General features: G+C 41.1%; 1 protein-coding gene and 1 pseudogene across 1 annotated transcript; both read right to left on the bottom strand.

The window, feature by feature from the left end:
• Positions 1-40497: 40497 nt before the first annotated feature.
• LOC123587499 (60S ribosomal protein L30-like) lies at positions 40498-42401 on the bottom strand. The gene is made up of 2 exons (XM_045457291.1): positions 42386-42401; positions 40498-40913 (listed from the first exon to the last, which is right to left on the bottom strand). Exons 1-2 carry the CDS (start codon positions 42399-42401, stop codon positions 40498-40500), a joined length of 432 nt encoding a protein of 143 aa, XP_045313247.1.
• Positions 42402-43556: 1155 nt separating this feature from the next.
• Positions 43557-44360, bottom strand: LOC123587498 (annotated as a pseudogene).
• Positions 44361-72089: the final 27729 nt, after the last annotated feature.

The following is a 72089-nucleotide window of genomic DNA, read 5'->3' as shown; positions in this document are numbered from 1 at the left end:
AAACACATTAATATTGGTCATTATATGATTGCAGTTGCTGCTGTTATGTAGTGCCTTGTATTATAACTCTAACTACCTAGAGTGGATTCTCTTGCCTATGACTGAGCGCACTGATTAATACAGAGAATTTATGCATTTTATGTACTTGATTTTCCAGGTAAAGAAGTATTAACACGCATATGCATTTGTGCCAGAGAAGGCCAAAAACTCAGGATAAAAATGTGCAGGAAATTAGCAGGATTTTGATAGGTCATGCAGTATTTAAAGTATAAAATTGAATAAAGAGAAATTTTTAAAAAACATTAAGGGAGCCGAGAGATCACAGGAGGAAATGCAGAATGTAAAACAAAACAAAACAAAACAAACCTAGCTGTGTTACACCTGTAATGCAACTGTATTACTAAAGGAAGTGGGGGAAAAGTGTGGACTTAGGCAACTTTGGAAGTAAACAAAGATTGTAAGACTGAAGGCAGGAGAAACTGTATGTAATTAAGCACTGTATTGTGGTTAATAAGGTTTTTCCTATGAGTTAACAATTCTGATACTGATTTACATGTGTACTGGAATTGAACAATTCCGTAGACAAATGGCAGATGATGGGAGCCAAGTTTTTCTACTTTTGGAGTACAAGATGATAGATAAGGGGAGACGTCTAGAATGATCCATATGGTAATAGATTAGAGTTGGGGACATCAGTCTGAAGTCATGTTTAGCTAATATAGATACAGAGGGTCAAATATAGAAATACTTATAAGTAAATGTGTATACATGGGTTATTATATTTAATATATTTCTTTTTTCTGTCAGCAGAGATGTGCTAAAAGAAACAATACCCCACCAGCATACCTAGTACCCTGATCTTGGTTTATAATACCATTCTGCAATAAATGGAATAAACGCTCCGTGGAAAAGTGACTGATTCTAGAACTAGTGAGGGAAATATAGAAGATAAACCTGGAGTGGCTTGTAGTGCCAGAAAATAAGAAAGGACTTTAGAAGAAAACAAAACAAAATGATAGGGGCTCTGTCAATAGGACACAAGAGCCAACTTCAAGAGCTCCCACTGGCCAAAGCTGGAAAAACATAAGCACCAAAATAAATAAAGTCATGTTGATTAATAACCCAAAGTGTAAAATAAATACCCATGAGTCTATACTGACATAAATAAATGATTGAATAATACATAACTGAGGGAAAAAAGGATAATCTGCTGTGTTAAAGAATTCTAAAGAATTTGTGTACATACTCCACCTGAAGAAGATAATGAGCAAATCTCTATTCTTTAAGTATGGGCTACATAGAGTGACTTCCTTCCAAAGAGTACACTACGGAAAGGGGAAGGGAAGAGAGTAACTTCATAGTGGAAATTCTTGACAAATACCACCTTATCCAGGTGATCAAGGTCAACATCAATAGTCATAAGTCAAATTGATAATATGTACCCTAATATGATGTGATGAGAATGTCGGTTACCTCTGTGGTCTTCTTCTCCAAAACTCATAACTCCATTCTAATCATGAGAGAAACATAATACAAATCCAAATAGAGGGATATTCCAGAAAACATCTGATCAGTACTCCTCAAAATTCTCAAAGTCATCAATATTAAGGAAAATCTGAGTTACTATCATAGTTTATAAGAGCCTAAGAAGACATGACAACTAAATATAATATGGTATCTGAATGGGGTCCTGGATCAAAAAATAACATTGATAAAAGACTAAGCAGATCTGAATAAAGTATGGACCTTAATTTTTTTTTTTAAGTGGATGAAGAAATTTTGAAAGAGAGGATAGCCAATGACAAAAACCTTACCGGTATCGATATTTTAAAATCACAGACCCAGCCACTGGAATGGAGAACTCTGTCAGACAAAGAAGCTCTTTTGGATTCTATACCAGATGCACAGAATTCCAGCTGGTGGTGGGCTGTATTCTAGTCACAGCTAAAAGTTGTGATTTGAACTGGCAATAAGATGTAAAAAAAAAAAAAAATCTATGTTGACCAAATCCTCTAGTACAAAAGCGGAGTTAAATCTGCTTTAAAGGACACTCAGGAATTTGGCAGAATACATCTCATTGATAAAATTAGTAGAACCCTGAAAAAGATTGGTAGCTGAGAAAATGCAATAGCAATCACCTGGATCACTCGGTCAAGACTATTGTGCTGCCCAATCCCAGCTGAGCAGGTAAGAGAGGATGCCATCTAAGAAATGGAGGAAAAATTGAAGAACCAGAATTCTTTCTAAAATCACAGAAAAGTAAATTAGAAATGGAATAAAACATTAGCAGCATTTCTAATAGTATCATTTTTCCAAATATGAAATAGAAACTCAATTGAAACAACAATTTAGGAGGGCATTAAACTTCTGAGAGGCAGCTCCAGTCAAAATCTAAGGCACAGGGTCCTGCATATAACAATTATTCCAGAATATGCAATGGATGCTTTTTTAAAATATATTATTATTCTTGCTACTAAACAGTTGCTCTCTCATGCCAGATATAGCTCATTTTGCTTAGTCTTCAAAAACAATTATACCTCATAGAACTGGCTCAAAGTGTGTAGGAATATATATTTATCTAAATATATGTGCACACCTGTATATATATGCATATTGTATGGCAACTAACAAGATTTAAACTTTTGAGCATTAATCAGGCAATGCTTAATGATATTTTAAAAACATGATAGTTCCTCATTTGATCTTCTAAGGAATGTTGTGATGCAGTAACACCAGGTATTAGAATTCTCATTTTACAGAAGAAGAATTAAGTCCAGAGAGGTTAAGTGACTTGCACAAGGTCACAGAGTTACTTCATTAGAAGAGCTTGCAGCACAGTTAGGCTAATAAAAGACATCCAGGCACATAAAACATCCTGAGAATAATTAGAAGCTTGTGATTCTCTGAATCAAATTCCCAAGCTCAAAAGATGTCCTCCTAACTAAAAAGAGGTCCACACAAACAAATCATCCTTGTCTGCCTAAGAAATACAGTTGGTTCTTTTCGAGGATGAAAAACAAACTTGCTTTCTTCAAGCTTGCAGATGAAGTAGAAATATTGGTGCGAGACTTTTACACTTCATTAACTGTCATCCAGAGCAAGGAAGATTTGTGGCTTGCTTAAGGGATCGTTAGGCAGGGGTATGACAAATATGCCAATAGGGTTAACTCTTTAGTAGCAGGCCATGTCAACAGACCGGGAGGCCACCAGCCCCCAAACAAAGGCAATGAGGATGTCAATCACCCTAAGAGTAAATTTTTTGAGTCCTCAAATTAAAAACTTTTTTCTAGAAAATTGTGTTTTTGGAATGGTTTTTATATGCTTTTTGGTGGTTTCCATTTTAAAATCAATATTTATAAGCCACCTCTGGAAGACCTATGTTGTTAGTATCAGATGCTATAAATTGAGTATTATAGCCATCAGCTCCAGATTCCTAGTTCTCTAGATTTATAACCAGCATTTCGCATGTGCCAGAGTGAAGGACAAAAGCTGAACTAAAATCTATGGCAGAAAAGAACAATTAACACATAAAGTGTTCTTTCAGATTCAAGAGAATTGGTATTCTGCCCATGACATGTTGTTTACTCCAAAATAAATTTAAAAAGAATTGACTGATTTGGACCAAATTTATAACCAAAGGGCATTGCATTGAAAGAATACCTGAAATGTGATGTGGGGGTCAATCAGTCATCTTGAAAAGAAATAGTAACTCAAGCTTCTCAAACAAACTTATCTTCAATTGAGATTTTATCTTATTGGTAGTTGTCCTGGATGGAGTTCTAGTTGACAGGAGCAGTGGTTTAGGTCCACTCTGTTCTTCTGTTGATAACATTTGCTTTTCATTTGGGTGAAATAAAGTCTTCTGTGTCCCTTTAAGTAATCAGTGCTTGATATTAAGTGAATTGTACTAGATTTATTCAGAAGTAAGTCAGGAGAGCTTGTATTTCACAGAAGGGATGTAGACAGTTAATATTTCTCCATGCTGAAAACTGCAACCAAGGCATAAGCTGTTATTTATGGTAACAAACAATTACCCATCACAATAGAACTAAAAACAGAAATCTGATTCATGAATATGCTCTCACTTATTCTTCCCTGCTGTGGACTTTATTAGTCCTTTTCAGCCCTGGGACATATTGAGAAAGAGTGTTCTGTACATGCACATGAATGGCTGTGAGTGTGTGTGTGTGTGTGTGTGTGTGTGTACACATGTGCGTGTGCATGTGAGATAGTCAATAACATGTAATTCCACTCATTTTTTATAATAAATACGAAGTAACAGCATCTAGTGTGTAGCAAATGAGTATGACAAATGTTCTGAAAACTTTAATCTAGAGCAAAGATTATTCTCAAGATTATTACAGATATACTTTTTTTTAGATAAGATTACAAATATAATCTTTCAATGAGTGATACACAAATTATGACAATCCTTTGAGACCATAAGTATGTTGTCAAAGATCAATTATTAGGTAGTTATTCACCTCTGATTCAAACTGGTATAGAGAATATTTGTGTTACTTTCTGCAATACAAGTGCATATATTATACCATATGCCATTGATATTAACTCTCTATTGCAAAATTCTTTTACATGTCTGACCTTGCAATCAATGGTAAAACTGCCAACCAGGTGGCGGTTGTAATGTAGCTCCCATTGCATACTCATTCATGAACTTGGCCATAAATACTCTATTATTATTACTTCAATTAAATTGAATAATTTGTTAGGCCTGAAATGAAAAGCATGTTGCAAAAGACAAAAAATGTCATACAGGACCTTTTCTTTCATTTTTATGTGGTCTAATTAACCAAACTTTTTTTTAGTACTTCATGAGTATTGAATTATCATTAGAAAGATTTTCCCCAAGCTAAGATTTAAAATGTTCCTACATTTTACTTTTTATTTTTATGGTTTTATTTCTTATTCTTAAATCTTTGATATTTTCAGAGTTTATCTTCATATTCTATCATTTCTCCCACTTATTATGTTCTAAATTTGCTCATATTCATTTTAAGCCATTTCTGGTCTTTCAATTATTTTCCTTTCATCCATTCACCAATTTATGCACTGGCATCCCACTATTTTAATAATTGGAACTTAATAATAACATTTTAATACATAGAAAAAACTACGGACACCTCGTTTATTTTTTTTTCAGAGTGTTTCCAGCTATACTTATTTTTTAGTTTTTACAAGAGCTTTAAAGCACCTTGTTTCCAAAAACATTTGTAGTGTTAATTTTCTTAAATTTAAAAATTAACGTGGAAGAATTGATATTTTTATAATATTGAGGCTGCCTATACAAGAACATGAGTGTCAAAGGTGGTTAGCTGTTCACCAAAATAGTTCCAAAGATGCTACTAGAAAGAGGAATAGAGAGAAACTAATAGAAGGAGAGCAAGTTTGCTGTGTCACTTCTAGATCAGAGTATTTAGTAAGAGTGTGTCTTTGCCAGGCTCTCTTTCTCCTTCTACAAGCTGGAATCAGAAGACCAAGCAATTCTAGCAGATAGGAAATCAAAACGTTGAAAGGAGCCTGGGTCCCACAGTCACTTGGGCATTGCTATTCTCCAACAATAGATACCTGCCTCAGATTGAGCAAGAAATCAGTTTCAATTATATTTAACTTACTATACATTTTAGGCTCAAATTTTACGTCAGGTAACACAACATAATTAATACACTATCATATCTCTTTCCATTTGGTCATTTGTTCTTTTGAGTTTTCTAGGATTGTTTTAAGGTTTTCTTCCTATAAGTCAGCACATTTCTAATTAGTTTTATTCATGGATATTTTACCTTTTTAGTTGCTCTTGTAAATGGGATATTTCCTCCATTATGTTTTCTAACTGGCAATTGTTTGTATATACGAAAACTGTAAATTTCTGCACATTATTTTTTTACTCCACTACCTTGGTGAATTTTCTTATTGTTTATTGAAGATTTCTGTTAATTACCTTAGATTATTCATATCAAATCCAAATTTTATAGGTTTATTTTCCCCCACTTTGAGATTTCTAATTTCTCTATCTTGTTGAATTTCATTGAATAGCACCTGCCATATAAATAGTTATAGTAGGGGCACCTGGGTGGCTCAGTCAGTTAAGCACTTGGCTTTGGCTCAGGTCATGATCTCACAGCTTGTGGGTTGGAGCCCCCCATCAGGCTCTGTGCTGACAGCTCAGAGCCTGGAGCCTGCTTCAGATTCTGTCTCCGTCTCTCTCTGCCCCTCCCATGATCGCACTCTGTCTCTCTTTTTCTCTCTCAAAAATAAATAAATATTTAAAAAATTTTTAAAAACTAAAATAGTCATAGTAGACAGCCATGTCTAGTTTGTGACTTTGGTGGAAATATCTCATGTGTTTCCCTCATCAAGCATGATGTTGGCTTTGTGGAAATATCTCATGTGTTTCCCTCATTAAGCATGATGTTGGCTTTGGGCTAAGATAGATATACTTTATCATTTTGAAGATACCATTGACTGATTATTTTATCATTTTGAGCAATAATAAATATTAACTTTTATCAAATATTTTTCAGTGTCTATTTTTCTCCTTGGGTCAATAATTATGATAGGTTATTAATGTGTTATAATAATGAGGACACTGCATTAATTGCATTACTAGAATAAAATTGATTTGCTCATATATTTGGGTCTTTTAATGTTGTACTAAATCCTTACTAATGATTAACTTAGGGTCTTTACATTAATCTTCACATGTGGAATTTATATAGAAAGTTATTTATAACTTTTTTTTCTGTGCAATCATTATCAGGCTTTGATATCAATGATTTCCTCACTTCATTAAGAATATGTGGATTTATTCCTTCTTATTCTTTATTCTTGAAGAGTTGAAATAATGTTCTTTAATTGTTTCATAGAATTCTTCTATGCAAACAAAAAGAACCTAGTAAGTTTATCTACTTATGTTCAAAATAGCATAATAATATATGCTCTATCTCTTCTAAGGTCAGTTTTGATAAATTTTACTTTCCTGGGAAATAATGGATACAAGCCAAATTTTCCAAATTATTTGTATAAAGTTAGACAGTCAGATTGAAACTTTCCTATCATTCTGTAGTTAATTTCTTCTATCATTTTCTTATATGTTTATCTGTCCTCCCAAAAAAGATATTTTTCCTCTTTGTTTGAATTACCTACTGCCTTACTTACTCAATTTTTAAAAATTTTATTCTATGTTTGGACATAGTTCTCTGTTAATTTTTGGTTTTCCAACTCATTAATTTCTGATTTTATTTATAGTAATTTATTTGTTATGCTTTTTTTCAGTTTATTGCTGTTTTGCTAACTTTCTGAATTGGATAGCTCATTTATTATATCATTCTTTTTATTGATATAAATATTTAAAATTATGAGTTTTTCCTTTGGTCAGTCCTTTGGCTATGTTTCATATGTTAGGCAGTCTGAATCAGGGTGTTTTAATTATTATTTAGATATTATACAATTTTGATTATATGTCATATATGATCCTGAAGTTGTATAAGAGCTTTTATTTTCTTAAATTTTCCAGTTGGACGATATTTTTTATTATCTAATTTTTTTCTTAGAAATGTATTCTTTTTCTTCTTTCTTTTTTAAAAAATTTTTAATGTTTATTTTGGGGGGAGAGAGAGAGCGCGCGCGCGCGCGTGCGCACGCAAGTGGGGGAGGGGCAGAAATAAAGAGGCAGACACAGAATCTGAAACAGGCTCCAGCCTCTGAGCTGTCAGCACAGAGCCGGCACAGGACTCTAACCCACGGAGAGTCAGATCATGACCTAAGCCAAAGTCAGACGCTTAACTGACTGAGCCACCCAGGTGCCCCTGTTAGAAATTTATTCTTTGCATTATGAAAAATTCGTGTTTGTGGGGCACCTGGGTAGCTCAGTCAGTTGAGCATCCGACTTTGGCTCAGGTCATGATCTCACCGTTCTTGAGTTCAAGCCTCACATCAGGCTCTCCGCTGTCAGGGTGGAGCCTGCTTCAGATTCTCTGTCTCCCTTTCTCTCTGCCCCACCCTGGCTCAAGCTAGCTCTCTCTCTCTCTCTCTCTCTCTCTCAAAAATAAATAAACATTTAAAAAATTATGTTTGTAAATTTGGAAATTTTTTTTTTCCTTTTGTGTATCTCCTTTACTAATATTACTACCATATTTGCAGCATTTCTAACACTTTTAGTCACCAAATGTGTGAGGTTTTTTCCCCCCAACCAAGCAATTCTCTGCAACACCAGTTGGGTCTCCTTTGTTTAATTCCATTCTGACACCATCTACCTGGAGATAGAGTCTGATCCCACAGGTTAAGGGTGCAGTCCTGAAAGACTACCCACTCCCCTTCAGATGCCAATCAAATGTCCAGGTTGGCACCTGTGCTTCTGACCAATCAGCTATAAATCAGAGGTTATTACTACCCCTCCTTGGGTTTGGTTAATTTGCTAGAGTGACTCTCAGAACTCAGGGAAACACTTATTTACGTTTACTATTTCCTTAAAGGATACGATAAAGGATACAGATGATCATCCAGATGAAGAGATACATAGGGCAAAGTCTTGGAGGGTCCTGAGTGCAGGAGCTTCTGTCCCTGTGGAGTTAGCATGTGTCACCCTCCTAGTATGTGAATGTTTTCTCCAGCCTGGAGATTCTGTGAGCACTACTATTAGGATTTTTATGGAGGCTTTATCATGTAGGCAGGATCAGTCATTAACTCCATTTCCAACCCTTATCCCTTCACAAGAGGTTATGGGGGTGGGGGGCGGTGGAGCTGAAAATTCCAAGTTTCTAAATCAAGGTTTGGTCTTTCTGGTGACTAGCTCCCATCCAGGAGCCCAACAAGACTCACCTTATCAGAACACAAGACATTGCTATCATCTAGGAAATTATAAGGGTTCAGGAGTCATCGATGGGTCAAAAACCAAACAAAAGATGATCCTTGTACTCTTATCACTTAAGAAATTACAAGTGTTTCAGGAGCTCTGTGCCAGAAACCAGGGACAAAGACCAAATATGTATTTTCTATTATCTTACAGTCTGTATTACTTATATTTCCTGGAATATATTGATATTTTTCTATAACCTAGTATATGGTCAATTGTTGTTACTATTCTCTAGGCACAGAAAAAAATGTTTATTCTCTATTTTCAGGGAACAGAAATAATTTGAGATATATCCGTCTCATCTACATGTGAATCATACTATTTTGTTTTTCTCAATGTTTTTGATAACTTGTATTGTCAAAGATTGAAAGAGGTGAACTAAAGTCCCTTGTTACTTATGTTTCTTCTTTTCTTTTTATTCCTTGTGATTTCTACTTTATAAACTAGGATACCATGTTATTTGATGTGTAGGTAAACATAACCATTAAAGATTCATGAGTTGCATGCTACATGATAAAACTGCCTTTATTTAACCCCTTGTTTTTGCCTGAATTCTACCATTTCTAATACTAGGATCATGACACTTGCTTATTTACTTCCCTTTTTGTTTATTTAGTTTTGAGTGTTTGTTATTGTTTTGGAGAGTTTGGAGGATTTTTTTTTCGTTGGTTCATTTTTGTTTTTGGCATTTTTTAGCATACCTTTATTCACCTCTCATTTTCAACTTTATTGAATTATTTCATCTTGGCATATTACCTATACAGCATATAGCTTGGTTTGTTTTTCTGACCCACTCTAAAATTCTTTCCATCAGTGAGTTAAGCCTATTTACATTAATATGAAAAGTATGTTTACCTTATATCTGCCATATTATGTTTTCTCTCCCTTCACTCTCCCTCATTTTAACTAGTGGTATATTTTATTTTTTTTTTTTCAAGTTTAAGTTTATTTATTTATTTGGAGAGAGAGAGTGCACATGAAAGGAGGAAAGGGAGACAGGGAGGGAGAGAGAGAATCCCAAACAAGTTTTGACCTGTCAGCACAGAGCCTGACATGGGGCTCAAATTCAAGAACCATGAGATTATGACCTGAGCCAGAATCAAGGGTCAGATGCTTAACTGACTGAGCCACTCAGGCATCCCTTACTAGTGGTATATTTTCTTTGCTTCAATTTTGGGGCATGTTTCTTTAGACAGTATATATTAATTCCTCATTCTGAGAAACTATAAAATTAACACATTTCCTCTTCCCTGACCACCTGTTTTTAGTTAATATTGTACTTCCTTATGTTTACCTTTGTACACTTAATTATGTCAATTTTCTAATAGCTTGAAATAATAGCTATTGACTATTATTTGTGAGGCAGTAAGCTGAAATATTCTACTCCCCACCTTCTTTTAACCTTTCTCTAAACTTTTGTTAACTGTAACATTTCTATACTGTCAGGACACATGAGACTTATATTATGGTTCATTGCTCTAGTCTCCAAATGTGTACTAGTGTTAATTCTGGAGCAAAATGTATTTGATGTTCCTTGCCTTTTGTTATAAGTTTCCTAGTTATCTGTTGGCTATCTAGAATTTTCCTCAAAAAGGGCTCCTAATAACTGTTTCCTTAGTTTTTACATACTTATAAATTTATGCACAGCCTTTATACTTAAAGGACAATTTTGGTGCATAGAAAATTCTTGACTTATACTTTCTTCCCTTGAGTTTTTAAGTTTACTTTTTATACGAGATAGAGTGCAAGTAGGGGAGAGGCAGAAAGAGAGAGGGAGAGAGAGAGAAAATCCCAAGCAGGCTCTGCACTGCCAGCACAGAAACTGATGTAGGGATCGAACTAACAAACCATGAGATCATGACCTGAACCGAAGTGGACACTTAACTGACTGAGCTCCCCAGGGGCCCCTCTTCCCTTGAGTTTTTTTTAAGTGTTGCACCATGACACTTTGTCATGGAATTTTGCTGCAATGGAGTTTGAAACCTGCCTAAATTTTAGTTCCTTATATAGGCTTTGATCTTTTGCCCCAATGCCAAGAGAATGTTTTAAAAGTCTTTACATCTAATGAATTCACTTGACTCGGTCTCAGTATTGATCATTCTAGGTCAGTGTTTCTTATCTCATGGTGTGAACTTTTGACATAAGTAAAATGTCATTAAATCACATGTTTTAAATATTTTTCCCCCCTTGGGGCACCTGGATGGCTGAGTCAGTTAAGCATCCAACTCTTCATTTCAGCTTAGGTCATGATCTCGCAGTTCCTAACATCAAGCCCCGTGTCAGGCTCTGTGCTGACAGCGTGGAGCCTGCTTGGGATTCTCTCTCTCCCTCTCTCTCTCTGGCCTCCCCCATGCATTCGTACACACACACACACACACACACACACACACGCTCGCTCTCAAAATAAATAAATAAATTTTTAAAAAATATTTTTTCTCTTCCATTTTTTGCTTTCATCTTAAGAGACTCCGACTATGCCAATGTGGAATCTTTTGAGATTCCTAATTACCTAAACATGCATCTATTTTTCAGAGTTGCACTCATTTTTGTGACTTCTCTAATTTCTTCTTCTGTGTCTATGATTGTTTTTCATAGGGTATGTTCTCCATTGTGCTTCTTACAGTGTTGTCTTCATTTCTGTGATGGCTGTTTGTAAGTTTCCTATTTCTCTCCTGAGATCTGACTTCTCGTGGTCTGTCTTCTCTTATTATCTGGCCATTTCTAAGTTCTTATATTTTTCATTGAATTCTTTATTTGTAGAAGTGATTGCTTTGTGTGGGTTTTTTTTTTTTTCTCTTTCTCTTTCTTTTTTAATTTGTAGTGAAATATTGCTCACAATTTTCTTCTACTTTGTGGAAACGTTTTTTCTTTATGTGTTAGTAAGTTTTGATGTCCTTTTGCTTCTTTTGTTCTTAAAGTACCTTTGCATTGATTTAGTACTGCCTCCTCTTTGTCTTAGTCCTCATTGAATCCCTGGGCCAGCTGTTTGCAGGAAGTCCCTTCACTGGAGGGAAGAGTGCACTTTAGGGGAAGGGGGACACTAGCAGACATTTATAACACAATCCACACAAATTCAGCCTGTTGGTACAATTCTCTACGAAGCCCCCCCCACCCCCATTCTCTCTACTGAATCCATTTTGTGACAGCTTCTGCTAACACTTCTGATTAACCCAGTTCTCACCTGGATTATTGTAAACAAAAGGTAGAGTTTCTGCATTTGAGGGATTATCCTTGCTTTCAGGAGGTGCTGGGGCATCTGAAGTAGCTGTCACCTACCCTTCTCTAACCCTCTTCTCTTCACGTCCTGCACCATTTCTCCTGGTTCTCAACTACTTTTGGTGACCCTTGACACATATTTTGGGATCCGTGACTTATACAGTTCTCCTAATCTCACCAAAAATAATTTCTAGGTCTTTGTTCCCTTCATTTTGCTTCTGGAATGTTGGTAATTTCCAGGATGATAAGAATAAATGTCAATTTACAAAACCATATTCCTTCTAGAACTGATAGGATATCCTTTTAACCAGAACTTCCCCGCCCCCCACCCTGCCAGTCCATTGTATATGTTGGTGCCAAGTGCTAATCTTTTTTAAAAAGATCTGTTTATCCATTTATTCAAAAGTCCACAGCAACTTCCTGCTGAATTCAAAATCTTTAACCTGCTATGCAAGGCTGAGTGCCATGTAACCCCAGCCTAAACTTTGAACATCCTTTCTTATTCTCTCATTCCTGTACGTATGCTCCCCATTCAGGCTTTTCTTTTCAACCTCTTTATTTTGTGCCATTTCTCTGTGCAAAATACTCTTTTTCCTTCCCTTATCTTTATATGAGTTTGTCCTACCATGAACCCCCAGCAGAAAATAATTTTTATCTTACTCTTAACTCATGTAATGTTTTTTCTATACTTACCTTTGAGACTCTGTCTTTCTCTCTGACATTAGAGTTATTCACATTTCTTGTCTTCCCTCTTAGCACAAAGGCTCCAGAGAAAACAATCCTGCCTGATATATCTTGGTTTCCCACAAAACATCCAGCACAATAAAAAATACCCCATAAATACGTGTTGAATGAATGAGGTCACTCTCAGTACTTGACAAGAATAAAAATAAATATTGCCTTAAAGATGAATAGTTTTTCAGGGCTTTAGGGACATCATCTTCCCACGTGGTAGGGATCGGGAATTATCTGTGGTTTGGTCTTTTCATAAAATAGAATTTTTAAAAGAACCATTTATCATTGAGGATGCCAACTCATTGAGCTCCAACTATCTGTAGTTTGGCAGGTGTACTAGACCTATGCCTCTCCGGTGAGATTCCTCCCTTCTTCCCTGGGTCTGCCTTCTCCACCCTCTCTATTTCCATAATCCCATCAAGATCCAAGTGGGGCCTTTCCTTCACTCAAAACTTCCCCACCCCCAGGACTCGGGGACAGGCTTTGTTATGAACTCTCAGGGCAAATAGGTTGAAAGTGAGACTCTTAGCAGAAATTACCTTACTCCAATAACACAACTGTAGTAACTAAACTTCTTATCTTCCCAAGTAGACTGGATTCTTTGAGGACAGGGACGATATCTTACATCTTTTGTGTTGAGCTCTAAAAACTGGATCACATCCAATACTATTACCATGAGGCTTCTAAAAGCCTTAGTCAGATCAGCCCTACAGACAGCTTCCCCAGAGAGAATGGCCATATAAAATTCAGTCACAACATCTCAGACACATACAGTTCTTGACATCCTCCCTCAAGGACAAGTTTACCATCATCGTTTTCCCCTCTGGCACTTCCTGAGGCTACCAATTCAAGCCTTGACCACTATATAATGGACATGAATACTGAAAAAGTAATCCTGCACTGGGTTCTAGTAAACCAAAGTGTTCCAGTGGGTCATGCCATTCTAACCACGGAGAGGAACAGGAACAGGAAAGGGACAGGGAGGTAGGAGATAGGAAAAGCTGGAAAAGAAAAAAACATGGCAGGATTTATCCCTACAGTAGTTGGGGTGTGTGTGTGTAATGAAAATGACCCTTCCCTTCCCACTCAGGTTATAATGGCTATTCCCCTCCAGTGTCCTTTGCCAAAGACCCAGAAGGAAAGAATACATTGTAATTGTAGAAGACAATAGAACCCAAAACATGACAATACATGAAATCAGTACATGAATTAGGAAGCGTAAGTCATGTGTTCTTGACAGTGACCGTAGGGCAAAATTTTCTGTCAAGAGAAATAGAAATAAAGCTAAACTATGAGTGCCACCTGGTGGAGAGACCTGTCACTGCAATAGTCTCCCCAAAGTGAGAGGTGGGGTGGAATGAGGACTGGACAAGACCCTCAGCCCTTGTGCCCACCCTCTATCTCATCCTCGGCATTATGTCACTGCCCTAGCATGTGAGGAATAGAGGGTAGTTCCCTGAGCCCCCACCCTCTGAAGACTCTTGCTAGGAGTAGCAGGTTACACAGAACAGTGATGCAGGGGACAGGGTTAATGAGAGGGAAGGGGTGATGCCATTAGCTGGCACAGTAAAAGCAACAAACCTGATATTCAGACATCTATGTATGTACACATTCATACACACACACACACACACACACACACACATACAATCCTAAGTGACCCTTCACCTTTCGCCATCTCCTGCAAAGGGGGAAATTTCCACTCTCCTCCTCTGGCTCCATTGCCCGTCAGGATTTCCCTTTGTCCTTGAAGTCCATTATGAAGAACTTTGTAAACCCTCGGGCATGTGGCTATAAAATCTATGGTAGGGCGAACATCCAGGGGGATCAGGCCTGTGCCAGCAACTCTGTAAGACTCTCCCTGGAAGAGTTACCACTCATTCATCTTCTTTTCTACGTCAGCCCGCAACAGAGACTTGAATTTGTCGTGCGAGTCTGAATTGCTAGGCAAGACTACAAGAGAGGCTGGAACTGGACTCCTGGGTTCAATCTTCAAAGCGTTTCAGTCTAGCAGCTGCCGTTTCGGACAAGCTCCTTGGTGAGAGAATCAATGAGACAGCATTTATCTTCCTGACAGAACGGCCCCCAAAGAGGCTGTTTGTTTTTGAACTGGCAGTGCAGCTGAGGAAGATAGGACCTGGATCCCAGCCCCGCCTCAGTGACTTTGCAAAGGGACAGATCTTTCCTCGCCATGTTGACCAAACTGAGGCCACTCACGGAGCAGGAGCATGGGGGTTATAGGTCCCGCAGCCGGACAGAGGTCCTCAGCAGAGGCCAGCCTTGAGAGACACGCCTGCTGTTCAAGCTGGAGCCTCCGTGGTAGGAGCTGCTGCCGTTGGCTGCCTTCCATCTGTGCTGCTAGAGGAGCAGGTGCCCAGGGCCAGTGCACCAGCTGAGTCAGACAGACCCGGTGGGACCCTGGCCTAGCCGCCAACCAGCCTTGTAATCCTCGTTCAGTCACTTAACCTCTCTGGGTCCCCGAGTTTTCATCTATAAAATGGGGGTAATATTGTTTTCCTCAGGGGATTATTATAAGAACTCATGAATGCAACAGTGTCTGGCACAAGTGGGCTCCCTATAAATCCCCTTTACAGTTGTTCTCTCTCTGGAAAATGAGGCAATAGCTCCTTACGTTTGTGTAGCTGTGTGTTTTCAAACTTTTTGGGTATTTTTTGCGCATACATTATAGCAATGAAAACTGGTATTACATCAGAACATTTTTATTCTTATTTACTTTTTTAAATGTTTATTTATTTCTGAGAGAGAGAGAGAGAAAGAAAGAAAGCACGAGCAGGGGAGGGGCAGAGAGAGAGGCAGACACAGAATCCGAAGCAGGCTCCAGGCTCTGAGCTGTCAGCACAGAGCCTGACATGGGGCTCAAACTCATGAACCATGAGATCATGACCCGAGCAGAAGTTGGATGCTTAACCTACCGAACCACCCAGGCACCCCTACATCAGAACATTTTTTAAACTATAATACAATAGTTGTTTCATTTTGGATTGTTTTAAATAATTAGCACACGGTTGCATTATTTTCATAATTTTCTCTTCTTTTTTTTTTTTTTTTCCAACGTTTTTTATTTATTTATTTTTTGGGGGCAGAGAGAGACAGAGCATGAACAGGGGAGGGGCAGAGAGAGAGGGAGACACAGAATCGGAAACAGGCTCCAGGCTCTGAGCCATCAGCCCAGAGCCTGACGCGGGGCTCGAACTCACGGACCGCGAGATCGTGACCTGGCTGAAGTCGGACGCTTAACCGACTGCGCCACCCAGGCGCCCCTCTTCTGTTTTTTTAAAGATAAAATGTTGTCCCTACTAAGTATAAATACAATTGGATATTTCACAAACTGGGAAATATTTTTGCAACCAATCTTGTGTTTTGCTTAGATAATACACCATAAGTAAATTATTTTTTTGGCATTGATATATTCCTCATTTTCTACAAAGCAGGCTTTTTTCCCGTTAGTAATAGAAATAGTTATTAAACAGTTAAATGTGTTAGTCTGGTTCTGATATTTTTTTCCTGTAAATTTATTTTCAGCATACAAAGGGTAGAATTCATTGTTCTTGTCATATGGTTTCCATGAATGTTGACAAATGCATGGAATCATAGGTTCACAACCATAGTTGATACAGAACAGATCCACCACCCCCCAAAATTCCTTCATGCTGTCCCTCTGTGGTCAACACCTTCCTCACCCTCAGCCCTTGGCAACCACTGGTCCACCCTACATCCCTGTTGTTTTGATTTTTCCAGAATATCATAGATATGGAATCATACACTGTCCTTTTGGGGTGTGGCTTTTTCACATGAAGCATTTGAAATCCATCCATGCTACTGCGTGCTTCACTAATTCATTCCTCCTCTTGCTAAGTAGTCATCAGAACTACGTTCAAAGACACATCCATCAGTTCTCCTGATACACAGGCAAATGCAAACACAGGAGATAGAAACTAAGATATGGTCCCCAGCCTTAGGGAAGGTATCATCCCACTGGCTAGCTAGCACCAGACTAGCCCTATCACTCAGCTAAGAGTCCCAGCTTGTTTTTGGGGAGTGAAGAGTTGAGTAGAGCCGTCAAAAAAATAACGTCAGGGAGTCTTCATGGAGGAGGTGAGCCTGAATTGAGCTTTAAAGTAAGAGGAAGCTGGGGTGGTTCAGTTGCTTGAGTATCTGACTTTGGCTCAGTCAAGATCTCCTAATTCATGGGTTCAAGCCCCCCATTAGACTTTGCACTGACAGTGAGGAGCTTGCTTCAGATTCTCTGTCTCCCTCTGCCCTCCCCAACTCGTGTGCTCTCTCTCTCTCAATAATAAATCAGTATTAAAAAAATAAAATAAAGTAAGAGGAAGCTTTCGGCAGGCAGAAGGACCCAGGGGAGAGCAATATGAGCCACAATTGGAGGAAAGGGCAGGGAACCCCTGTGTGATACTACAAGATAGGGATGGAATCTAAGGAAGAAAGGAAGCTAGTGTGGCTATGAAGGAGAGACTGGTAGGAAATGCATCAAGTAAAGGGGCCAGAGACGAGGTTAAGGGGCCATGCGGCCATTATGAGGACTTCAGATTTATTGTGAGTATGACAGTAACTGCTGGGAAGTTCCAAGCAGAGGATGGGCGTGGTTTAACTTATGTAGTAGTAGGATCACTCTGGCTGTCTGCTCTGAACATTCTGCAGGCGACAGGGGTAGGAGCAAAGGACCTGGTAGAGGTGTTTTTTTGTTTGTCTGTTTGTTTGTTTGTTTGTTTTAATAATGCAGGTGACAAATAGTAATGACTTGTGCCAGCCATGGAGATGTTGAGTAGAGCAGTGGGTGTATGAATCAGGGAGGAAGTTAGGGCTGGAAATGTAAATTAGAGTGTCATCTGTGCATAGATAAGTGAACAGGGTATACAAAGGAGGTGTCACAGAGGACAGGACATGAAGGGGAGAAGGGCCATGGAGATAGCATTCGTCCAAGCATGTGGGATAGGGTCAGGGCATGGAGGAGAAGGAAAAGAAACTTAGAGATTGTTTAAAGGATGTCTCTCTGGCCTTGGGGATGAAGACAAAAGGTCCCCACTTAAATCTTGGAATGGCATCAAGACTGGGGTCACCTTACTGGAAATAATTATTAGTGGATCATATTTAAATTTTAGTGCAGAAATACCTTTTACAACTGATGAAAGCACATGCTTTATACTATGAAAAAGGAATCAGTCTAATTATTTTTTTACCTCAGTGGAAAAAATGCAAAATTTTTGTTTTGTGATAGTGTATCATCAAATGGTGGTGTGTGTTCAACTCCAGTGCCTGAAAAGCTTCCACTCCTTCTGCTTTCCTCAAAAACATCTTATCTTGAACAGTCCAAATCTATAAACTATCTCAAATTGTTTCCAAAGTGGGCAGCATGCAGAGTTGGAAGAAATTCAAATTCAAATGCCAGAGTTCAGTTTCCTGCTTTAATGAAAATAATTGAATCTTTCAGGCTTGATAATGACTCACAAGGCCTCAAGGTCATCATCCTAAATATCAGTGGTCTTTGTCCCCCGTGGAGAGAGACGATGCCTGAAGAGCACTACTCCGTTGAACCTAGAATTTGCATTCACTGTTGGGAATTGCATGTTTATATATTTAAAAATTCTCTTTTCTTAATACAAGCTAATTCTGGTTTTTAATATAGTTCCCTGAGGTGACACATATTCTTCTAATATGAGTCTTTCTCCCAAAGGAGGACCCCCTTCAACTTCCCCATCTCAGGGAATGGTCCACTAGCCATCCTATCACCAGATTGAAGCCTGAGAACCATCTGGTCTCCAATGTCATGTCAATCATCTGCAGTGACTTTCCTCAGTGACTCTCTGGTCCATCTCCTTTCCTATTTATTTATTTATTTATTTATTTATTTATTTATTTATTTTTGAGAGTGGGGAAGGGGCAGAGAAAGAAAGAGAAAGAGAATCTTAAGCAGGCCCCACACTGCCAGCACAGAACTCAATGCAGGGCTCAAGCCCACGAACGGTGAGATCATGACCTGAACCAAAATCAAGAGCTGGATGCTTAACTGACAGAGCCACCCAGGCGCCCCGGTCCATCTCCTTTCTATCCCTGTTTGTCACCATCTTTGCTGAGCCTTTTCTACCTGGACCATAATTGGCCCCCTGATTCTCATCTCTCTTCTAATCCAGGCTCCACTACCATCATAGTGATCTTACCAAAGCATGCAGCCTTGTTTGAAGTCTGCAGCCACTTTCCATCACTTTAAGGATAAGATCCCAACTCCTCAACATGGAATGCCTGGAACCTCCCATTGGGATCCAATTTTCTTCTCCAAACTTCTCTCCTGCCAGCATCCTGATAGTGCTTCAGACCTCCCAGCTGCAGAACCACTTCATTTCCATAAGCAGCCTCATTCCCTCTTGCTTTTTGTGCCTTTACACAATGCTGCTTCTGCTTTGACCACCCTATTTTCTCTCTCTCCCTAAAAAGATTGCCATCATCCTTCCCAACCTAAATCAGGCATCAGTCCCTCTGGCCTATCTCCACAGCCATCCTGTCCAGTATTGAGTTGGCTGCTTTTATTTACCTCAATCCCCAAACACTCCCACCTTCTTTCTCCTCTTGCCCTCATTCCACTGAATCATAACTGTTGCACTAATGCTCTGCAAATGTGTGTACATGTATGTGTGGAGAGGGGTAAACACATACTTCCAATAGGGCCTCTATCCTTTATTTGTTCTATCCCATGCACCTAGCAGAGTGTGGCACAGAATAAATATTTACAATGTATTAATTTAATTAATGAATTAATGAACCAAAAGTTTTAGGATCACTGGGCTCTGACAACTTGAAATATTAGTGTAAGGAGCTAAATGCACACAAAAATATATTTCCCCTTTACATCCTTAAGGGAGCCATTCATTTTTTTCCCTCTAGCATCTAAAACTCTCCACATAAGAACTTCTATAGATGGAACAAAGCCAGAACCTGTGGCAGAGGTGTGTGAACTCTGCCCATCTCCCCTCAGTGGCATAGGCAGCTGCTTTTATTATGCCACTTTGGACCCGTGGAACAAATCAACTTCAATGGTCTTTAGAATCAAACCCACTCATATATAAAAAAGTTTGTCTAGTGCATATCTGTACAGAAGATCCAAAGAGTGAGTGCTTTCCAAAAACCCTAATTTACCCCTGGGGACTATGTAGAATACTACTGCAGAGAAAATGGGACCAGAGGGTCTAGTTGACTTTGTATGGCACAGAGCCTATGTTACCCATTGGATGGGAAGTGGTCGCTTTCTCAAAATGTAGAAGGGATCCAAATCATATGTGCAACATAATTTAGAGAGACTCTAGGAAAGCCATCTTGCCCCCCAAAGTCTCCTCACCCAAGAACTGTAATCCTCTATCTCTATCAACAGAAATATCCACATTGGAGCTCCACATTAGTCTTTCTAACAATATATATTCCTGGGAGGGGCAATCTGTTCAACTTCTACAACCCAGTGCACGGATCACTTTCTCCAAGACAAGAGGTCCTCGGAGCATGAAGGGAACTTTGAACAGAGAGGACAGACTTAGAAAGGAAGCAGGGCACCAAAGTTACACTTGCCAAACTTTGACATGTCTGTCCCTTTTGCTACTTGTGGGTATCCTTGGTTTGGGAAAGTTTTCTATAATAGCCTTTCCATTCCCCACTAAACAAAACAAACTGATGATTTTTTTTTACACCCACAACTCTACCATGATTTTTGCCAGGTGCTGGCCAAAGTCTGGGTCTGAATAATATTTCAAAACCATACAAACCAAACCTGGCTGAGGACCTCTCTGGCCTGGCTAAAGTATGTGCATTAAATGGCAAATGAAATGGCCGCATGATCTCTTTCAAAGGCATGATTGTTCTCGGCAGTTCCATGAAACTGTCATTTTCCCCCAGAAGGCAGAGCAGGCCCGCTTTTCAGGAAATGATACTATGCAATTTATAAGTACGCAGGACTCTGCTGCAGTCTCTGGGGTGCCCAATAAAGCTGATTTGCACACTGATCTCCAATAATGCCCATGAATAATACATGAATAATGCACATTTCAAACATGTCCTGAATAACAGTTTAAATAGAAATAGATGGTGTTATGTCATGTCTTCCAAGGGAAGGGTTCAAAGTGCACAGCAAACAAATTAAGCAGATGAAGCAAGCAGGGCAGGGGGGATCGCATCAGAGAAATGGGGCATTAATGAAGGGCTGTGCTCAGTGGGAACAGACTCAAGGTAGCTGAGGCAGTGGTTTTGTGAAAGGTTTTGACAAGAATAAGGTACTAAATGCATCAGTGTGTGGTTTGATAAAGCCACAATTGAAACAGGCAGTTCTTGACAGGGTAGGATCTGGGGAAGTGAGGGAGCACTAGAGGGAGAGTAGAAGGCATATTCTATATCAGAAAGGATTAGACATGACCCCCAGGTGACTTCTGAATCCTAGGAAAAACCTGCCAGCAGCCTAGCATGGTGGGATTTCTACTGACTGCTTATAGAAACCAGTGAAGCCTGCTGGGTAGCTTGGATTATCAAAATTGGCCCATTTGCTCTCTCTGGATGAACAATCACTGCTTCTGGTACTAGAAAAGTAGGTAGAATCATCAGAATCACTAAAGCAGCGCACTGTTCCTTAAGTGCATGCATTTGCCCTGTCAGTCACCGCCATGGTTTCCCGCAAGCCTACTGCCAGCCCTTACGAGACACTGGCCACCTTTGGCCTCAGCACTGACTTGCTTAAATGCCACCCAGATGCTGTGTTTAAGAAGGGCGTAAAGGATAGGCAAAAGAAAGAAAAATAATTTAAAGAAAGGGTAAAGCTGAGAGCCAAAATAAATGAAATCATTTTCCCTTCGGTTTTGTGTAATGGAGGACCCAACTTTGAATAGGCTCTGTGATCAAAGGAGATAAGGCTGGGTGTCAAGCAGATGCTGAACACATGCAAAATACATGTGCACAAGCAGCCTCAGTCAGGTGCTGGGAAGGAGTCAGGACCTGGGGGTCGGCAGTGAGTGACCCTCACGTGCTCTCGCCAGGTTCCCTGCCCCGCGTTCAGCAAAGTCCAAAGGGCGGAGAGAATGAGCAGGTACAAGGGCCAGATGATCATTTGGGGGAAGGAATGATGGATGGTAGTAGACCCTAAGACAAGCCCCCGGGAATCGTGACTCGTCAAACCCCGAATGAAGGAGTGAGCCTTCCTATCATACAACAACTTCGACACAAACTCGGAGAGAAAGCTGATCACTCTCTTCCCTACTTGAGTTTCTGCTGCTTGGGGTGTCTTGAGGCCCCTGCAGGAAGGTGGCTCCCTCAGGGCTCAGAGCTGGAGATGAGGATCAGGCAGAGAAAAACTCCTCTGGAGAAGCAAGTGTTCCTGCTGTAGGCAGCACTCTGCTTGGGCTGGAGACAAAGCACTGTCTCTTAAGGCTTAAAAGTAGGCGAGAGAGAAAACAACAAAATGATGCCAAGGACGGGGCTACTTGTATGAGCACCTTGGTCAGCCAGTCAAGACACAAGACTTTTATTGCATAACTACCAGCAAGAACTTCAGTATTCACTGAAACCCCTTGATTACGGGCCCCAAGAAAGTATCACTGTAGTAATGGGTATTTGGACATCTTGAATGACTGTTGACCCCCGTGCTGTGCCAGTTCTCATTCCCAAACAGGGGCGAGTAGGCTTCTTATCTTCCAGTGGGGAGAAACAGTGGGGAAGTGACAGATATATGACCATTTAATCTTTCCGTGGTTAGCTCCTTGTGACAGCACAGACCAACTAAAAAATACTGTTTTCACTATCTCCCAATGATATGGCTTGCATTTTATATCGTTGAATATTTAGAGCCCACTCAACTTGTGGCAAGATTTTGGTCAATTCTGGCTGAGGAGGTATCTCACTACTGTACTTGTGAAGAGAAGAATAAGAGAAATTTGATATCTACCTGACAATATATATTGAATGTGAACTCTGTCGGGCAGAGGGCTAGGCACAGCCATGAGCAAGACAGGTACTTCCTGACTGTTTGGAACGCATAGTCCAGAGGGGAGACAAGCATAAAACAAGTAACGGGGATATAAATGTTATGGAAGGAAAGCACAAGATGCATAGGGTAACATTTTGAAGGATAAGTAATGTTCATCTACCTTTTCTTGTCCCATTTTTGCTAAGAGAAAGAAAAACAAGAACAAGAAAGAAATAAAAGAAGGAAGGACAGAAGAAGAAATTATTTAAAAATAAGTATAAGTAGGGGCACCTGGGTGGCTCACTCAGTTAAGCGTCCGACTTCGGCACAGGTCATGGTCTCGCGGTTCATGAGTTTGAGCCCTGTGTCAGGCTCTGTGCTGACAGCTTGGAGCCTGGAGCCTGCTTTGAATTCTGTGTCTCCCTCTCTCTCTGCCCTTCACCACTCACGCTCTCTTTCTCTCTCAAAAATAAACATTAAAAAAAATAATAATAAAAATAAGTATAGGTGGCAATTGGCACCTAGCCTTAGGGACAGGGAGGTAATAGGGAATGGTGAGGACTGTAGTAAATTTGGAGCTCACCCCGGATCTAAAGTAAACTCTTCAGGCTAATTGTTTCCAAGTAATTGCAAAGCCATTGTTTTAAAATATTCTACTTTAAAAAAAAATGTTTATTTATTTTTGAAAGGGAGAGAGAGAAAGTGCAAGCAGGGAGTGGGCAGGGAGAAGAGGACAGAGGATCCCAGTGGGCTCCAGACCGATAGCAGTGAACCCAATGTGGGGCTTGACATCATGAACCACGAGATCATGACCTGAACCAAAGTCAGATGCTCAACAGACTGAGCCACCCAGGTGCCCCACAAATCTTCTACTTTTTAAAGAAAAGCAAAAAAAGAAAAAAAATCTGATTTGTTTTAGCTAAACTCTCCTGCTTTTTAAATGTTCACTCATATAAAAAATTAATAAATTCTACACAGGCGAAACTTGGGAGGTGGGAGACAAACCTTGAGGAGCCAATTTGCAGCTTCTGCTTTAAACGGTCTTATGAAAGGTTATAGATCTCCGAGTGTGGGGCCAGACAGAGCCCATTATTTCAGACCCCGGGCTTTCTCCACAGCATGGCAAATGCCTCACACCAATTTCACATTCCTTATAGGTTTCTGCCTTCACAGACTTAGCATCTTACCTCGGCTTTTGGTAAGCTGAGGGCTGTCTTTTGAGGAGGACATTGGACTACGTGCCCTCAAAGGTCACTCCCAAATCTAATTGACAACCCACATCTTGAAATTATGAGAATAATGACAGCATAACAACGATAAAGCCAATGATGCATGAAGTACCTCATTTCCAGTGAGTTCATTTGTGCTATCTGGTTTAAATGACTCCAAGTATTCAATCATCTCATTTATGTAGGAAACATTATCACTGAATCGGGAGCTGTGGATACAATAAAAGTAGGACCTGCTTATCTCTCCATCCAGCTTTCAATACCAAAGCGAGAGGTTACAGACATGCCTCATCCCAGTGGCATTTTACTTTACTATCCACAAATGTTACACACAGGGTGAGCATGTACACATCAGGACAGGTGCTGTGAAAAGATTACCATTTCCACCATGCGTTTCACCAGATTGAATCAGAATGGCTTTGAAGTGGGCAGTAGTTTCTCCAGAAGCTGACGATCTAGCCAGAGAGAGAAGGGATCCTCCCATATTCGCAGAAAAGCAAGTGCTAACTGAGGCACAGAGGAGGCAGAGGGAGTTAGAACATTTTTCACAACAGAGGTAGCTGGAGTCGGTCCCTGGGGAGGTGAGTCATACTTGAAAATTCTGGGACGAGGAGAGAGGGTGAAATCCAAGTCATTCCTCTCTTTTGATTTCCAGGTTTTATCTCCACTTGGCAGCCCTGGAGAGTTGGGGTGTGCGGGGAATGGCAACGAAGACATGGGAGGAGAACCCAGGGCAGCCCGAGTCCCTGTTTTCTACCCCCTCGTGGGCCCTGCCACCTTTTCCCTCAAGCCCAGACCACCAGGACAGGGGTGCAAAGTGCACAATATTGCGGTAGCAAAGGGCAGTGCTGGGCACACGGTCTTTGTGTCAGAACCACTGGTTTTGTTTCTCTGGGCTCCAGGCAGGAGCAGCAGGTCTAGAGCAGAGTTCTGAAGACCTCCCTCAGAGACACAGTCTGTAATGGGCCTCCTGGGTGCACTTGGCACGGGCCACGGGCAGGTGGGAAAGGAGGGCAAAGTGGCGAGGGAACCGGAGCAGGCTTGGAAGCCCCCTCCTTCCGTTTGCCTGAAGGTCTACAGCTAGCTTTCCTGCACCAGTTCACGCAAAGCAATTAAAGTTGTCTGCAGGCAGACGAGGCACCATGGGATGCACGGAGAGTTAAGATGGGGAGGCGGACGGGGGAAGGAAGGGAAAGAAGGCAGGAGAGAAATCCCATTTGGAAATAAGGAGAAGGCTTTGAACTTGCAGATTTCTCCAACTGAGGCAAAACCCACAAGAAACCAGCCTCAGCTGGATGCCAAGGAGTCTGTGAATAGATGCCAGGGTGTGAGTGAAATGATAGCTCCTGTCCTAATGCATTCACCCCAAGGTGCTGCTGGGCATCTGTTCCGTAATTAACCAGGCTCTCCCCTCACCCGCCCTTCTCCTCCCCCTTCCCTTCCCCTGTGGCTGCTGAAACATTTGCCATAATCCCTCCCCGGGTCTCTAAGGAGCCCTCTGGAAGGAGTCTCCATTTGGCTCTTTCCCCTCCTTCATCTCTCCCATTTGGGCTGGGTGACACCCTTGGCTAGTGGGGGTTGGGAGAGTCCCATTTCCCAGAGGCCGCTGCAGTAGTTCATCCTCCCCATCCCCACCCCACTTCGTCAACAGGACATCTGTTCCCCCCTCAGTGAGACTCACGGGGGTAGCGAGGAGGAAGAGGCTGAACAGGTTATCTAAGAGGGACATCTTCCATCATCTATATCATGGTGTCTGAGATTATGATCTGATGTGCCCACGGGGTTGACAATCACCGGAGTAATGAAAACTGATGGCACATAGAAAGTGTTGAGAACTTCTTTCCAATAATTACATTACTAATATTGATAATAGCAATAAGAGTATTGTTTATTCTAGAGAGAAGAGCAAGGGAAGGTGTTGGTCTGGTTTATTATTTATTCTTCTCAGTATCTGTCACCACTTGTGGTTTCACTTTATATCCTTTGAAGAGATGGATCAGTGCTTTGTCACTTTATAAAAGTTGTTGCTGAATATCACAGCATTCATGAGACATAGCTAATATCACCTCCATTTTAAAGTGAAGGAAAATGAAGGGCGCCTGGGTGGCTAGGTAGGTTAAGCGTCACACTCTTGATTTCAGCTCTGGTCATGATCTCACGGTTCATGAGATCAAGCCCTGTGTAGGACTCCATGTTAACAGCATGGAACCTGTTTGGGATTCTGTCCTCCTCTCTGCCCCTCTCCCGTTCAAGCGTAAGCGTGCGCTCTCTCTCTGTCTCTCTCTCTCTCTCAAAATTAATAAACTTTAAGAAAATAAATAAATAAAGTGAAGAAAAATGATGCACAGAAAGACTGAGTAACTTGCTCAAGGCCCCACAGCCAGTAAGAGACAAAGTCAGGATTTGAATACAGACCTATGACGCCAAGACTGTGGTCTTCTGTTATGGCATGTTGCCTGTCACTTCCCTGCATGACACACTTTAGTAGGTCCCCAAAAGTGGGTTTACTGTTCCTCCTATCTATAAAGTCTTTATTTAACTAATTCCCACTTACTGCTCAAGCTTAGACTCAGTGAAGATGCCCCTTAATTTATGAATCTTTTATTAGCACGAATCATGTTTTCTGTAATTCTGTATCATGACTACATTTCAAAACTACCTGCACGTGGTAAGTATTCAATGAATATTTTTTGAATTTCTATTTTACAGAATATACTTCTGAGATTCAGAGATGGAACTCACTCACTTACAAGCCCTCCAGTTAAGAACTGTAAGAACCACACTTTGATTTTGAGCTTTGACTGTGAGTTCAGAGACCTTTGCACTGACACATCTACCACTGAGTTCCATAGTACATCATTTCATATTGTATAACCACTGAAGTTCTATAATTGTGGTTATTTCCATTTTTTTCTGACAGCTTCATATATACTACCAACTAATAATCATAAACTTGAGTTATTTCTGTCTTTATTATAATGAAAGTAATGCAAGTTTATTATAGAATATTAGAAGAGAACAAAGAGAAAAGAAATACAATCAATAATCCCAAAACATTTAAAATGAATATTTTCTTCCAATATGCTTATGACTTTTTACATAATTGAGATAATAGTCTTTATATAACTTAGGATTCTGTTTGTTTTAAAGTTAATATTATAATATAAACATTTCCCTATTTAGTTCAATAATTTCCTTGTTTACTATTTAAATGACTTAAAATTGTCCTTTCATATGCTCAATAATAATTTTTTAATGACTAAAAAAGATCCATTGTATAGACTATCAACTAAACATTCCCCCTAATCCAGGGTAACTTTTCACTATTAAAAAATTATAGTACAGTGAACTTTTTTTTCTTTCTGAATTTCAGACCACTTTTTAGAGTAGTTGTCTAGGAGAGAAATTATTGATGGGTATGAACATTTTCAAGGCTCTTGACATAGATTGCCAAATTGCTTTCCAAATGAGTTGTGCTAATTTTTTTTTCCTACTAACAATGATTTGGATTTTCCCATCATTTCGAAGTTGATAATTTCTTTAAAACACACACATGCAGGGGCGCCTGGGTGGCTCAGTCGGTTAAGCGTCCGACTTCGGCTCAGGTCAGGATCTCACGGTCCGTGAGTTCAAGCCCGGCATCGGGCTCTGTGCTGACAGCTCATAGCCTGGAGCCTGCTTCAGATTCTGTGTCTCCCTCTCTCTGTGATCCTCCCCTATTCATGCTCTGTCTCTCTCTGTCTCAAAAATAAACATTAAAAAATAAATAAATAAAATAAAATAAAACACACACATGCAGCCATAATGTGTTGAACTGCGCTATGAAATAAATGTTGGAAATGGTTTATTTAGGCACCCCTCCTCCCTCTTTTATGCATTAGGAAACATGTCTGGCAAATTCTATGGCCTGCCCTAGATCCTGGCAATTTGGGGGGATTAACTGGGCTATGAGCCGGGTGTGCTGCCCCCACTTCTTCACACTGTCTCCCAGGGATCTAAAAACAATTCTACAATTTATTTATCTTTTCAACGGCAGTGTTACACCGTTGCCATCACTTGACATCTTAATTTTGATTATGCCTTCAAGGGAAACAGCTTTTGAAATATTTGGTCCTGGCAAGTAACAAATTTCCCTCTATGGTGAGAAGAGGATATTTCCTGATAACACTCTTCTACCTGCCAGCGTTCTGCGGGGAACCTTGTATCTACTTATCACTTCCTCCTGGCTCCGGCTCCTGGAACTCTGTTAGTCCTGCTTGACATGCACCTTGGCAGCTTTCATTGCATCCTTCCTGTGGGCCTCTGCTTTCCCATCCCTGCTCAGCGTGATGGCAGCCTACCTCATTTTCAACCTGAGGCCAAGCACAAGTGTTGCTCCTGCCCATCTGCCACGTTGGCCAAATTTCCCTGATTGCTAAATAATTCCAGGCTCTTCCCAGGAGGGCTGAGTGAGCCGCAAGTTAAAGCTTTCCTCCAAGGCTCTGCCTTGTTCTCTGTCACTTCTGCAGATGCACCCCGTCCACCAGGGCCCAGAGGGCCCATCTCTAGGCCCATCCATCACTCAGTGAATGGCCTGTGCTGTGCTTTGGGAAGCAGAAAGTCCATCCCCAACAAACTCTCCTAGGGGACATCCCAAATCCAGCCTTCTCCCTCCAATTCACGTTACATACCATGGCCATGAAAATTATTCTGCAATATTGCTTACATCAACTTGCTTCTCTGCTCAGAAACCTAAGACCAAAAGTTGAAAATGCTTGGCCTTCAAGTCCTTCCCTATAACACCCATCTTCCACTAGCTACTCACTCAGGTTCATTATATGCTAGCCTAGCTAGTAAGGGATCACAAAAAGATATTTACAAAGAAGGGGAGTAGCAGACAGAGGCAAGTGGATTATGGGTGAAGGGAAGACATCATTGGGCTTGGGTAGGAGAAAAGCGCCTCTTGGATGGTAAAAGTCTGTCCTGTCTGCTCTGCCTAGAATGCTCTTTCCCATTTTCTCCCCAGTAGACCACTGATCCTTCACAACTCGGTTTTCCATAACCTGCCTTGCCTCCAAACTTGAATCTCTTTCCATACTTCTACTCTGCCATTTTTCACACTGAATTAACGTCTTTTAAAAAATGCCTAACTCCTCCACAACTAAATGTGCATGGTATTTTCTTAAAGAGCCTGTGTCTGTGCATCTTTTTTTATCCTCAATGTCAAATATTTTCCTTATAGTTGGTGCATGATCAAAATATCTGTTGAAAGAATGCACACAGTATGTAAAGCAGAATTCATGCCGGATGGGATGAATGAATGGATCATGGAAATGTGACTGGAAAAGAATTGTCTGAGAAGCTCCCTAGGTGGTTGTAATAACTATAATACCTGAGACGGGCACACACACAGGTTTGCAACACAAATTGGCACCTTTGAAATCAGGATGTGGGCATGCAGCCATCTAATTGGGCATTTTGCACAACATTGAACATGGGAAATTATCAATAAATATCAATCAATAAATGAACTTGGTAATTTCTTTGAGACTAGCCCCAAGACTAAAATTGCAAAGCCAAGCTCTATGGTCAGAATAATCCATTTAGCATTGGCCAGCCAGAAGCAATCTTACACTATTTCCCATGACAGAACATACATCATGGGCCGTAGGTGGCTGCTGCTAGGGCACCTATGACACCCCCCTAACAGTTTCATATCTATTAAGGAGAGGAAGGCTTGAGTGCAGAGCTACGTGGTCAGCAACCAAGAGGAAATTCAAAGCGTAAGTTTCCATACATGTCTTGATCACCAAATAATATGCCAGCACTAATAACATTCATGGATGAATTGTGTCTGGTTGGGCACTTGAAGAAGCCTTTGTACATTCTAATTTCAGGATATTTGGGAAAATATGACAGTGTTGTTTACTCATGGTTCTTAAATAGGACGGAGCATTCTTGCCAAGTAGCCTAAGAGCTGCTGGTGAAACATCAGTCACTTTTTACCCTTCTCTTCTTTTCTATGCATGTCTGTGCTTTGTAATTGAATCTAAATATGGCATCGGGGTATTTTTAAAATCTAGAGATTGGAAATACTTATTGGAAGAGCCTGGTTTACAGGTTGGGGGGCTTGGCATTGGCAACAGCTAAGGGGCTTGGAGAATATGGCCAGATTAAGGCTGGCCAGAAGCACAGGGAGTGTGGAAAAGGCCAGGTTTGGCTTAAGAGACTTAGCGTCAGCTGTTATAACCTGGCAAATGGATAAGTAATTTTTTCACAGCCAGCAGTAAAATGAAACTTATGGAAACAATAAAGTAAATGTTCTGTCTAGCCAGTGAGTCAAATTAGAGAAGAGTAGGTTTTTCCAACCAGGCCTAAAAATCAGTGTGCCTTGGTGGTCTAAGAATAGCCAGGAAGTTAATGGCATTTCAGATTCTGAGTTAATGATATAGATCACAGGTTGACAAACCAGCCCACTGCTTGTTTTTGTAGGTTCACCAGAGAAGAAAAGTTTTTACAGTTTTTAGTGGATAGGGGAGGGAAAAACCAAAAGAAAAATAATACTTCATGACACATGAAAATCAGATAAAATTTGAATTTCAGTGTCCATAAGTAAAGTTTTATTTACCCAGCCATACACATTCATAAACATAACGTCTAAGGCTGCTTTCCTGCTACAACTCAATACAGAGTTGAGTCTAGAAAAAGGAACCACATAGCCTGCAAATCCTAAAATATATATATTTACTATGTGGCCCTTTTTTTAGAAGTTTGCTGACTTCTTAACATGCATAGTCAGAGAAAATTAGTTCCGGACCCATTCCTAGGCAACATGAAGCACAGCACAAAAGACAAAGCTTGAACTTGGAGGAGAATGAAGAAGACTCCTGGTCCAGTCTCCCATTCCACTGAGTGTCCTACAGAAGCAATCCAGGCGTGAGGACTCACAATTTCCAAGAAGCCCGGCCCTTTATCGAACACCATGACTCTACCTATTATGTTTCTGATGTTAAGCTAAAACAATTCCCACCCCCACACCAGTATAGGCTTTCTTATCTATAAACTTTGTCTACCTTGAGAAGACATTAGCCACAATCTTTCTTAACCAAAGAGTAGACTCCTACCACCCTCCTTGGGTTAGAACTTTGTATGTATTGGGGAACTTTCACATACACTGCCGCATTTTACCTTCATAACATCTCCTAGGGACAATTATTCATCTCTATACAGGTGAGAAATCTAAGGATTAAAGTTATGGACTGAATTGTGTGCCCCCCAAAAGGCACATATTGAAGCACTCACTGTGACTGTATTTGGAGATACCTTTAGGAAGGTAATTTAGGTTAAATAAGGTCATAAGGGTGGGGTTCTAATCCAAGCAGACTGGCATCCTTATAAGAAGAGAAAGAGACACCAAAGATCCATGATCCATTTTTCTCTCTCCCTCTCTCTCTGTCTCTCTCTCTCTTCACAGAGAAAAGACCATGTAAGAACACAGCAAGAAGGTGGCTATCTGCAAGGCAGGAAAAGAGCTCTCACCAGAAACCAACTCTGACGAACTCTTGATCTTAGACTTTCAGTCTCCACAACTGTGAGAAAATAAGTGTCTTGTTTAAGCCATTCATTCTGCAGACCTTTGTTATGGCAGCTCAACAAGACTAAGGTAGTTAATAAGGTTAAATGACATGTTCGAAATGAGGCAGCTCACCAGTGGCAGAGCAGAGACTTGTCACTCATTCCACAAATATTAAGCACTTACTGAGTGTAAGGCATCTTTGGAGGAGACAGGTATCAATCAAAGAATGACATCAATAAAAATAAAATTTCAACTCTGCTACCACAGAGAGAAGTATGTGGTATGAGATGTAAATAACATGAGCTGACTTAGGGTGGTCAGAGGAGGTTAGCCCAAGACACAGTTGAACTGAGATCTGAACGGTGAAGAAGAGTTTACTCAGTGAAGGAGAAAGGGAGTGAACTTCCAGAGAGATGGTATATACAAATCCCCTGTGGTAGCAGAAGTATATGGTGTTCAAAGAAATGAGAGAAGGCCAATGTGGCTAGATCAGAAAAGTGGGGAATAACATGAGATGAGGCTAAAGAGGTAAGAATGGGTCAGACTTCTTATGGCCCTCATGGTCATTGTCAGTAACTGAGGCTTTAGGAAGCATTACAGTGCTTTCAACATGAGACTTGCTCTGTAAGGTTTCTAATTGGAAAAAAATTACTCCAGCTGCAGTATGGGATACAGATTGGAGAAAGTGAAGGGAGCAGCAGGAAGACTAGGTTAGAGACTCATGGTGGGCAGTAGGCGAGGGGAGAGATGTTTGTCACCTGGACAACAGAGGTTACTTTGAAGATGTAGAGAAGGAAAGGGTTATGAGAGCTATTACAAGGTAAAAATGATCAGGATTTGTGATCGATGCAGGATGGGGTTACAGGAAGATGTCAGGTATGACTTCATGATCCCCAAGCTTAATCCCCATGATACCCATGATCTGTTTTAGCAGAATGCTTGAGTGAGGATGTTTACTGAGATGTGAAATAGCACAAGAGGAGCCCTTCATCCAAAGACCACCATGAACACATCTGTAGCTGAACAAAGGTCAGGGAACTGAGCTTTTGCAGCAGGAGAGAATGCACATGATGGGAAGTGGTAGGGTACCTCAGTAAGAGGGTGTTAGAAGGGACTAGGGAATTTGGGCTTCTGGTGGGCAGGTTGCTCATTTTACAGGGAAATGTGGTTTGCTCTACTTTGGATGCTGTCAGGAAGTGGGGTAATTCTACGGTTGGGTGACTATGATTCTTACCTAGAAGGCCATAAGGATGGAGTGAGCTTGAAGCTGGGATTAGTAAAGACAAATCCTTGCTTATATTATCCAGGATGAGGGTCATTCTGTGGTGGAGACAATGTCTATGTTTTTGTCTGTGTTCAGACATGATTACAGAATGATCTTGTTTGTGCCTTTTCTGAGTGGCCTTGCCTGGCATTGCTGTTCTTTGAAATGGTCTATAATTAAAAGGGGGAACACCAAAGCCTAGCTCTAATTGACAGGAAGCACCTCGTGATGCCACGGCCCCACTGACAGAGCCAGGTGAATTCCTGGCTGTCAGAGCTGCTTTCCTTCCTCAGCTACCCCTTTTGGTCAAGGACAGATAAAGTTAGGCTGCAGGACACTCATCTAAGATATTCAGATCGCCACCATTGCCGAGCTTTTGCTGATCAGGAGGTTGAACAGACCACAGGAACTAGTCTATGGTGGGCCTGGGGTTTACTGCTGGTGCTGTTCCTTTTGTTGCAGAACAAGTAGCTTAACATCTGACAAGACAATGGCCGCACAGTGGCATTTATAACTCTGGACAGGAGGCATCAGCCAACTGCAACACAGGCAGTTACCAGAAACAGAAACAAAAATGGGTATCACTTCTTATAAGAGACCCTGAAGACAGGGACTTAGATTACCAAATCCAGGCAATGAAAACATGTTCCAAATTCCAAATGGTCTCTCCTTGAGATCCAAATGGTGCTTTCTTTTCTAGACTAATTACAAGCTTCTATTTAGGTGCACACACACACACACACACACACACACACAATGTGTTTGCTATAGCATAAATTTCCCCTTGGCTAGCTAAGAAGAAATAAGGGCTATGTGATTAGCCATGAGAACATCAGTTAAGAATTTAAATTTAAACTGGTTTGTTGGGTTTCCAAAACAGAATTTGTATCATTTGTGATATCTGATAGGGTCAGAGATAAGTTTCAGACCGCCTTTTCCACTGGTGTCATTCTTACCCTGGAAAGTGCAGCTTGCTTAGCAGTGCAACAAGAGAGAGTCAGTTCTTCCTCTTGGGAGTTCTCCTGAGTAGACTATATTTGCCTCTTTTTCAAAGTTTCTGGGTATTCTTCTCAGGGATCTCATAAATCCATGGCCTAGGACCTCATTTCCTCTGGTTGGAAAGGAGGATGGGGAGAATTAGGGAGGGAATTGTCAGTGCCAAGAAAAGCAAGCAGTGACCCTCTTGTTGGAGAAGGGCTGACTGGAGCTGTTTCAGTTCAGGGTGAATCTTGCTAAAATTATCCCCTTTAAAATTATGTATTCGAGTTTAATGTTTCAAACCCCTGATTGATTGCTCAAGTTAGAGCTGTGATAACAGTGGTTGGTGTTCTTCAAGAGGTTGAAAATGCCAGCTCTTGGGAAAATGACAGTTCTTTGAGAAATAATCAGGTTCACTGCACATCTCCCTTCAATAGGAGGTTTATCACTGGGTTCACGAAATTGCCTGTGATGGTCTTCCCCTGGCACTGAAGGTCCCTTACTACTACCTAGAGATGCTGTGAAAAAACAGGAGGCATTTCATTTTAACACCCCATTGCTATCCCTTAGCCTTTCTGTAGCCATCTCGTTGCAGAGAATGTGTTGCTTGAAAATAAATTCCTTCCATATGACTTGAACATTTCTTTGGAAAACTAGAGGACTGAATTATATGACCTCTGGATTTCCTTTTCTGCCCTTGGAATTCTAGGATTCCTGACCTGGAAATTGTAAAAAAAAAAAAAAAAAAAAATATATATATATATATATATATATATATATATATATATATAAGCTGATGCCAATTTGGCTACATATGAAATTAAACAACATTGATGGTAATATAACTATGGAGCAGGAAGGCAATGGGTGATAAGGGAGATGTTGCCTATAACAGTGATAAAGAATTTTATTTTGGCAGGGAGGACAAACGGTAAAAGAATCACTTTAATTCAATTTCCAAAGAACTTGATGAGCTTTGGTTCCTCCTAATAGATATTGGAAATGAAAAAAATCACAAATTCACAGAGAGAGCACAGATGGCTTAATATCAGAGCACTAAGTTTCAACAGTTGTAAGACAGAGATTAGAGTCAGGACCTCTGGGGCTAAGATAAAGATAAGGTATTTGAAATCAATTAAAGGATCAATAATTTTTGGCTCCCAGAAAGGCTCACTTTATCCTAAAGAAAAAGGTTGGTAGGCGCCTAAAAGCTCAGAAGCTTACCATTTTCTCTAGGATAAGGTGAACGTTTACTCCCTCCAAATATGAAGGCTACATCTGTGTTACTGAGTTGACGATTACACATGGGACCATATGGATATATTTATAATTGGTATAATGAACAGCTCCTTGTTTCCGATATTAAAAGCAAGATGATTTCAGCACATGATAAGCGAGCACAAGGAGAGACCTATCTAGCCAAATGACGGAAATAAATTTAATAATAAAAGCCCACCAGAAGAAGCAACTGCTCATCTGAATTTAAAGGAAATTTTCCTGCCATCTGCTGTTGTTAGCATTTTATATCACCATATTTGCCTGCTCTCTTCCAGAGCCCAGTGCTGCTAAGCTCTTCATACAGAATAAGCTACCAGGCGGGAGAACAGAGCCATGGAAGGCATGGAAGTGAATACCAAAGCCACTTCACCATCTCCAGACCTAGGGTGACATTTTTACCAGCAGCATAGGAACCAATGCTGGACTTCTCCAGGAAAGCTTTGTCACGGGAGGAAAGGACAAAAAAAGGACAAACAAGGCCTTTGGGTGGTTCAGAGGTCACAAGAGACATCAGGTAAAGCTGCTTGGCCACACCAGCATCCTGCCGCCTTCCTCTGTGCCCTCTCACACTCCAGCACCACATTTCACAAAATGAAACCCAGAGGTAATCAGCTGTAAAGATTGGGACAGAAGATATTTAGAGGAAGAACACATACGTGCATCATCAGCAAATAACCTGAGCCATTTGTAGATGTCCCAAAGCCCAGAACATATCAATGGCCATTAGAGGGGAAACAGGATTCCCATGAAAGGCGAATCAGGCTTTAATGGTACTGGTAGTGAAGAGAGGATCTTTGATGTTTCTCTAATAAAAGAAGAGCTTAGGAGACAAGGCACTTAAATGAATACTGGTTCAGGTAGGTCTTACCCCACAGGCGTACAGCAGAGAAAATGGAATTAAAGGGACTATGGGTATAAGCAGAGAACAAGCTCTCCACCATCTTCCAGGGAGCTGATTTGTTTGGACTGTGTTCCCAGGTAAGGAGAAAGGGAAATCTTACCTTGGGTTAGGCTCAGTGCCCGAGGGAGCTTCAGTGTGGCCAAGTTTCCCAGAGAGAGAGAGAGAGTAACCAGGTTGTCACAGAGGCTCAGACCTTCCCCAGCATAGATAATTTGGATTCCTGTGGAGATACTCCACGAGCAACCCGCAAAACACAGAACTCCTAACATTGGACCTCGGCAGACAATTTTAAACCCAGACAAGGGCCTGCCTTCACTGGGCACCCACATGGAGGCCATAGCAGGCTTTCTCCACGACTTGTGCTCAGCAGGGGCGTAAGCTGCTGAAGATAAGCCACATAAGCCACATCTGCAGGCTCCACTCCTGCCCATGGCATGCAGCTGTGCCTGGCGAGGAGGACCCACCTGTTGGCCATAAGAAACAATGAGAGTTTGGTGTGGGAGCACTCTGTAGGTGTTGGGGGCGGCGGGTAGACTAATTGCTGACACAGCTCTGTCCATGTCCGGTTGGCTATTAGAGATAGATAGACTCTGAGGGCTGGGTGGAAAATGGCCTGGAGCATGGAGATATAGCTCTTACGGTTTTTTGTTTTGTTTTTGTTGAGAGGGAACAGTGGGATAGAGGGTTTATGAAAGTATATAAAATGAAAGCTAAAGTCAAACATCTCCCCAAAGAAATGTATATACATGTGACTTGCCTTCAATTTCAGAGAGCTCACGGAGTCCCTAAAGTCTGTGCATGCACCCTTGCTTAGAGGCTTTTTTGGATCCACAGATGAGGAGTTTATTTCTAGGACCTAGAAACCTCGCTAGAAATTTCTCAAAGTGTGTTTCCTACAGCACTTACATGGGAATCACCTGCAATCACTCAGTGCATGCTGAAAATGCAGAATCCTGAGCCCCTCCTGGCTTGAAGGAATCAAGATCATCCAGGCTGTGGTCCTGGAATTTGCATTCTTACTAAGCATTCAGGATATATTTATCATTATACAGCTTAAGAACTGCTAAGAGTTGAAAATGGCCATAAAAAGTTCCTGGGAATTCAACCAAAAGCCAGGACTGACAGAAAAAGCTCTCCGAAAGTCATCACTCACTTGGGCTGTCAATTGATCAAGACGCAAGGGGATGGATGGAAGTCAAAGTTGTCTCATTGATCGAGAGGAGAAGATCCACTGACACTGGTTATAAACCAACATTTGTCCAGAACCCGATTTGGTTCAGGCATGTGGCTTATGCCATTTAGTTCTCAATGATTCTATTACAGATGAAGAAATCAAGGTTTGGAGAGTTTAGAGAACTCACATAGGGTCATAGAGCAAAATAAGAGCAACCAGACCTTAAACACAAGCAAACTAACTCGACTCTTTTTTTTTTTCCATGTTTATTTATTTATTTTGAGAGAGAGAGAGAGAGAGAGAGAGCACAAGCAGGGGAGGGAGGGACAGAGAGAGGAGCAAATCTCTGCTGTCAGCACAGAGTCTGACGGGGGCTCAAACCCACAAACTGTGAGATCATGACCTGAGCCCAAACCAAGAGCCAGACATTTAACTGACTGAGCCCCCCCAGGTGCCCCTAACTCAACTCTTTTTTGATGATGATTTTTAAATGTCGCCACCCAGTTTGCCCTTTGTATGCCAGACTTCTATTATAAAAAAGAAATAAATTCATTCATTATACTTTTGAAAAATGCTGAATATATACTGTCTTCGATTACCTGGAAATACACTTCAGAACAAAAGATTTATTCAGATGAAACAGGAGAAAGAAATACAAAATGTGATGTCAGCCAATTGACAGCATATGAAGTTTGGGCCACATGTGCACTGAGCAGCCATGAGTGAGACTCACTATATAACTGGGAGTAGTTGGTGAGACTTCCTAGAGGAAATGGTGTTTTGAATCAACTCTGAGGAGTCAGTAGAATTTTGAATTAATTCAAATAGGTAGAAGTAGACTAGAATCTCTCAAAACTCTACCTCAAACTTTACTTTTGATAAACAAGAATATTTATGGAAGGTGGAGAAAGGAATTCCTGAACAAAGAAATGTTTCTCAGTTTATAACCACCGGTTACTTAACAGCTTTCAAACATAAAGAAACTCATTGATAACAATACCACAATAGTAGGGGGCTTCAATTCTTCACTTACAACAATGAGCAGATCATCTAAGCAGAAAATCAACAAGGAAACAGTAACTTTGAATGACACATTGGACCAGATGGACTTAACAGATATATTCAGAACATCTCATCCTGAAGCAGCAGAATACACATTCTTCTTAAGTGCACACGGAACATTCTCCAGAATAGATCTCATACTGGATCCCAAATCAGCCCTTAACAGGTACGGAAAGATGGAGATCGTACCATGCATGTGAAACTTGAAATCAACCACAAGAAAAAAATTGGAAAGACCATGAATACTTGGAGATTAAAGAACATCCTACTAAAGAATGAATGATATAACCAAGAAATTAAAGTGGAAATTAAAAAGAACATGGAAGCCAATGAAAATGAAAACGTGACAGTCCAAAACCTCTGGGATGCAGCAAAGGCAGCCATAAGAGGAAAGTCTATAGCAATCCAGGCCTTCCTCAAGAAGGAAGAGGGGTCTTAAATACATAACTTAACATTACACCTAAAGGAGCTGGAAAAAGACCATCAAATGGAGCCCAAAACCAGCAGAAGAAGGGAAATAATAAAGATTAGAGCACAAATCAATGATATCGAAATAAGAAAACAACAAGAGTAAAACAGATCAACAAAACCAGGAGCTGGTTCTTTGAAAGAATTAACAAAATTGGCAAAACCCTAGCCAGATTAATCAAAAAGAAAAAGGAAAGGACCCAAATAACTAAAATCATGAATGAAAAAGGAGAGACCACAACCAGTATCGCAGAAATACAAACAATAATAAAAGAATATTATAAGCAATTATATGCCAACAAATTGGGCAATCTGGAAGAAATGCGCAAATTCCTAGAAACAGATAAACTGTCAAAACTGAAACAGAAAGAAATAGAAAATTTCAATAGGCCCATTACCAGTAAATAAATTGAATTCAGTAATTAAAAATCTCCCCCAAAATAAGAGTCCAGGGCCGATGGCTTTCTAGGGGAAATCTACCTAAAGATTAAGCTAACCAGGCTGAGTGCTCACTGTGTGCCAGGTGCTGTATTAACTCACTTACTCCTTATAAACACATTTGGGGTTACATGTTATTATTACCATGCCCAGTATAAAAAAAATATTTTTATGTTTATTTTTGAGAGAGAGAGAGAGAGAGAGGGCATGAGTTGGGGAGGGGCAGAGAGAGAGGGAGACACAGAATCTGAAGCAGGCTCCAGGCTCTGAGCCGTCAACACATAGCCCAAAGTGGGGTTCGAACTCACAAACCATAGGAACATGACCTGAGCCAAAGTTGGAAGCTTAAGAAGAGTTTCTCGCATTTGAAAACACATTTATTTTAGCTCTGAGCAGTGTTTTTTTGCTTAGAGTCTAAAAAATAATCCTGAAGGACACTGACCTTGTTTCAAATGCTTCTCTTCTTTGCTACTATCCCTGACTTTAATCCCACCACGTAGCCTTTGAGGGCCCATCTTTTTAAAGCTTGATTGACTGACCGCCAAAAAAACGAAGAGGAGGAGAAGGATTTATAAAGATATATAACTGCCTACCCATGGGTTCACCTACAACCCATCTTGGAGAATGGTGCACACCTCTACTCCCCTAAAAGGGTAGGGGGCACTTGGACAGCCCACTCAGATGCAGGCTGTAATTACTCAGCAAGAGATACCCCCAAATTGATGGTAAATGTTCAGCTGCCCTTATAGACTAACCTCGTACAACATCATGACTGAAACCATTACCTCCAGACATGCCTATATGTTTCCCAGTGGAAGGACTTATCAACCTAAGCTTTCTTGTGAACATTTTTCAGTACCTTCCTTTTGTTCATTTCCTTAGCCCTGTTTATCTCTGAGGATTTCTCAGTGTTGTTGCAGATTCTCTGGTTGACATGGGAATGCTATTGCTTCTGGCATTCTCAGCTCTGTCTTCACATAACGCTGTCCTCAGCAAGGTAATAGGAGCTAACATCATTAAGTGCCATGTGCCAGGTGACATTCTAAACAATTACATGTATTTATACATTTAAATCTTTGTAACAGATCAGTGAGTTAGAAATGGGAACACAAAATATCCCAGCCATTTGCCCAAGATCACAAAGCTAATATGTGGCCCAGAAGGACTTTAAGCCATTCAGTTTAGCTTCGGAAACTGTGTGCTCAATCAGTATGCTTGTTGCCACCAATATGTCTATATTTCGACCCTAATGATACCTATTGTAGCTTTACTTATTTATGCCACACTACCAACTCACACACACTTTTTTTTTTAACAAGCTCTGGCCAGTTTTAGTAAAGAAAAATGTTTGCGTGATTTACCTTTCCCCAGTCTGCAGGCTTCTCATGACATTAGAATCACCTGGATCAATGGCAACCAGTGTGCATCCTCTGTAGTATCTCCCACATGTTGTGCCCAATTCAATTTTATTGCCACTGTAGTGATGGACACCACTTTTGGCCCACATGGTACAGTATTCTATTTCAGATTTCCTCAAGCCTGGGCAGTTGTTGGCAAGGAGGATCCGTTTCACTTTGCCATGTCTGATCATTTTCAGAGCCTGCTTGTACCCCAGAGCACACTTTCTACTTTTCATAACAAGTTGGAGCCTAGGGTTGATCGTCTCCAGTGACTTTTTCATCTTCTTTGCAGGGCTTAGACCCTCCTGCCTTAGGTGCCAGAAGACCTCAATCAAGACCAGTCGACAAAATGGCCTGGAGCGAGGACAGAAAGCTCACGAACACATATTAGCACATATGCTGGAGCAGGAATGTGTTCCAAAAGATCATAAACATTACTGAGTGGGCAGGTCTGCTGCTAACATTATGGGCCTACCCTTGTATGTTAAGGACCTTTTGTCCCCAGCGGTGTTCAGAATTCTCTTTGTATTATTCAGGCAGTAATAACAATAGCTACCATTCACTGAGCAAATTTTACATTCTTTATGATTTTAAAAACATCCCTGCAAAGTTGTATAATTGACTCAATTTTTAACCTTATGAGTCAGACAGGTCAAGTGGATTGTTTAAGATCATCAGCGGGTCTGTGGAGATTTGAATCCAGATCTGCCAAATTCAGAAGCCCCTGGTTTTGCAGCTACTGTTTGAGCCTTCTTCCTAAGCCTTAGGCACAACCCTTAGGCACTAACCCTAGTGTAGTCAAATAAATAGCCAGATAAAGTGACTATCATCCTTGTGGAACTGTTAACAGCCAAAGAATGAAGGAATTGTTGGGGTCCAAGGGCAGGCCACCCCAAGATGGGCCACTTTGGCATAAAGATTATTTTGAGTTAAAAAGCAATCAAAACCCAGCAAATAAAAGAAAAGCTCTTTACTTCTCGCTCATGTGCCTAAAAAGAATTTATAGGGAGAGAACTATCATGATAGATAGCTACATTATGATATAAACTAGGTATGGCAGACAGGGAGGAACCTAACAAGACCTGTTTGGGTAAAGTCCTCTATGCCCCACTGTTTCTGAGTAGCCCAGAAAACACTTGTTTCCCAAACCTTTATTCTTTTTCATCTTCCTGTGACTTGCATTCCTTCTTTCAAAAGAAGTCCCAGACCCCTACCCCTTCTCCTTAGTCCAGAATGACATATATACCTTATTTTTCCTGCCTTTGGGATTTCCATGTCTGTGTAGATTCCCTGTACATACACTCTTAAACTTGATTTTCCCGTGTTAACCTGTCTCATGTCAATTTGATTCTAAGTCTGGCTAGAAGGACCTTGAAGGGAACAGGACATTCTTGTTCCCCAACATAACCATTGGCCATAATTATACATAAATTCTAGATTTTAGGGAAAAAAATAATTTGTAAAAGTTCAGAGAAAAGGTAGGAATGACTCCTTGGCAACATTCTAAAAGTTAAAATGGCTAAAAGAAGAAAGAAGTTTCACAGGAAAAAATTCTACCTGAACACTAACATTTGTCTTAGTCCATTTGGGCTGCTGTAACCAAGTATCACAGACTGGGGGGCTTACACACAACAGAAATCTATTTCTCACAGTTCCGAAGGCTGGAAGTCAGAGGTCAGGGTCAGCATGGTGGGAATTCTTGGGAAAAACCCCTTCTGAGTTGCACACTGCCAGCTTCTCCTTGCATCCACACGTGGCACAGAGAAAGAGTGAGACAGCCCCTCCACCTTTTTTATCAGGCTACTAATCCCATTCATGAAGGCTCTTCCCTCTGGACCAAATCACCTCCCAAAGGCTCCATCTCCAAATACCATTACACTGGGGATTAGATTTCAGTATATGAATTTTAGGGCAACATAAACATTCAGACCATAACAACAAATGACATAGATCAAGAAGAAATAAGGGGAAGTGTCTTTGACAAAAAAGAAACCAAAAGCAAATAAAAACAAACAATGCAGAGAGCTTTCTAATGATTACAGATTTTAAAAAGAAACACCTGAAATATGAAAAGAAGCACTTATACACTTATCACCAAGGAATATTAGGCAGTCATAATGATCCTAGGAAAAACAGAGTCCAAATTGCCCTGAGGCTTAAAAATTCAGTGTAAGGGCACTAAAAGGGGGCTTTTGGCTGGGCTCAGAGTAGGAAGAATGAGGAATGAAGAGCCTCTTAGGGGCAAGTGATGTCATGTTGAAAGCTAACAGAGAAAAGCAAGGCAATTCAACTCCTATACTCCTTTCTCTATCGAGGAAAGTGATCTTCAAACTGGGAAGGCTAGAACAAATATGGTTAGTAGGAAACTGAAACCTGTGATAGGCAAGGAGACGAGAAAACACCTTGCCACTCAAATGTGTTCTGGAGAATGACATCCCACTCCACAGAGGAAGGTGTGGGGTATAAGCAGCTGCAGGGAGTGATGGAGTATTGGAGGGGATTTTGAGGAATAGGAACATGCTCCAATTTAAAAAAAAAGAAAAGTAAAGTAAATGGGTGGATTACAGAAAGGTGAAAATTATCCAGACCTGAGAATAATTTTTTTATGGATATGTAGACTTTCATTATGGCAAGCATATCCATAAAGATCTCCTTAAAACAAAAATGTGTCCGAAGTATCTTTGTTAAGTAGTGATCTAAAATGAAGTAATTATTGGGGTACCTGGTGGCTTAGTCAGTTGAGCGACCGACTCTTGATTTCGGCTCAGGTCATGATCTCACCGTGGTGAGATAGAGCCCCACCTCGGGCTCTATGCTGGAGGAAAGGGACAGAACTATCTCCTGAAGTGGTGGTGACAAAAGACAGAGGTGGCTTTCAAAAATGCAAGGGACATAGCTAATTAACTTATCACCTCCTTCAAGCTACAGTGAGAATCTATTGGGAGAATCAAAGCCCCACAGCAGACGCATTTTAGGGCAGTTCATGAAATGCCTCACATTTCAGTAGAAAACTATTTCAACAGTGAAATGACATGGGCATCAGAAGCATACTTTGCTGTGACACATGGTAGTTGACATCTTTCCAAACAACCACCACAAGTCTGGGGTCCTCAAGAGACTGATGTCTCCCAGCTACATGATCATCTGTACTCATATTTCACTGAAGAACAGGAACTCTGCTGGCTGCTCCATATTCTGGGTGGAGAATGCCAACTGGTTTTACATAGCCTAAATCTACAAGGGTATCAACTGCCATTTTTAGTGCATCACCCCACAGAGTTGGCATCAGGTTTCATCTGGAAAATAACCAGTTCTTGGACTCACTCCTTTGGAGGTTTTTTGGGCCATGGTATGACATAAGTAACCTCAAACTCTTGTTAATCAATGAGAGCCAACTTTGGAATGAGAAGCTGTTCCTGGCCATCCTTATTTTTGGTCAAGCCTTTCTGAACTTCAGTTCCATGAACAAAACCATCATACTTCCAAGGCATCTGGGTAGTTCAGTCGGTGAAGCATCCAACTCTTGATCTCAGTTCAGGTCTTGATCCCAGTGTGGTGAGTTCAAGCCTTGTACTGGGCTCTGCACTGGGCATTGAAGCCTATTTTAAAAAGAGAGAGTTAAAAAAAAAAAAAAAAAACTATCGTACTTCCAAACATGAAACACTTTATTCACTCTACCTCCAAATGTTACACTCCAAAATCCAACAAATTCAGAGTCAGCTGTCCAAAGATGAATGGTTTTCTTAATATTTTCTGGAAACTCATTTTTCTTTAAAAGTTTAAGGTAATAAGTATAAAACTCATAGAGTACTTCATCATATTGTCAGCCCCCCCTCCTTAGCAAAGGTGAACACACCTGAGGGTGAATGGCTGTGTGGCCAGACCCCTCAGGAATCAAGACTAGTGGTAGCTTCAAGTTCTGGGAAGGGCAGCCCAGTGGGAAGGGAAGCCAGTCAGTAGTCTTTCAGAGGTCTCTCTTCCAATGTCTTCCTTACTAGAAACCAGATCCTGGCCAAGTTTTTTAATGTCTATTTATTTTTGAGAGAGAGAGAGAAAGAGCATGAGTAGAGGAGGGGCAGAAAGACAGGGAGACACATAACCCAAAGCAGGCTCCAGGCTCCAAGTCATCAGCACAGAGCCCGACGCAGGGCTTGAACCCACCAGCCAGAGATCATGACCTGAGCTGAAGTCGGAAGCTTAACCAACTGAGCCACCCAGGTGCCCCAGGACCTAGCCAATTTTTAAAAGAGTAAATATTTGTTAGTATTTAAAATATAATTATTAAACAGAACTACTTGTACCACTCTGATTTTTACAAAACAAGCTTTACCCAACTAACCTTGTCTCTATGCTAAGAAGTTATAAGGGAAGCCAACATTTTCCTGGGTCAAGATTTCAAGAAGTCATAGTCAAACTATCCCTATGGACAATGTGGATAAGCATGAAATGAATGGCAATTACACGAAGAAGAGTTTTCTTAACTAGTTGAGTTACTGAGTATATATGTTACTGATAAACTCAGTTCTGCCCATCTGAAAAGTAGCATGTGATGATGGGGGTAGGGGGAGGTTGCTCTTCTTGAAAAAATGCATATATTGGTACCTTTTTAATGACTTGTATGGATATATGGAAATCAAATACATGGTCTTTTGAGGCAATGCTTTGAAGATATTTTGACAGCCATGTAAAACTATTTAATTTTTTAAAGAAATTTTCCTAAAATGCCAGTTAATATAATTATATACACACTGACTTCCTGACCTTCATCCCATTTCTGAGTGAATTTTAGAGGCATAGTAAGGTCAGACCCAGGGATGGGATGAGGCTTTGAGGTGTCCATTGTTCACATTTCTAGGAAACAAGAAGATTTTTTAAAATATTTTGATGTTCCCATTTTGATACGATCACATCAAAGTTGTCATATCAAAATGTTTTTTCCAGACCCGATTCCCATACATTCATCTGCATCACAGATTTTGAAACTCCAGAGCAATAAGGATAGCTTTCTTCAGCACACCCAGAGGAGTTTACTTTCTGGTTGGCAGTAATTCCCTGGGCTTCTAATATTTGTGAAGACAGAAAGTGAGGAGGATTGCTGATGTGCTGGCTTCAGAGTCAGTATTTGATAGCTCTCCACCACGCTATAGGAAATACGGTTTCTTCCTGCCTATAGGAAATACGGGTAAAGATACACAGCATTCCAGGTTCTTTGGTTGTGAGCAACTGAAATAGACCCTCAGTAACCTGAGCAAGAAAGTACTTTATAGGAGGGATACTGGGAAGTGCTTGCAATAATAGTAAAAAAAGGAGGGGGCTGAACAACAGAGTCTTGGAAAAACCTAGAATCAGAGCAGCTGCAGGGATGTCAGTAGAAAACCCAAACACTGCTTCTGTAGGGAAGTGCCATCAACGCTTCCGTCCCACCGACCACATGTCCCTCGGCATCTCTGCCCAAGTTGCAAAGCTTGTCTCCTGTGGCATCCCCTCCTGGGATTGGGCTGTTGGGGGTCACGTGTGACTGACAGCCCAGCCACATGCATGCAGGAGGGAGGTTTCCCAAGGGAAAAAAAAGGGCACAGTCACCAGAGGACAGGGGCAGTCTGCTGAGAAAGAAAGAAAAAAATAGATCCACTGGAGACCTGATCTTCAGTCAAACACTCATTTTGGCAAAATTTGGGTTTGGTCTCACCTGCTTCATGGAAGTAGGGGCTTAGTTGACTGCAGGCTGCATGAGAGTGCCAACACAGTGCTGGCGGCCCCAGCATCAGTGGCACTGTGCCCCTCAGAGGTTCCACCCCTCATGGCACTGCCACTGTCCCGTGGGTGGCCTCCCGTGCTTCTGGGCTCAGGGACACTCCCCTTCTTCATCCTCTGGCTCTTGGGGTGGTAGCTGCTTCCCACAGTTACTAACATCTCTGTCACATTTGCCTTTTTGTTCCCTTTGCCCTTCCACAGCTACGTAGAAAGCTCCCGTATGAATTTGTCTCTACTGGAAATGTTGCGAGTGTTTCTACCTTCCTTTCTGGATCCTGATAGATGCACATGGTGAGGTTCGCAGTAGGCTGGTGAGGAGTTTCACACCATTTCATACTTAGAACGGGTGTCTTGTGTAAAGGAAGACTTTAGGGAATGTGATAACCAGCTTCTCCTATCTGAAGAGCTTTCATCTGAAAAGGGGATTATATTTATCCCGTGTAGTTCCAGAGGGCAGAAGCAGGATTAGTGAGCAGGAGTTTTAAGGAAGCAGCTTTCAGTTGAAAGTAAGACGTGGTCCTCTAAACACCTGAACTGCCCACAACGGAATGCACTGGGCAGCTTTTTTGGGGGGTTAGTCAAGCAGAGGGTTCGTCTCAATGTCTCCGAGACACCAGAGAGGTGCCCACCAGAGTGACAGAGCTGGGCCAAATCATTTCTCAAGGCCCTAAAATCTCCCTGCAGAATCTGTAGGCTTCAATTAAGGATTTGGTAATTTTCTATCGGAGCTTGAGAACAAAGCTAGAATGCTTAGTGGCCTGCAGAAAATAGTAGCTGTTATCCTCTAGGAATTACCGTGGCCCCCAGAGTAATTTAAAGCAATGTCTCTTACTCTAGGGCTGAAGAAATTATACTTCCCACCAGTCTATACCCAGCTCAGAGCTGACACCCTTTAGTAAAAGGATTCTTCTCATTTGTTTACGTCCCTGGTTCCCCTCTGTGTACCTGGGATTTACACCCAGAGGCCCTTTGGAAGGGCCAAAGCTGACCACAGCCTATGACTAATGGAATCAAACGATTCTAGTGTTCTGAAGAGAATGGCTCATGCTTGTGAATATTGTGTGATGAATTCACATCTCAGAATCCTTCTACTGCAGTCTGAGGCTTCCCACATCAGCCCTGGGTTCACAAGGGATGGACGGACAGTTATAAGGGAACCAGACAGGACTTCAAAATCCTGCGACTATCTTCCCGCCACCTTGAAAATCCCACCACCCGTCCAATTCTTGCTTCAACTGTCCTTAATCTGTGTACATCTTGTACAGCCCACCCTTCTGAGGTCGGGGCACGTAGCACGAGTCTCAAAATGGCTGTTCTCCATACACTCGTTTTCCTTTCCTGGAGCAAAACTGCCTTCAATTGTACTGTGGCTGTTTGGGGACAGGAGAGGAGAAAGCCATTCCCTCTTGAGCCCTGTTAAGCCAAACACAGAAACGTAAAATTCTGACTTCTAATATGCTCAGAAAATGGTAACTTCTAGCACACTAAAAGAATCATTCTCTTATATTTTCCAATGAGAATATTGGAAGAGAGAGGAAAATGCCATGTTTTACCCATGATCACATACCCCAGATATAACAGGGCCAGAAATTAAACTAGAGTGCTTTTTGACCTAGTCCAGGGATGCTCCCCTGACTCACCACAACACTATTGCTTCAAACGATCCTACTTTACAAGAGACGAAATCCATGGAATTAAGTGTGTCAGTGGCTCAGCTCGGTTTTCTAGCAAGTGATGGTTCAAGCCGACGGTGGGACATCAGTGGCCTGGAGGTTGCATCTTCTGCCAACACAATACCTTGTAGTTAATTCTACTTTCCATTCTGCTTCCCCTTAATTTTTCCCGATATTCTTCCCATTCCTCTCATGTCGCAGGGCGATTGCCCAGAAGACAAAGGGAAAATGTCTGACGATGGGTGGGCGGAGTCTGGCTCACCTATTGGCTAAGGCACCGGACACCTGCCATGGTTTAGGGCCATAGGGGTGCAAAACACCTTAAGACATGGACACACTTGTGTGCCAAAAAGTCCAACAAGAGCAAAGAATAATTGGGAGTTAAACAACATCCTCTTCCAAAAGCTTATCCCCAAAATTAGGGCTCCAAGGCCATGTTCTCCTAAGAAAACACAGTTGGTTAGTACCTGGACTGAAGGAGCAAGGCTGGGTAGAGGCTGGTGCTAACAGGGAAGCAAAGGGCAGGAATATAGAATATTGTGATGTGGTGGGAGGTGAGGAGGTGGGAGGTGGGATGTGGGGAGGTGGGAGGTGGGGAAGGAGAGGTGGGAGGTGGGAGGAGGGGAGTGGAGAGGGCACAGCAGGTTGTCTCATGGATGGGCCCCCCTTTGGGATCCACTGTCCTGCTGCAGGTCAGGAGACCCCTCCTCATCTTCCAGCTCGGGAGATTTGAACTGCACTGTTCATCCAACTCTGCTCTCTGTTTCTACTCCCTCTATCCCCTCTCTGCCCACCCCTCATATTGTTCCCCTCCTTGTCCCTTTATGTCCCTCAGCCCTCTCTCTGCCTGCCCCCTTCCAGTCTGAGGCAGCCACTTGGGGACCCTGCTATCCAATAATTAGCCTGAGCAGCTGCTCAACCAAACAAGCTCCAGAGATCCGCAGCTGGGAGAGTGGAGTCCTGCCTGGAGGAGGGGGAAGTGGGGGGAAGGTCCACCAAGCCTTCTCAGGTGGCCAGATGACGCCTAATTAGGCCCCCTGCTCTGGAGGCCTCACCAGATGGGCAAATGCCTGGAAGCCTTAGGGAGCCAGCAAGACTCTGTGGGAACTCCCAGTGTGTGGTTTCCTTTCCAGCTGCCTCTGGGGCTGTGGGGGGAGGGTGGTTAAAATAGTAATTGGTGCCTCAGGTCAAGGGGCCTCGCTTTTCCCTGCCAGGAGGGGAGATGCTCTGCTTCCCAGTGGTATAAACCTCCCAAGCCCTCCCCCCGCAATTGCCAGCCTGGAGTCCGAAAATGATTTTTTGAGACGCACACCAGAGGAGTTGGCACTGGGAACATTTTTCTAAATCTAAACAATGCACACCATGCATTCACAAAAGGCAGAATTAAACTAGAAGGGAAACATGAAGAAAATGCGTAGGTTTCATTCTTTCCATCTCCCCAGCCTGCAAAAGTGATCTGTGAACGGCGTGACAGAGGGAGAATGGAGCAGTAAATGATTTAATTTTGACAGCTTGAGGTTTCTGGGCAAAGGAGAAGTCAGGGCCAGGCAGTAACGGGAGGGGGACCTCTGTGGAAGGTGTACGTTTTAGATTGCAGAGTGAGGCCACTGCCTGCCAGGGAGAGCTGCCCTCTCTAATCCACATGGCCGTGGCACCACCCCCTGCCCCTCGATATGGCCATATCTACAAGAAAAGAATGCAGGGAAGCAGAAAATGTGCCACCCTCCTTCCCCAAAGTTCTGTTACCAAAAGGAGTTTGCCATTCAGGAACCCAGCCCGGCATCGTTGTAAATACTGGTGATGAAGGTGACGAACGTTAAGGGAAAAAAATTACAAGAAGCAGAGCTAAGGATGGACCAAATGACCTCTTTGTCCTTCCCTCTTTTGGACTTCCCTAACTCCTTGTGTGACAGAGAACATCTTTGCCTTTGGATGAAGACAGTGATATCTGTAGTGCTTAAATCCTTAACTCAAATGGCCTTAACTCAAATGGCCTAGTAAAGTAAAGGTCAGGAAAACCAAGAAATCTTTTCTACCTGACACCATAGCCCTTACATCCCTGTTTGCGATACCCTAGAAGCAACCATACAAATTCGGAGCAGACACTCACTCACTTGGTGCTTTCCTTTTTTCAAGCTGTGAGAAAGTGAACTCACATCAGAATTGGTTTTACCTTACAATCACCTTCTAGCCCAGGGATGATTATTTTCTGTTATATGTGGAATAAAACCTCCAAAATAAAATAATAAGACGGAGAAAATTAGTATAAGAATTATTCATTTTGATATTTCCTCTTTACTCTTGTTATTAATATCCCTAATTTGTGGGACCAATTTGTGGATGGGATGGGCTATATGTATGATTACATTTTTGGCCAGCAGAGGACCAGGCTGGCAGAAGAATGTCTTTGAGAAAGCTCAGTTCTCCTTAGTTTCTGGAGTATAGCATATTTTCTGCCAGTTCAGGCTGATACAGTGGACATTAATTGTTAATTCTCCTACAAGAGCCATCTGCTAAACCTTGATGCCTTGGAAATCTGGGGAAACAGCGCCATCTAGCAGCCCTTGCTCTAAGTGCTTCGAAGCTGGGTTTATCTGTCGTTAAGTGACCAGTGGAAAAGGCCACCATCCTTTTGAGGTTGACCAAGTTGGTAAGATGCTCTTCACAAGTCCACCTTGGCTATCAATGAGCACAATCGTTTTGCAACCACTTGGAGTCCATTTTGCTTTAGGTAAGTAGCTCAGCTTAAAATTCTGGATGGATAAGCCAGGTTTCATAAAATTACATTAGCATAGAGCATTTCAGAATATACGAGAGGGAAAAGGCAGTCTTTTCAATAAACGGGGCTGGGAAAACTGGACAGCTACAGGTGAAATAATGAAACTGCATGATTTTCTTTACACCACACACAAAATCAAAGTCAAAATAGAATAGAGACCCGAAACAAAACAGGAAAGCATAGAGCACTTCATCCATGAAACACGAAAGTATAGAGCATTTCATCCATGAGACGCTTTAGAGCTAAGCATTTAAAAGATAAGGAAATTTGGGGTGCCTTGGTGGTTCAGCCAGTTAAGCATACCACTGTTGATCTCAGCTCAGGTCATGATCTCACCGTTCATGGTTTTGAGCCCCACATCGGGCTCTGCACTGATGGCACAGGGCCTGCTTGGGATTCTGTCTCTTCTTCTCCCTGCCCCTCACCTGCTTCTTCTCCCCCTCTCTATCTCAAAATAAATAAATAAAATTTATAAATAAATAATAAGGAAACATGGGCCCAGGGAGAAAAAGATACCTACCTCTTCAAGGTCACTCAGTTAGTTTGTGGTTGAGTCAGGCTCATGAACTAAAACCAATACTACTATTCACAGAATAGGAGCAACACTTTTTCAAAGGCAGGCCAGAGATGAAGATAGGACTAAGACACAGAAGTGAGAGCAGCCCTCGGTAAGCGAAAGTGTGGGTCTCTTTCTGAATCCACATAATAACTGTGGTATGACAAGGCAGATATTAAACATAAGGACAGATTTTGGCCCGTGTCTAGGACACACGCAAAAAACAGTAGACAGATCTTTGATCAGCCCTCCAAAATGTCATTGAAATGGCTGGAACAAATATTTGGGCTATTCCCCAACCCAGCCTCTCTGTAGGCTAGCCAGTCAAAGTTCTTCTCCCTCAAAGGAGAAATACTACAGATTTTAATTTGGGGAATAGGGGTTTTCAGGTTTTTCTCCTTCAAAAGCCCTCTGGAGCTCTGACTTCAAATATGTCAGAGTCTCTTTCTCTCCTTTGGTGAGGAATGTTGTGGAGGCTTTTCCTGTCAGAGCTGGAAGGGAGGGGCCTTCGGGATGAGCTCGTGCAGCCTGCACATTTGAATTGCCTGGAGGAGACGTTCAAAATGTCAGTGCTAGGTCCGTACCCCAAACCGATGAATCAAAGTCTCTAGTATAGAGCCTAGGTATTAGTAATGTTTAAGTTCTCTGAGTGATTCTAATATGCAACCGAGGCTGAGAATCACTAGCTTCTAGCCCAACCTTTCTTCTTAAAGATGAGAAAACCAAGGCTCGGAAAGATAAAGTGACCTGCCCAGCAACACACAGGAAAGTCACGGCAGAACTGAGACCTGTTTTCTCTTCCCTGTCCTTCACGGTCTGCTACAGTTTACTACGTCATGCTCAGCAAATGCAGCATGCTAGACCTCACCAGCCACCAGCCACAGTTGTCACCCCATGCAGACACTGCCCCAAGGGACAACCATCTGGGAGTAGCTGTCTATGGATGGGAAGTGCTCCGAGCGCTGGGCAAACTCAGCCTTCAGGAACCTGAAAGAAGAGGTGCTTTCTCATCTAACCAATGCTAACCAATGTGGGGGTGCTGCCACTTGGTAATATATTTTTTCCAGCTATGATTTTCGGAACCGCAGAAATAACCACACGGTGGGTTTGGGGACTTTGAGGTGGACCAGAACCAAGACCCATTGATCATCTGATTGGTGGATGGTAGTGGCACTTTGGGTCTACAGGTTACACTAGTTTCCAAAAGTCTGGTTCCATCCCTTTCCTCATGCACCATCACCCTGATGAGCAGCCATGGGCTCTTTAGGGAAGGTTGGGAGGAAGGCTGACAATGTACACTGTTGGCTGTGCAGCAGGATTTCCTCAATGGGACTTTTCCTCCCTGTCACTCGAGGGACTCTGGGTCTAAGAACTAGCCCAAGTCTGGGAATTGGTTTCGGGTCCATGACCTTCTATTGACCTTTACCACATCTAGAGCTTTTCTTTTTTTAAATTTTTTTTTCAACGTTTTATTTATTTATTTTTGGGACAGAGAGAGACAGAGCATGAACGGGGGAGGGGCAGAGAGAGAGGGAGACACAGAATCGGAAACAGGCTCCAGGCTCTGAGCCATCAGCCCAGAGCCTGACGCGGGGCTCAAACTCACGGACCGCGAGATCGTGACCTGGCTGAAGTCGGACGCTTAACCGACTGTGCCACCCAGGCGCCCCATAGAGCTTTTCCATTCATGCAAATCATGTAAGCCGTTAGTAGCCTGCCCATCTGTTTCAGCCCAAGGAATATCACTATCAACTACCTGGCCAAAGCAACGTTCTGATGGTTATACTATTCTGGTTACTGCTTTGGCTCTGCTAACCTTTCAGCAACCTCACCCACCTTGTCCTTGGCAGTTAAATACCACCTCTTGCTCCCAGGTTCCATCATCCCCACTTAAGTCAGGGAGTCCAGTCTAAAGATAGCAGGCTCCACCGTCACTCCTGGCCCATAGAGAAGAGCCACCACGGTGCTTTTCAAGGATATTGGGCCTCTCCCCCGGCAAATGCATCTCACCCAAGTTTGGTGAACGGATTACCCCCTGGACCCTCGGGGAGAATACAGTCAGGAGATGGGTGAGGTGGTGTCATATTATACACCTACTCTAGCATTCCCATCTCCCGAAGCCTTCGGATACCTTCTTCCTCTGCCTCACGGAGGCCTTCCAAATAGGTCTTCCTGCCCATCCCACTTGTCAGAAAGACCTGGCCAGGACTCATTATCTTTTTGTCTTCATGACAAATCAAAACCCCAGTGATTCCAATATTAAAGTTTTGCTTCCAAACATCTCCCAGGCTGTTTCTCAAACCTTAAAAATAGCTTTAAAAAAATCCTGTTAGACAAAGTGCCCCTGGTTTTACAGAAATAGCAGATCGTGAACCATGAAATGAACAAGTGCATTAATACCAAACACTTAGAAGAGAAGAATGATTCAGGAAATCTTAGCATAAGATTCTCTAGACGAGGTTTGCTCTGACCAGGAATATACCAGCAGGCCATTGGCATGAACATCCCAGGCTGAGCCTCCCTGCCCTACTTCCTAGTATCACCCCCTGCCTTCCACCAGACATGCAAAAGTGGGGGGTGAAGTATCTTGACCTTGTGGAGCCAAAATTGTTCCAGGGCTCATAACTCTATTGTTCTTGCTTTTGACCTTTAGCATTCCTGAGGTAAAACAGAAGCTTTTCCAGGGTGGTGGGTGTTAGCAGCACATGTAGAGATTTGCATTAGGCTCCACACTGTACCCAGGGATGACTTGGTCTGCAGCTTTTTTTTTTTTTTTTTTTTTTTTTGGATTTGGATGTTGTGACCAAAATAACACAGGCTGTCAAAGAATTCAATTCAGGAATGCTTTCACACTGCGGGCCTGTCATGTCACTCCCCAGTGAAACCCTGGATTGGCTTCATCTTCCAATGGGACCCCCTTTCCTCTCTGGCTCACTTTCTATTCTGCTCCCTTGCTCGCTGTGGTCCAGACACAGCAATTTCCTTGCTGTTCTTCAAACATGCTTAGGCCCTCCCCCTGGCCATTCCCTCCACTTACCATGCCCCTCCACCAGTTAGCCCTCTGACTTCCCTTAACCTTTGCTCAAATGTCACTCGAGAGCCACCCTGACAATCCCATTTTCTACTACATCCCCCATTTCCCTCTTCTGCCTTTTTTCCACAGTACGACATACACTATACTTCATTTATTTTGATATTGTCTGTCTCCCCAACTAGAACGAAAGTTCCACGAAGGCACACATGCCGGTCTCATTTGTCACTGCTGAATCCTCTGGAAAAGCTTGGCACATGGTAGGCAATGAGTAAATATTTCGAGAGTGGGTGAATAAACTACGAGGTTCCTGGCTCTGTGGTTGAGACGATTACAGCTCAATAAACAGGATCCATGAATGAACTAGATATGGTCCGTTTGCCTGCTTTTTCTCTCCAACAAAGTGGAACAATCTCACAGTGATCAATTCAATTAGTTAGGAATTGCCCGACTGTGATACAATGTACAGATACAACGATTGACATTTCTACATTTCTTTTTCTAAGTTCTTTAGTTAAAAATACACATACATAACTAAAGCAAAATGTTTCCACTCTACCTAAGCTTGCTATATGCCTGTAGTTAAAAAAAAAAAAAAAAGTGCCTCTTGTCCCAGTAAAAATGGTCTTCATCATTTTGTTTGGAGAAGGAGGTTTAAAGTATAAGGGAAATCATAATTGTGATTCCTTTCACTCTGGATTCATAATGACTCTACAAAGACAGCAGCCTGTGTTTAACTCCATAGACCTGGAGGAAGTGAGAGGAAATCTTCAAACACCTGAAGGTGAATAGCATCAGTTCACTGCAAGAGGAGGCCACTCTTGTCAGTCCTCATCTGAGTAGTTTTCCTTTGGGCTGAACAAGAGGTTCAGCCAATGAATTGCTTAGTTATTAAGGTTTATTCTGAATTGAGACAGCTATCTTATATCTTGGAAATTTACCACCAAGAAATACATTCAGCAGTTGGGGAACTCCTGGTAAAATATTCACTCTTATATTTGTCAAATATTAACTTAGAACTTCATAGGCATGTTGAATAAACCAAGTAGAATGTCCGGAGACAATATTTCAGCATTCTGAGAGACAGGAGCTCCAGGAAGGCCTCCCAGATAGTGTGTCCTTTGGACAAGCCCTGAACAAGATGACAAAGAAGCCATACAGATGTAGGAGAGAGAACATTCCAGGGAAAGAACTTGCAAAGGTCCTAAGATGGAAATGAGTTTGACATGTCAGGACACAGGAGACTCTCCTTTTGGCTTTTCTCCTTTCTCCCCTTGGGTGGAATCCCAATCCGTCATCCTGGCCCAGAGGCCTGCCTCCCCTTCTCTGGTAGATCCAGGGCCTTCCCAGCTCTTAGCTTGAATTGGACATCTCAGAGTAACTCTGCTCCAAAACTTCTGTTGCCAGGGGCTCTAAGACTAGTTCTCCCAGGTAAACAAAACCCCTTTGTCCACCCACAGACAGGAAGCTGTGGATTCCTGGCCTTTCCACACAGGTTTTCTGTTGCTGACAAACTCTATAATCAAGTAGAGGGGTTGGCCAGATTTCACGTGTCCCTGGGCTGTCCCCCCCTCCCACCCCACCCCCACACTCCCTCAACAGAGCTCAAAACATGAAAGGTAAGGTTGAGCTGAGCTGCACAAAGGACACTCTCACAGTGTGTCCCATTTCCCACAGGCCTGACACATGTCATCATCACGAGTGAGCTGGATTCCCCATCCCCTCCCAGACCCTGCAGGGAAGGAGGGGAGTCAGCAGCAAGGAAGAGGAGGGAGCCACCTCCCCCAGAGTCAGGCTGGGGGTTCCAGTTAGGGACACGAAGTCCTGACCAGACCTTCTTCCTGGAGGGAAATCACAGTGGGTAAGGGGAGAAGGAAACCCGGCCATGGGTTCAGAGCTCCTCTAGCCCGTGGGTATGGGCGCTGCAAACAATATACGGGCTGTGGTCACTGCTGAAATGGGCCCAGGTTTATGGATGTATTAATGTTTTCACTGTTGTCCATTTGTCTCAGCCTCATTTCTAGCAGCTCCCAGTTCCATGCTTAGATGCAAGATGGGCCATTTATTTGAACAGAAATATAGAAAGAGTGAATTTAAAGGATGCTAGAAAGGCAGCGTCAGCCAAGGTACCCGTGAGTTGTCCACTGCCTGCTTGCTACCATCTTTTTCTACTCTGACGCCATTGTGCTAGATGCCTTCTGCACGTCACCTCATCTAACTGCCATCTCAACGTGATGCGGGTCTACTGTCCCCAGGTTGCAGATGAAAGAACTGAGGCTCAGAAAAGTAGAGACACCTGCCCAGGCTCACACAGCTAGAAAAGAGCCGGAGTTGGACAGAAGTGTTAGAGTCCAAGGAGACTGCTCTTGGAAGCAGTGTTTCCCAAGACACTTGGAAGAGGATTAAGTATATGCTGAATACCTGTGCATATGTTAAATTTTCTAATTCACTTTCTTAGAATTTCAGGATTTCAGGATTCCATCAAGTTTCTGGTAGGGGGAGTGGCAACAGGGGGGTAAGGTGTAGGAAAGATGCAAACCCAGAGGAGAGCGTTGCTGACTTCATGTGCGTTTGCCCCTGTGGCCTGAGCTGGCTTTTCTTTCCAGGGGTCAGGGGAGAGACACCTGTGTTAGTCATCACCTTCTCCTAGTCCAGCTTTCTATCCTGCCTGGCAACAGGCTTCTCTGGTATATAAACAAAGTACCAAGCTGCCAAAACAGTGTGGAAGGGAGGAAGCCGACAGGTCTGCCCTTGAAAATCTCCCCACTCCCAGGCTTGACACCTCCCTTCATTTCACAAATACAAACAGAGAGGCACAGAGAGTGGACGAAAATGGCCAAGAAGACATCACCAGTCACGCAGAATCAGGATGAGAAAGAAAAAGCAACTCACCCATAGTTTGTGTGTTCATTCACTCCCTCGTTCATTCGTTGGGATTCGTTACAACAGCAAAGCCCTGGCCCTCATGGAGCTGATGCTAAAGTGAGGATTTATATACCATAAATGAATAAATACACACTGCAGTGTAAGGAGATCAAGAAGAATATAAAGGAGCTGAGGACAGGCCTCCTGGGATGACTTTGAGCAGAGACGTGAATGAAGTGAGCCATGCATACAAGGTTACTGAGAAGGGAACATACGTGGTGTTTGCAATAGTGGTGGGGGGGCCAGAATACCTCGATAGGAATGAATGAGGGATAGTGGGGTAGAAATTATGTTGAGAGGGAACTAGTGCTCTATCATAAAGCATCCTGTGTGAGAACAGGATTTTGGATTTTTTTTAATAGTGATGCAAAGCCATGGGAGAGCTGAAAAGAAAGGAACATCATGATCTCTTTTATGTTAAAAAAAACAACAAAACCTCCTTCTTGTTACCCTATAGAGAAGAACCCACAACGTGCAAAGCAGGACAGGTAGAAGGTGCTGGTGGCACGAGCTAGAGCAAGAGGAGCCGGAGTGAGAGGTGGGGAGGTGTTGAGGCCAGGAAGTGTTGCCCAGGTGGAGGGAAAGTAACCTGCTGATGTATTGCATGTGGAGCGTGTGCAAAAGACAGGATTCAAGAACAACCACATAGTTTTCATCCTGAGTCTGTGCTCAAATGGTGACACCACTAAAAAAATCTTGTACACGTCCTAATCTGTGTCAAATTTAGCCTTGTATCTCTAGCCCTCAGAATGGTAGATCCCACATAACAGGGGCTTAATAAATTTAAATGATCAGATGAATGTGGTGATTAATATGTGTATGTATACACAAATGCCAACATTCAACTACCCTGCTCCCCTTTGGCTTTTGCTGTGGTTTTTCAATTATTTTAGCTTTTTTTTCAGATAAAACCTTGGTTGGAATACGGATATATAAAACAGACCAATTGCACGATGTTATTAATGGTTGTTTACAATTTTAGTTTAATTATGACATTTACTTATGATAAAGTCAGTCAATGAGGCCAAATGGTTCTGATAAACACAGACATTTGGAATCAGATGATACAGATGACGACTGCAGGTTTTTATGTGCTCTAACTTCCAATTTATTTGTTTTGTTTCGTTGAACTTTATAAAGAAGTGCTTACAGCTGGCAAACGTTTTCAATGTGCTATGTGCCAGTTAGTAATGCTTTAGGCTGCATGTAAGAAAAGAGTTCAATGTCAGAGGATATTTACTATCGATTAACAAAAGCTAGGAATATAGAAAAGGATACCAGTTAGATGCGGTGGCTTATAAGACTTGAACAAGTAGCCCCAAAGGTAGGCAACACAGAGCAAGTTCAATGGTTCAACAGTGTCCTAAAGGACCCAAATCTCTCCATCCTTCCTTTCTGCCCTCCCGTGGCTGACCTCTCATCCCTAGGACGCCACTTCATGGTCATGAGCCGTAAAAAAGCTGCCAAAAAACTAGAGCAAATGGTGGCCGGGACAGAGAGAGAGCTCTTTGTGACATGCTCCCTATGTGAGGGAAACATCTTTTCCAGACACCACCAACAGAGTTCTCTTGTGTCCAGTTGGCCAGATCCAGGCTGCATGCCCTCTTGTAGACCTTCACTAAGCTACAGGACTTTCTACCTGATAGCTGAACAAGACCAAGGAAAAATTTCAAGAAACCTTTCAACAACCAATCTGGAAGCTTGAAAGTGGTGGAAACAGTTTGCATAAAGTGGAATAAATAATCATACATGATGTAAAACTGGACCATCTCCTGTTGTACTCAGTGGCAAAAGGCAATTGTGACCAGATCCATTCTGAAGATTTCAGAAAGTAGAAATAAACTGACACAAAGAAAGACATACTAAATACTACATTTTTTCTATTTATCAGTATCCCATTCACTGTGGCCTCTGCTCCCCAGAATCTCTCTTCTCTTTCCCATAAACCCCTAAGAACTTCATTCTTCCCTGACTCCTGTCTGCCATCTTTCTTCATCCATAGTCCCTATGATCATCACCAGTCCAATCTCTTGATTTCTCCATTTGCACCTCTTCCCACTACCATGATGAGCACAGAGTCATGAAGACAAACTTGTTCCCCTAAGAGTGAAGAAGGGAAAAGGCCATAGTACCAATGCTTCAATATTTTCACCTCTGTCACATAACAGTATTGAATAACAATTCTCATTTCCTCTCATATGCGATAGAATTAGATCAGAAGTGCTTCAAATTTACAATAAGGGCAAAAAAAGTACTTATCGTTCAACATTATGAATATGCAGCATAAGTTAACTTGTCATTCCATTAGTGATTCAGTAACATGTCAGGAAAGGCTCTGAGCATCTACTTCAGTATGATCCACGTATACTTTAGGGTTGAACTCTTGCGCAATTTTCTAAGATTAGTTAGATGCTGGCCTGAATTTTTTTATAAAACCAATAGCATTTTTTCTCAAGTTAAAAAATATGCTCAAAGATAGTAGAAAAATCCTTATTCAAGGGCTATACTCCTTACACAGACACATACAGACACACACACACACACACACACACACACACACACACTGTAAACCTAACAACACAAAAACCTCTAGTGTTAAATTGAAAATGGGAAATATTTGGTGTGGGTTTTTTTCCTTAGTCTATAGTTTTTAAATGAGCTAATGATGCATTACTTTAAACACACACACACAAATCAATTCACCCCATAGTAAGGTAAACATGAGTTGTTTTACACATGATTTTTCCAGACTCCTGCAAACGTGTAAATGTATTAATGAAGCAAAGTGTCATGTTAACAAGTTAGCAAGAAACATAGGTCTCCCAATAAATTCCTAACCCTGCCTGTGTACAATGGTGAGCAAGAACCCAAGCAATTCAGTCTATGAACTCAATGCAGCCATCCCTTCTATGACAGGCATATTGACCCCTTCAGATTGGAAAAAAATTTAAAAAGTAGAAACTCAGCAAAAAAAAAAAAAAAAAAAAGACTCTGCTTGGAATGGAAAGGACCATGACTCATGCCAGTGGAAGACCCCATTCCCTACCATGCACAGGCTATTTGGTAAAAGGTAGTTTCTAGGATTATGGTTGTGTACCTTGGGCAAGACTCTCAACCTCCTCCAACATGGACGAGATAACCTGCTAATAATGATCATGCCAATAAGGCAGCAGTGGTTGAATGAATGAAGAATTTCATTATCAGTTCAATTTTCAGCATCAAAAGTTCAAATTATGGAGCATCATCTCCGATAAAATTGAAACCTGAAAAACTACCTATGATTTCCACCCCACCAGAATGAAATTCTCTGCCTTTGAAACCCTTCAGGAATTCTTTATGTACTTTTAACTTGAAATAATGACTTCATTTCAAAATAAAGCAGCTATAGATTTTGAGGTTGGCTTGCTTCTAATGATTTCGGTCTTTTCATCCAAGGCAGGAAAACTAGTCTGACCTTAATCACTGCAACAAAGAAGTTAACCAACACCACAGCCGCTGTCCCACCCCACTCTTTGATATAGACAACTAGTAGGAGTTCTTTTTGCAATGGCAGCTCCATATCCCAACTTGCCTGCCCTTAAGCTCCCCGTATACAAGAGCTTTACTGTCTGATCCTGCCTTACTTTCAGTCTTCTTAGCTGAGTTACTTGATCTCTCTTATAAGCTTAGGTCTTACTCAAGTCTCTAAAGACCAGTGGTTCTTCAGGCAGGGCATGTGTATGATTATGGACTTTCTCCCAAAGTCTACAGTTGGTTTTGCTTCTTCTACTCCCAACATTGTATTCTATTCATTGGCAGTTACCTGAGTCATGAGTAACTGTATCTCAAGACACAGCAATGTCAAGGCCAACAAATTGTATTATACTTTATAAAAGTAAGTGCCCTCCCCTTCGAATCATACATTTTGATGGACTAAAACTCATCAATAAATCATGGTTCTTACTCTAATGCCATGTTTACTTAATTTTCTCATTATGAGTTCTCAGCACATTAAAGAGCTGCTAAGATGCACTGTGCTTTTAACAGGTAGCATACATTAGCAAACAAATGACAGAAAACCGAACTCAAATGGTATGAACAACAGACACAGTTTTTTAAATTTCATAGCTGGAAGACTAGGTAGGGATATAGTAGGACATTGTTTTTAGCTCCCTCATTTCTTTGAGGACTCAGCTTTCGTTCTTCTCTTCATTCTGCCTAATTCAGCAAGTCAGCTTATAACTTTCTTCATGGTGATAAGATGGTTACAACAGTTCCAGATATCACAGATCAACACAACAACATTCCACAGCAAGAGCATCAGGAGAGAAACTGTCACCTTGCCCCTAATCCCTGGTTTTCTTTTGTCAGCCAGAAAATTTTCACAAGAGCTCCAAAGTTATCCTGCACTACCTCTCATTGCCCATAATTGTGCCACATTCCCAACCAATCATTCACAAAAAGGAAATGAGACCACCTAGTTACTTTAAGGTCAATCTGTATTTGCTCTGGGCTGAGATTATGGCATACCCATTCTTTCCCAAAACAAACAAACCAACATACACACAAAAACCCAGAAGAATGTGAAGCATTAAAAAATAGAAAAGGAGAAAAGAGAGAAAGGGGGATATCTGGGGCAATCAAGTGTGCTAAAAGGAATATTGGAGACCAAAATGTAAATAAAAGCACATTCCTCAATTACTATATCCCCAAAGCCACTATGTAATATTATCAGATTTACACTCAGCACCACCTTCATGATAAGGGCAGAAAGGTGAATAGAGCCATAAGAAATTCACAAACTACTGTTGATAAGGCAGTGGTAAATTTTTTTTTTTTTTGCATAGCAAAGATACTTCTATATTTTAGGGTCCATTACTTGAAAGGTTTCTGAAATCTGCGTGCTTTTTTTCCCTCATCTAACATAAAATCAAGTTATCATCTAGGACACTAGATGAAGTTTATCTCCATTGTAAAGAGGTTCACAAAGGCATTGGTATTATCTAAAGATAAAAACAAATAAATAAATACTCACTACATGATTTTAATACTTATTTCACAGTTACAGTTATTAAAACAGTAATTTATGAACATAAGAGTAAGGAGATCAGTGAAACTGAATAGAAAGTCCTGAAATAGATGTTCACATATACAGGCGGTTGATTTTCAACAGATGATGTAAAGGAATCAAATAGAGAAGACAAGTTTTGTTTTGTTTTGTTTTGTTTTTCAGAAAATTGAGCTGGAACTGATAAACCATAGGAAAAAAGAACCTTAATCCCTGCCTCACACTATACATAAAAATTAATTTGAGGTATATCAAACACACAAACATAAGAGAAAAAACAAAGCTTTTAAAAGGAAACTATCTTTATGACCTGGGGATAAGCAAGGATTACAGTACACATATTTCAAGAAAAAAATTATGCAAAAATGTTGACTGCAATTTTATTCATAAATAACTCCAAACTGGGGGGGGGGGGGAACCAAATATCTAAAAACAGGGAAATGAGGAGCACTTGGGTGGCTCAGTTGGTTGAGCATCCAACTTCAGCTCAGGTCATGATCTCACGGCTCGTGGGTTGGAGCTCTGTGTCGGGCTTTGTGCTGAATGGCTTGGAGCCTGGAGCCTGCCTCGGATTCTGTGTCTCCCTCTCTCTCTGCCCCTAACCCACTCGCATTCTATCTCTGTCTCTCTCAAAACTAAATAAACATTAAAAAAAATTTTTTTTAAACAGGGAAATGGAAAAATAAATCATGGTATATTAATAAAATAAAAAATTAACCATTGGTACATTCAACAATTTGGATGAATATCAGAAACATGATGCCAAGTAAAGAGGCCAGACACAAGAGTATACATATTGCATTATTCTACGTATAACATATTCAAAGACAAGCACAACTAACATAATGTGCTATAATTAAGAATAGCCGGCTTCCTAGACTATTGGCTGGAAAGAAGCACAAGAAACTTGAGGTAGCGAAGGAAATGTTCTATTTTATACGGTGATAGTTACTTTAATGTATACATGTATCAAGATGTATTAAATTATACACTTAAAATCTATGCATTTTTTATTTGCAAATTATTCCTCACTAAATAAAAATATATAAATGCTTGAATACATGAGTACTAAATATTAAGTTGCATTTTTCTTTTGTCTATATTTTAAGATTTCTTAAATTATGAAGCATATTTTGATTATGGATTGTAGAAAGTTTCCAGTCATCTGGCATCGAATTCTTTAAAATGACATAGATATTTATGATTTATTTATTTATTTATTTAGTAAACTTTTTAACTGAAGTGTAAAATATATGCAAAGATCCCAAGTATACAGCTTGATATTTAAAAAAAATAAATAAATACCCCCATATAACTAGATGGAAAACATCACCAATACCATGGAAGTTTCCTACTGCCCCCTTATTGCTATATAGTGCTCCACTGTATAAATACACCACAGCTGATTCTGCTACCAATTTCTGGGTATTATAAATAAAGCTGCCAAGAACATCCTTGTACATTTTTGGTGCAAATATGCATCTATTTGTGGACCATAATGTAAGCATATGTTCAGCTTTCCTAGATATTGCCAAAATGGTGGTGCTAATTTACATTTCCACCAGCAGTGTATAAGAATCCCAGTTATTCAACATCCTTGTCAGAACCCGGTATCACCAGATTTGTTTTTGGTTTTTGGTTTTTGGTTTGCTTGTTTGGTTGGTTATTTTGTTTTTATTGTGTGTGTGGGGGGGGGTATGATTTGGCATTTTGGTGTTTCTTGGGTTGTTTTCTTCTGGTTTTTTTGTTTGGATGTTTTTTTTATATTCTGTTGGTATCTCATTATGGTTTTAACTTACAGAAAAATTTAACTTAAACTTGGATTATTAATTAATGATTAAAATGTCTTCAAAAAGATTATATGAAGAAGTAATTATATGCTAGAGAGCATAGAAACAGAGCAGCAGGAAATGTGGAGATGTCACAATTCAACATTTTCTTACAAAGCAACAACCCAACAACTAAGTGCCATAAATGACCTATAAAAGAGTTGATGAAGCTGCATCTGCCACTGACTCACACAGGGAGGAAAAGATATTAGGAAAAGATTGCTTGTCACAATGCCAGATAATACAATTACAAGCAGCAGAATCAGTCAAATCTTCATGATAACCCTATGCAATAGATGTCACTATCTCTATTTTATAGATGAGGAAACTGAGTAATTAGCAAAACCAGAATTCAAATTCAGGTGGGTCCAATTCTAATATCCATGCTCTTCCCACATTAAGTCAAGCAGAATACAAAAGAAGCAGAGAAAAAGCTATGCCCCTTGACCATATAAATCGTCATAGTCTGTAATTTTCAAGCTCATTATCTCAATAGAATACCTCCCAGTATTATGAGTATCCAAGCAAGGCCGAGATAAATCCCCACTTTGCTATGAGAGAACTGAAAGATTGACTGATCCCCATGATCACAGGGCTGGTTTGAGAAACAGAGCCTGGATCAGGATTGGAATCCCCAGCTCCCCAAGGACAGGTCATTAGGCTTCACCATCATAGGAGAAATCAGCCAAACATACCCATCTTTCATCAGATGTGTCTCCCATCAAACCTGAGCTACAGAGCTTGGGTGTGTGAGATGCATGGATGTCTTGGTCTCCTCCCCACCCCTTACTATATACTATATTCTCTTTTTTCAAACAGCTAGCATAAGATGCTCTGGAAAAGAATATTCACTGTCAAGGTTTAGTATTTTAATCAGTCCCTCCTCCCCCCTGAATTTATAAGTTTACAAAAGGGCGTTGATCACCCATCTACCATCCAAAAACAGAGTCATCAAGGATATGAAGTTCTACTTAATGAGGAGCCAAAGAAATATTTTAGAGGTGATCGTCTTCCAGGGGCATGTAAACAAGACTGTTGGTTAGGTCTGGAGATTAAAATGTCCAGCAATCCAGTAGAAACTACCTTGCACTGAAAGAACATCTCCATTTAGAGTTGAGACTATCTTTCAACTACATCACTCATGATAAGGATAAAGACTTCCCAGTCCATTGACTAGCAAAGATAAGCATTTAAGTGGCCTAATTATGCCTGAACTGGCAAATCACCCTCACAAGAAAACTAATGCTTTTTGCCAACATAGCAACAATCCAACTGTTCCTTTGTCTTCATAATGATTGGGTTAACAAGGCAGGAAACCCCTTCGAAATCAAGTTTGTATACACTTTGATTTACCGTAACTATCTAAAGTAGAAACCCTTTTCCCAACCAAGGGAGGAAAAGTCTCAGCAACTTGAACAGCTGGCAAAATAGAACACATATTTCAAATGCATGATATAAAAATGATATCCAAAGACCTATTTTCTATGGAGGACGATAATTTCCACAAGTAAATAAGTCTCCAAGCTACAAGTAAGACTAGAAAAATGGACAATGAGGTTATAGCTGGGAGCTTATCTATCTTGTTAATACCAGCAGTCCCCTGCTAGTAAATCCTCCCTGACTAGCAGGAAGTTCTGGGAGTGGGCCACTAGGCAGAATGAGAGAGGAGGTGTGCCATTTCTAAGTTTAGATATGCTAAATCAACCCACTCATGTCCAGTGGAGTGAGGGAAGGGACTCAAGTTCTCAATCTTAATGGCAGGGTAAACACAGTATCAAAAAAATACTTTTAAAGGTTAAGGTTACTAAAAAACAAATATTATAGAACTTAGAGAAAACTGTCAGACCATTGAATTTCCTTCAGCGTCTACAACTTTCTTTCTCTTTAAAATAGACTCAGAAAAATAATTTTTAAATGAATAATTCTGTTGTATGAATAGTTTTTCTCTAATTTTTAATTTTTCATATGTTCAGATTTTCATGTACTGACTTTTACCTTAGGCTGTAGTTCAGAAAATGGAGGGAAAATCATTATATGAAAGTGAGGGAGTCAATAAAAGTCAAAGAAACTTGCATCAAAGTATTTGGAAGCACTTTATTTGATAATTTTCTTTTCAGTTGGTCTCTCCATTGAGAGGAGTAGAAGATTCCTGTTGGAAAACAGTAAAATACAGAATGGATTCCCAAAAATGAAGATCTTCATTGGGGTCCTAAGGGAATTGGGTTTAATGGACATTCTTATCCTTCTTCTATAATAATTAGTGCACTCTTTTATGATGGTATTCACAAAGCTGAAAGAAGTTTGGTGAACACTAATGTCATAAGATTCTCTTCCAAAAGAAAAAAAAAATCATTTTCAACTAAATTTGGGGAAAGCTTAATTTTAACTCCCTTATTAGAGGGTCAAAAGCACATCTGCATAGTAGAGACCAGTTGTAATAAAATAAAATAAAATAAAATAAAATAAAATAAAATAAAATAATAAACAAACAAAAACACCCCAAACTGTCAATAGTGTTTCATGCACCATTTCCCATTTAGCCATGGAAGTCTTTTTTCTTGCAACAATTTACAGCTCTTCAAGCATAACACTCTTTGGAAAATGTTGTTCTAGTTAGGAAAATGTTGAAATGCGTTTCAATTCCTCATTTACTTGATGGGAAAACAAACATACCACCTTGGGCACAGGCATGAGAAGGGGGTTTTTCAAGTTGATCCATCAATTAGGATGGGATCTGATCTAACTTCCAGCCAAGGTCTCTCTCCTCTTAACTGTTCCTGAAAATCACACTCCTCAAAAAAGCCTACCTGGTTTCTTCCCATTGGTAAATGATATTATGGAAGAAAATAGGGCAATGTTCTCTCCTCTGGGAGGAGTACATGTCACAAATCTAATCTGTTGATTTATCTTCCAACATGGTGCATCTCCTCTGGAAGATATGTCCTTGCCCCAGTGTCATCACAGGTTAAACCAGTAAGTGGGAAAGAATGACACAAGTGTCTGGCTGTCCTGGCTTTCATTGTCACAAGAGGTGAATTCTAGAAGCTGATACCTAACACAAGAGCCACTTGGGATATACAAGGCTTTGGGCAAAAGAACAGGACTAGACTGTCTGGCTAGCTTGAAGAAAGTCCTAAGCAGCTAATGACTCCACAGTTTCACCTCCATTCACATGGCAAAGCATCATGCCTGATCAGATACTATCCAAGTCAAGGGTTATGTGAAATCAAAAGGACATATCCTAGCTAAGAAGTTTTGCTCAATGGAAATTAAATTGATGGGTTAAATACAACTAAATATTTAAACAAAATTAAACATAGTACCTTTTCAAATTTTATGTTGTAATTTTAAATCCAAAAGGAATTGTCTGGATTTTTGTATGTGAAAAAGAGAAGGGTGTTCCTGTAGTTCCATCATTTCACAAATAAAGAAGACTCATAAAATGGTAGATCACACAACTGGTTAGGAAGGCATGACACAACCAATGGACTTAAAACGCAGAATTCTTTTTACCTGTAAACACTGCCTCCTGAGAGTCATTGAGAGTGAAAATATACCCTCACAACAGGACCCATATTACTGGTCTTGGATTTAACATGTTGCTACCCCCTTTAAATTAAAAAAAAAGTTATTTTAGATGTAGTTGACATACAATAATATATTAGTTTCAGGTGTACAACATCATGATTTGACAATTAATACACTACGAAATGCTTACCAAAAGCATAGTTTCCATCTGCCGCCTTACAAAGTTACTACAATATTATTGACTATATTTCCTACACTGTACTTTTCATCCTCATGACTTATTTTTAACTGGAAGTTTGTACCTTTTAATTCCCTTCACCTATTTTGCTGTCCCTTTTTGTTCCTTTTTTTCTCCCTTGATCCTTAGTATGTTCACTTTTTTCTCAGAACTAAACTTTCAGAAGTTGAAAATTAATGTATAATTTTTAAGAGAATCCCTGAGTTTGAAAACATAAACTTTTGGAGACTCACAAAATTAGTAAAAATGATGTTCAAAAATAAATGTTATGTTTGCCAAGAAGTTAAACAAAAAATGGTGTACAAGCAATTTTTTCTGTTTATATTAAAGTTATTGTAGAATTCAAGTATTTGCTGAGGCCACAGTGGTTTCTCCTCAGGCACTATAGGAGAGAAGCTTCCTAGTATGGGCCCAGAAAAGTGCCAATTTGCCATTATCACCTCCATCTCTCCAATCTACCTTTAGGTCCCATGCATCCATCATAGACATCAGTCAACAGGAAGCTTAGCTCTGTTCCCCTCATGTGCCCTGTCCCACCCACCCAGTCTGTAATCTATGGAATCTCTAACTGTTCTGATGGATTGAGTCCTGGTTGTGGTTGACCAGGAAATGAATGGGACAGAATCCTAGTTGCAAATTCTGAATAAGCCCGGCATCCCTGACATCATCTGGGGTCTCTGCAGAAATATCTTACCCCACCAGTGCTTTCCAAGACAGAGTTCTTGTCCCACTCCCAGATGGCTGAGGTCCTGCCTTCTTTTCCACAGGGAACTGAACAGTGATAAGGTTTCACCAATAGGATTTATGGCTCCTAATACTTTTATGGGCTGGGCATCTTGGGGCCTATGCTCTGGAGTGTCTGAGACTCTCACTATTGGCGTTTTCCCCTGCATGCCCCACCCCCCACCCGGGAGACCAAGCTGTGTGTCTCCTAGAGCAGACCCAGCCTCATATAGTTATCGGAAATTCTCAGCATAAAATCATGTTCTGTCAAAACCTACAAGATCTGCTAGGATCTAAATAAAAGCAATGTTATTACTAGAAATCCTATTCCCTGGTTAAGATGCTGGTAAGAAATCAGAATTCACTTCTTCATCACCCTCAGTCATGAATTTGAAAGGGAAAAACTTGCTTTCTGAACCCACTAAGGGAAAGAGAGAAGTGTTAAAACTACATCAAGAATATTTTGAGGGACCAATGCAACTCTACATTTGTGATGTGATTGCAGATTAAAATCATAATGATAACTTGTGGTGACAGCATCAACAAGGGAGCAATCAGGTTAATGGCCCTCAGTCCTTTCTGTGTCACTGTCCTCTCTTCCTTCTAACTCACTATAAAGAAAGGATAAAATAGATGAATTAACACGGGGGAGTACGTGATTGTTCAGACTTACTAACCATCTCCAAAGTGTCCAGGGTATTTGTCCATTATTACTCATAGACTGGTCTCTTTTGGTAGCACTTTCAGTTTAACTACACTTTAAGCCAAACTTGGAACCAAACAGAGCTGAGATCCAGTCCAGTTTTGAGATTTACTTTTTGCATAGAACGAAGGAATAAAAAGGATAAATTATATTTTCACAACTGTAATTCAAAAAGAGCGTTTTCCTGCCAAAACATCTGTCAGGTTGAACAACCGTGGAACTGTAGACTGATCAATCACAGCCTGGGGGACTAGACTACAAAATGAATCTTGAGTTATGACAACGATATGATTTCAAATAGAGAAAATCATTTTTAATTCTTTTAGAACAATTTTATTATTCAGAGGTTATAATGTTTGGATCTCCAGATAAATCCTCTTTCACTGTAGCTTTGGGTGTTTGAGTAATATTCTTGTTTTTTATTTTTATTTTAGCATAAAACTGTTGGGCTTCTTTTAGGTTCCAAGAGATATCCTGAATACAGGGAGTGTGGCATTGGAATGTTAAGGTCATTCATTGCTTTAGTCTCAACAGATCTGCCGTAAATAGGGAAAAGGGAATGCTCTTTAGAGATAGAACTTCCTTGTGACCACATAATCCTAGACAGATAACAGCAGGGTGGGAGACTGCTTCCTTGACTCTGAGAGATCAAGGGGCCCAGGCAGCAGACAGAACCCACACTATTAGATCTGTGAGCCATTTGATGGATCCTTGAATAGGGAGACAAGATGGCACTGAGCGGGGAGGCAGCCTTGGAGTCTAGATGGTGGTGAACTCCATTTCCTAGGATAGGACTGGGGACATAAAAGAGCCTTGGAGCTTGAAAGTGAGCTAGAAAAGGCAGTTTCAGAAACCTGCATTTGCAAACCTGTTTTCTGGTTTCTAGTATTTCCCCTGTGTGTCCTTGTTTGTTTCATTTGTGAATAAATGGTCCATTTTGAAAAGTGATGTGCCTCAGTTGTGATAAAAGGAACATACAAGACGAGACTCCTCTCTGACTACAACTCTAAGTGATGTTGCCCTCTTCATGGAGGCCAGCGAGAGAAGGGAAACAGTAATGGATGCAAGAGCATCCCAAAGAGAAGTTGAAAACTCAGCACAAACAGAGCTGAGAAGGAGATTTCATCACTCTTTAGCAGTGCCCTTAGCAGGATGTCCTCGCTAAAGATCACCAATACTAAGTAGAACCCAGGTGTGAGGCCTGGCCCCTGGAGATTGGCACTTGAGCTGAACCTTTCTCTGCAGGTAAAAATGGGGATATTTCTGTGAGAGGATCCCTGTCACTCCCACACAGAGACCTTATCTATTCTGCGCTGGACAGACTTCTTCAACCAGGAAAGGAAAGACTCTGACCTATTGATTGCCTGTATCCTGGAAATGAATTAGTACAACTGAATACTGGGTAAGACCTCTGATTGGCATGAGTCTGATTGGACTATCCTGGAAATGAATTAGTACAACTGAATACTGGGTAAGACCTCTGATTGGCATGAGTCTGATTGGACAATCCCATCCTATGCGTACATTCAAAGGCCATGGGCATTATTAGAGCCCTACAATTTGCAAAGTTTAGGATTAATTTTGCCTAGATCCTGAGAGAAGAGGCCTAAGCTGGCATCTGGGCCATTCTATGAGTGATGTAGATTCTGGAACTGAGTAGGAACATGATAAAAGGTACATTTTAGGAAAATGTATCTAAGAGTTTTCCTCCAATGGAGAATTGTTTCTTTCTGGAATCCTACCATCTCTTATTTCAAAGGAGGCTAGAAAATCACCATCACTCTTTCTCAGACACTAAGTCAATCCATGCCATGACCTGTGTGGTGGAATTTTTCAGTCCTCACCAATAAGAATGCACTAAGTGTCATCACCAGATATACTTGGTATTTAGGAGACATGCACTAGCATGAAACATCTAAAGGGGTGAAAATAGGGAAAAGGTGGCCATTTTTCCCCAGGGAAATCTCTACACACATGAACTAATAAATTCCAAATTGCCATGTCTGTAACTTTTTAAATTGAGTTTTAAAGTACCTCCCACCCACAGCAGAATAAGACTGAAAATATGTTCTCTCTCAATCTTTGTAGCTCATGTTATTGCCTCTCCAGTTTAGTGGTATTTCTGAGTCAAAATCTGAAGTTTTTTGTGTTGAATCAAACATCACGTACAAAGGACTTGTAGGATGAATCTCCACTCCGGGCCCAAATTAGTCATCCCTGACCCACCAGCCCACATTCATTCTAGTCTCAACAAGTTTTTTTCCTCTTTTCTTCAAATTATCTAAATCATATCATGACCACCAGTGACATTTTTAGAGTCCACAGAGAAAGTAAAAAACTGGAAGGGAACTAGTGGCTGGCAATAAATAAATAAATAATAAATAAATAAAGTAGATGTTCTCCTGGGGTGAAAGGAAAGAAAATACAAATCTACACAGATTTAAATTCCCAAAGAAATCAAGGGAAGACTGATGAGTATCTTCTGTTTAGAAGAGGCTCTTCCCCAATAAAGTGAAAAATCCATTTTCTTTCACTTGATCCCAATAGGGAAACGCCACTGAGGTCACTTTCAACAGATAGAAACACTCCACTGCCCAGAGGATATACTACAGCACAAATAGCTACGGTTTCTCATGTGTCTTGTTAATGTTTTCTGTACACTCAAGTCCTATGCAATTACGTGGTGTATTTCCTCCTAGGAGCTTAAGGCCCTTTGTAAAGAGCTTAATGCTTTCAAGAACGATTTCCTGGCCTCCTCCATGA

This window comes from Leopardus geoffroyi, chromosome D3 (assembly GCF_018350155.1).
Source record: "Leopardus geoffroyi isolate Oge1 chromosome D3, O.geoffroyi_Oge1_pat1.0, whole genome shotgun sequence".
NCBI lineage: Eukaryota > Metazoa > Chordata > Mammalia > Carnivora > Felidae > Leopardus > Leopardus geoffroyi.
The sequence above is the reverse complement of the archived record's forward strand: the minus strand, read 5'-3'. Positions and strand labels throughout refer to the sequence as shown.